Genomic DNA, 72,089 nt, shown 5'->3' with positions numbered 1-72,089 from the left:
CACTAGGGTCAAATTTACACTTATACCAAGCCAAATAATCTACAAACCTGTAAGTCTTTGGAGTGTGGGTGGAAACCGAAGATCTCGGAGAAAACCCACGCGGTCACGGGGAGAACGTACAAACTCCGGACAGACAGCACCGTAGTAAGGCAGCAACTCTACCTGTGTGCACTGTGCCGCCTGTTTGAGGGTTAAATTTCCCATTCCTCTTCTACAATATTGCAAGAAATCCTTCATCTGTAACACGCAGAAGAGAATGTCCTTGTTTTTAAATTGGAATCATTGGCTTGATGATTGAGGGAAGCAATACTGCGCAAAATTTAAATACAACAGAATTAAGAATCCTTGGTCTGACATAATGAAAAATGCAAGTAAGTATTGGCACTTTTAGTGGATTAAGGTCAATGAAATATTGATGAAGTGCTTTCACTGTCGTTCAGTTGGAAAAGCAGCTAATTTTATAATAATGCTGGTAGATTTCCCACAGCAATGAAGCAGATTTATAGTGTTGACAACTTTTGCTATTGTATACTCTGCATTCCAACAAAACTGCGGCATATTTTTTTTCTTTTGCCTGCACATTTATTATCACCAAGATCAACTTCATCCCTATAAAGTGGAAAGATTTTAAAACAATACAAGTGTATCATTCCCAGAGCCCTGGTTGATATATTTACTCATTCATCTAATGTTAGGAGCAAATTGCCTTTGCAAAAACATGCTGTGTCCAAATCATCTGTTTATTTTTACACTACAGAAGGAATCATACTTCCAAAAGAACTTCACTAGTTATAGAGTATTTTGAAGATAGACACAAAATGCTGGAGTAACTCAGCGGGACTGGCAGCATCTCTGGGTAAAAGGAATGGGTGACATTTCGGGTCGAGACCCTTCTGAAGTTTTTTCAGCATTTTGTGTCTATCTTCGGTTTAAACCAGCATCTGCAGTTCCTTCCTACACATAGAATATTTTAGATTGTCCTGAGATTGTGAAAGGTGATATATACATGTAAATCTTTGCATTAGTGGATTCAAAGTCGCAGTTAGCAGGAATGAGAGTCAATTTCTTTCCCTGAACTATGTAGGTCAACAAAAATCTGTTTCAATGGTGACTCTCCCTGATTCTAGTTTATTTTTTTGTTCCAGATTTCCCACATCTTTGAGGATTAAATTCCCCAGAAGCTGCAGTAGCACAAATCCATTCTTCTGGATCAATAGTACAGACCTCTGTATACAAGTCCCACACCTTAATCACTAATCTACAATGTCACCTTGAATTCCAGGTACCTCTTTGGACGAAGCAGTAGCCAACAATCCAACCATAGAATTGAAAGCCTGACCCTGAGTATATCACGATGAAGTGTTTTGAAGCTATTTTTTAATACTTTCATATTTTGGTGACATTCGACTGTGGCTTCAAGTGAACTCATCATGGTCATGTTCCCTGTAGCTGTGCCTGATATTATTTCTGTTTGAAACAGCAATACAGCTGCCAGAATCAAATGCACAAATAAACCTGGCGCATTGAGGATATTAAACAAATGATTGAATTAAAGCAGGTGTTCCCAAGGGTGATTACATCCATCTTATGCGGCTTTGCTTGCAATTGAGCTGGAGATCAGTTTACATCACCATTTATTGGGAGGCTAATGCAGGCAGGAAGAAGGGTTAAAATGAGGTTCGAAGCAGAAATGGGATTCTGCCTGTACAGATAACGGCTTGGATAGAGTGGATGTGGAGAGGATGTTTCCACCAGTGGGAGAGTCTAGCATGTCATAGCCTCAGAATTAAAGGACCTTCTTTTAGGAAGGAGATGAGGAGGAATTTACTTTGTCAGAGGGAGGTGAATCTGTGGAATTCCTTGCTAAAGAAGGCTGTGGAGGCCGCCAGTGGATATATTTAAGGCAGAGATAGATTGATTCTTGATTAGTGTCAGAGATTATGGGGAGATGGCAGTAGAATGGGGTTAGGAGGGAGGGACAGTTCAGCCATGATTGAATGGCAGAGTAAACTTGATGGGCCGAATGGCCTCATTCTCCTCCTATCACAAATTGGAGTTACAAGGATGGAATTAAAAGGAAAGAGAGTATAGGAAAAGTTAAGAAAGACACCAGAATTAACGGAACTGAAATTAACGAAGGGATAGGATGTATGGCCAAGTGAAATAGGAATCATTGTGAAAGGTGAGGTGAGTGATGGATTAAACGTATTATATATGAATGCACAAAGTATAGGAAGTAAAGTGGATGAGCTTGAGGCTCAGTTAGAGATTGGTAGATTGGTGGATATGATACTGTGGGGATTACAGAGACATGGATGTGGGATGATTGGGACTGGGAACTGAATATTCAGGGTTTTACATCCTAAAGAAAGAACAGGCAGGGCAGACGAGGTCTGTCGGTGAAGGATGAAATTCAGTCCCTTGCGAGGGGTGACATAGTGACTGACGATGTAGAGTCGCTGTGGATAGAATTGAGGAATTGTAAAGGTAAGAAGACACTAATGGGAGTTATCTACAGGCCCCCAAACAGTAGCCTGGATATAGGGTGCAAGTTGCAGCAGGCGTTAAAATTGGCATGTTACAAAGGTAATGCCACTGTGGTTATGGGAAATTTCAATATGCAGGTAGACTGAGAAAATCAGGTTGGTTCTCAAGCCCAAGAAAGGGAGTTTGTAGAGTGCCTCCTAGGTGGATTCTTAGAGCAGCTTATACTGGAGCTTACCAGATAGAAGGCAATTCTGGATTTAGTGTTGTGTAATCAACCAAGGTAAAGGGAACTCAAGGTAAAGCAACTGCTAGGAGGTAGTAACAATAATATGATAAGTTTTGATCTGCAATTTGAGAGGGAGAAGGTTAAATCAGAAGTGTCAGTGTTGCTGTTGAACAAAGTGGACTATGAAGGCATGAGAGAGGAGCTAGCCAAGGTTGACTGGAAAAGGATCCTAGCAGGAATGATGGGGGAACAGCAATGGCGGGAATTTCTAGGCATAGTCCAGGAGATGCAGGATCGTTTCATTCCAAAGATGAAGAAAGATTCTAAGGGGAGTAAGAGGCAACCGTGGCTGACAAGGGAAGTTAGGGATGGAATAAAACTAAAAGAAAATGTGTATAACACAGCAAAGAGTAGCAGGAAGACAGAGGATTGGGAAACTTTCAAAGGACATCAGAAGGAGAAAAGATGAAGTACGAAGGTATGCTGGCCAGGAATATAAAGAAGGATATTAAAAGCTTCTTTAGGTATGTTAAGGGAAAAAGATTAGTAAAGATAAATGTGGGTCCTTCAAAGGAATCGCAGAAACAGGTGAAATTATTAAGGGGAACAAGCAAATGGCAGAAGAGTTGAACTGGTTCTGCCTTAACTAAGGAAGACACAAACAATCTCCCAGATGTACTAGAGGACAGAGGATCTAGGGAGACAGAGGAACGGAAATAAATTAGCATTAGGCGAGAAATAGTATTGGGTTGACTGATGGGACTAAAGGTTGATAAATCCCCAGTGCTGATGGTCTGCTTCCCAGGGTACTCAAGGAGGTGGCTCTAGAAATCTTGGACTCATTGGTAATCATTTTCCAATGTTCTATAGATTCAGGATCAGTTCCTGTGGATTGGAGGATACTAATATTATCCCACTTTTCAAGAATGGAGCGAGAGAGAAAACAGGGAATTATAGGCCAGTTAGCCTGACATCGGTGGTGGGGAAGAGTCAATTATTAAAGAAGCAATAACGGTGCATTTGAATGAATGAATGAACGAATCTCTTTATTGTCATTGCACATGGTACAACAAAATTTAAAAGTCAATCCCACGGTGCGATTCACAAGAGCAATTTTAAATATATAAGAAAAGGTAAAAATATATACATATAAATTTTTTTTTTACAGATAAATAACAATAGCAGCTGAGGTAGAACCATTCAGTTGAATGTGAGTGTTATTTCTTATTTTGCATTGTTAAGTTCACGTATGGCTATGGGGTAGAAGCTGTCTCTGAGTCTGTTTGTGCGAGTTTTGAAAGACCTGTACCATCTGCCAGAGGACAGCAGGTGGAACAGGTTGTGTCCAGGGTGGGAAGGGTCCTTCAGGATGTTGGCTGCCCTGCCAAGGCAGCGAGAGCTGAAGATGTCCTTCAGGGAGGGCAGTGGGCAGCCAGTGATTTTTTGTGCGGTGTTGATGACCCTTTGAAGGGCTCTCCTGTCCGCTGCAGAGCAGCTGGCATACCATGTGGTTATACAGTACGCCAGTACACTCTCGATGGATCAGCGGTAGAAGGACACCAGCAGCTTCTCCTCCAGGTTGTTTTTCCTGAGGATCCTCAGAAAGTAGAGTCGCTGCTGGGCCTTCTTGACTGCTGTGGTGGTGTTTGTAGTCCAGGAGAGATCCTCCGTAATTTGTGTGCCCAGGAATCTGAAGTCTGAGACCCTTTCCACACAGTCCCCATTGATGAATAGGGGTTTGGGGGCTGCACTGTTCTTACGGAAGTCTATGATAATTTCCTTTGTTTTTGTGGTGTTTAGGATGAGGTTGTTGTCTGAACACCACGCTTCCAGCCTTTGGACTTCCTCCCTGTAAGCTGTCTCATCTCCTCCTGCGATACGTCCAACCACAGTCGTGTCGTCCGCAAACTTGACGATGGTGTTGGTGGAGTGGGCGGGGGCACAATCGTGGGTGTAGAGGGCGTAGAGGAGGTGGCTCAACACACAGCCCTGTGGGGAGCCGGTGCTGAGTGTGATGGGGGTGGAGAGGTGATGGCCCAGTCTGACGGTCTGGGGGCGGTTAGACAGAAAGTCCTTGATCCAGAGGCAGATGGGTTGGGAGAGTCCTAAATCCATGAGTTTGGTGACCAGTCTGCTGGGGATGATGGAATTGAAGGCGGAGCTAAAGTCAATGAAAAGCATCCTCACATAGCTCCCCTGGTGTTCGAGGTGGGTCAGTGCAGTGTGAAGAGCAGTGGCGATGGCATCCTCAGTGGACCTATTTGCTCTGTAGGCAAACTGGTGTGGATCGAAGGTGGGTGGGAGGCTGGCTTTGATGTGCTGCTGGACCAGCCTCTCGAAACACTTCATGATGACTGGTGTGAGAGCGACCGGTCGGTAGTGGGATGATTGTGGCAGACTTCAGGCACGGTGGGATGATGGATTTGGACAGGGACAGGTTGAAGAATTTCGTGAAGACCTCGGAGAGCTGGTCTGCACATTCCTTCAGAACCCTTCCTGTCACGCCATCCGGGCTGGCAGCCTTTCTCGGGTTCACCGCCCTGAGCACCCGCCTCACTTCATGCTCCTGCACAGTGAGGGTGTAGTTGTTGTTGTTAGGGGCTGGTGGGAGAATGGTGACAAACTCTTCTGGTTCTGCCTCGAAGCGAGCAAAGAAGCAGTTCAGCTCCTCTGCCAGTGAGGCGTCGCCGTCGGCCGTCGTGCTGTTGCTGGGCTTGTAGTTGGTGATGTGCTGGATGCCCTGCCACACCCGCCGTGGATCGTTGTTGTTAAAGTGGTCCTCTATCTTCCTCTTGTGGGCCGCTTTGGCATCCCTGATGCCTTTCTTCAGGTTGGCTCTAGCAGCGCTGTACAGGGCTCTATCGCCAGACCTGAAGGCGGTGTTGCGGTCCTTGAGGAGAGTTTGGACCTCTTTTGTCATCCACTGCTTCTGGTTGGGGTACACCCGGATGAGTTTGTCGACGGTGACGTTGTCAACACAGTTCTGGATGTAAAAGAGTACCGTGGATGTGTACTCCTCCAAGTCCCGATTTCCAAAAATGTCCCAGTTTGTCCTTTCAAAGCAGTCCTGTAGCTGTGAGGAAGCTCCTTCAGGCCAAGTTTTAACAGTCCTGGTGGTGGGTTGAGCTTTTCTCCTGAGGGGGGTGCTAAGTGAATGCTGGTGCTAAGTGAATGGATAGGTGATCTGACTGGCCTAAGTGTGGTAGTGGTGTGGCTCTAAACCCCTTCTTGATGTTTGAGAAGGCCTTGTCTAATGTATTTTCTCCCCTGGTTGCACATTTGATGTGTTGTTCAAACTTGGGGAGAACTGATTTTAAGTCTGCGTGATTGAAATCACCAGCTATGATATGGGCTGCTTTGGGATAGGTGTTCTCTTGTTTGCTGATAGCGCTATGGAGGTAGCCTAGGGCTATGCTAGCATTAGCATCCGGTGGGATATACACAGCTGTAACTATGACCACGGTAAACTCACGTGGAAGGTAGAAAGGCCTGCATCTAACTATCAGGTACTCCAAATCAGCAGAACAGTGTCTGTCTATGATTGTGGTATTTGTGCACCAGTTGTTGTGAACGTAGATGCATAACCCCCCTCCTTTGCTCTTACCGGAGTCTTTGTTTCTATCCCAGTGAAATGCTGTGCGGCCTGCTAGCTCAATGGCTCCGTCCGGTACAAGTGCGTGTAGCCACGTCTCTGTTATTAGCAGAATGCAACTGTCCGCGATGAATTTATTTGCGGCGACCTGTAGTCTTAGTTCGTCCATTTTGTTGGTGATAGATCTGGCGTTGGTGAGAATTATGCTGGGTAGCGGTGGTTTATGTGGTTGTTGCCTTAGCCTAGCGAGTAGTCCGGACCGGCGACCACGCTTTTGCTTCCTGTGCCTCCTCCGTCTCCAGCGTTTGCTGGGGCCGACAACAATCCACGGAGAGCCCGGTGTCCTGGCTATCTCCTCCGGTATGTTGCGTGAATGCAGAAAAACACACTTAACTGCCTGTTTACACTGTAATCCGATAATCAGAAGATCCTGTCGGCTGAAGGTGAGATTCGCACGACAAAAACGTAACATTGTCAAACAGACATACAAACAAAAACACACAAAAAAAGCACCGAAAGGGAGAGCTTCGAGCTGCTGCGACTGTGCGTGCCGCCATCTTGGATAGCAGTAACAGGATTGGTCCAAGTCAGCATGGATTTATGAAGGGGAAATGCTGCTTGATTAATCTTCTAATCTTTTTTGAGGATATGACAAGTAAAATGGATGAATGGATGAAGGAGAGCCAGTGGATGTAGTGTACCTGGACTTTCAGAAAGCCTTTGATAAGGTCCCACACAGGAGATTCGTGGGCAAAATTAGAGCACATGGTATTGGGTGTAGGGTATTGGCATGGATAGAGAATTGGTTGGCAGACAGGAAACAAAGAGTGGGAATAAATGGGTACCTGTCTGAATGGCAGGCAGTGGCGAGTGCCGCAAGGCTCGGTGCTGGGGCCACAACTATTTACAATATATATTAATGATTTTGATGATGGAATTTAATGTATCACTAGCAAATTTGTAGATGACACAAAGCTGGGTGGCAGTGTGAACTGCGAAGAGGATGCTAGGAGGTTGCAGGGTGACTTGGACAGGTGGAGTGAGTGGGCAGATGCATGGCTGATGCAGTATATTGTAGATAAATATGAGGTTATCTACTTCGGCGGCAAAAACAAGGAGGCAGATTATTATCTCAATGGTGTCAGATTATGAAACAGAGAAGTACTAGACCTGGGTGTCCTTGTTCATCAGTCACAGAAAGGAAGCATGCAGGTACAGCAGGCAGTGAAGAAAGCTAATAGCATGTTGGCCATCATAACAAGAGGATTTGAGTATAGGAGTAAAGAGGTCGTTCTGCAGTTGTCCAGGGCCCTAGTGAGACCACATCTGGAGTATTGTGTGCAGTTTTGGTTTCCTAATTTGAGGAAGGACATCCTTGCTATTGAGGGAGTGCAGTGTAGGTTCACAAGGTTAATCCCCCAGGATGATGGGACGGTCATATGAGGAAAGATTGGACGTATTCACTGGAACAAAGAAGGATGAGGGGGGGTTCTTATAGAAACATATAAAATTATAAAAGGACTGGTCAAGCTAGATGTAGGAAATGTTTTCCCAATGTTGGGGGAGTCCACAACCAGGTGCCACAGTGTAAGAATAAAGGGGAGGACATTTAAAACAGATGAGAATAACTTTTTCAACCAGAGAGTTGTGAATTTGTGGAATTCTCTGCCACAGAAGGCAATACAGGCCAATTCAGTGGATTAGTTTAAAAAATGTTATGGGCCTGTTCCACTTAGGCGACTTTTTAGGCGACTGGAGGAGACTATGCAGTTGCCACATGTTCGCGGGTGGTTGCCGGGGAGTCGCCTTCATGGTCGTGAGGAGTTCCTGTATTCTGGGAACTAGTCGTGGCCTCATTATGGTCGGCGTCAATTTTTCAACACGTTTCAACACTTAAATGAAGTCGCCATGGAGAGTAGCAAGATTTTGCGATCCGTAGGTGGGTCACCAGGAGGTCCTAGTGGTTTGCCAAGAGGTCGAAGGTTCTCGGAGGTTCTCGTAGGTTGGAGCCGGTGCTGACCGATGAATTTCATTGGCTCATTGGGGAAAAAAAATGTCAGCAGTAGTTTTGAGAACAAGGATAACCGACCAGTAATGTTAAATGTCCGCCGAGCTTCACAGCCGTGTATCTCTGGTTCTTAAAAGTTGTCTCCACTCCTTCTCCCCCCTTCACCCCCCATTGCACACCACCCCCCACTCCTCCCCTCTTTTAAAGGACTTACCGCACACTGTGCTTTAGCCGTCTTAATTACAGCGCCAACGTTCATGTTCATCGCAGTGTGTGTCTGTTTCAACTTGGCTTTGCACCATGTTCATTTTTTAGACAGTGCTCTCCCCGCTTGCCCTGCCCCCCGCCTGCATAACGGGCAAGTGAATGAAGTGATGTGTCTGTGTGTGTGTTCCACTCTGACAGTCGCCGTTCCAGTTGCCGAAAAATCGCGGACAGGCCCATTAGATAGAGCTCTAGGGGCTAGCGGAATCAAGGGGGATGGGGAGAAGGCAGGCATGGGTTACTGATTGTGGATGATCAGCCATGATCACAATAAATCGCGGTGCTAACTTGAAGGGCCAAATGGCCTCCTCCTGCACATATTTTCTATGTTTCTTTGATCAGAGCTGCAAAAGTAAGAAGGCACAATTTAAAGGGGGAGAGAAGGCAGCAATAAAACAGTGCACAGCACGATGTGGGTGCAACTTTGACCACAGGCTGCTGAAATTGCATTTGAAGCCCACGCATTTCAGTCAAACCACAGTAAATAGAATTACAGGCCTACACAGGCGACATTTCGACTACATTATTTCAAGATGAAAATAATAATCTGCCCACAGCAGAATTCTTTTAATTTAAAATCAAATACAGTATGCTATCATTCTTCTCGTGAGTCTGACACCGCAGTGATTTATTTTATAAATTGTTGTTCAGTAGAATTTTTGTCAAGAAAAAAATTAATATTTACCAGATTTCTTTCAGTAACTTTCAGCCATATTAAGCTAAAAAAGTTAAGAGAAGAATGACGCAGTGAGGCATAGGTAACTAGATGTTGCTCGATATTAATTTAACTATATTTATTTGCATTTTAGTTTTCCTGATCAAATATCCAACTTGTGAGGAAGCAGTGTGTTACGACTCCCGAATGCAAGTACTTCAGAGCCACGTAACACAAGTCAAAAACCAGGTTCAGGTTCAAAAAAACAGTTTTAATTATTCATTGTAACACAAAACTCAAACCTGATTTAAACAACCCAGTCAGGGATATGGATAAACCGACAAACAATTTAATAATGCTCCAGCCAGCCACACCATGGGCCGTCGAACCGGAGATTCCAAAACCTGCCCAAAGAGATTCAACCCTGAAACCAAAATACACGAAAACTCTAAGGTCAGCCCTTATCCGTCCCAACTCAATATCTGTTAACAAGGAATGGTGAAAATACACAAAGTTCTATGCCATGTGGTCAGGCTGCCTCGGCCCCCACCAACAGTCTGCTCATCAGTCAGAGTCTACGACGAAGAGAAGGATCCTGGGAAGCTCTCGTATTTATACTTCAGATGAGTCACCCGTCACCTGACGCAGCTGGGCCAATCGGGTACAGGAGCCTTTAACCCCTCGATTCCAGACTCACAGCCACGAGGCCTGTACTTGGGATAGAAACAGAGAAGTAAGTACATAGCATTCACGAGGGGGGGGAAGCGCCTAACACCCCCACCCAAATATACTGAATAAGTTTCTGAAAATGAACTAAAAAACACCACCAAATTTCAGCAACTATTCAGTAACACAGACATCACTGGCGCGACAATGCATCAACCAATACATCATCCTTGCCACGGATATGCCAGTCAAATGAGACAACCGCAAGGGAAGCGTCTCCAAAGCCTCAGAGTTACTCAGCTTTCCCTGCGTTACTGCCACAGACAACCGTGCCTCCCCCACATCACCACCCGTGTCAGGGGGCAGCACCACTGCAGCCAAAACAGGCTTAGAAGGACATAGCTCCGACCCATCAACCTCCACAGGCTCCTTTCTGTCGAACCAGTCCTTCATCCCAGACTGAGCAGAGGCAAGATTACCCATTGCCAGTTCGCATGCCCTCCTCAGTCTAGAGCGAAAAGTACAGACGTGGTCTAAAATACTACGTTTTGTATCCTCCTGCAACCATTTCTCCTTCAGGACCCTCAACGGACCACGTACAGTATGCGCGAACACCAGGTCAGCAGGACTGAACCCTAAAGACTCCTGCACGACCTCACGCACCGCAAACATAACTAGATGAACTCCCTCATCCCAGTCTTTTTCAAACTCCAGGCAGTAAGTCCTCAACATAGATTTCAAAGTCTGGTGAAACCTCTCGAGAGCTCCCTGGCTCTCAGGATGATACGCACTGGAGTAACAATGCTTAATATCTATCAACTTCATTACCTGACTAAAAACCTTCGACATGAAGTTGGTACCTTGGTCACTTTGCACAACCTTGGGCAAACCGAACAACGAAAAAAAACTTAGTGAGAGACTTAACAATTGCAGGGGCAGTAATTCTACGCAAAGGGACCACCTCCGGAAAGCGGGTAGTCGCACACATAATTGTTAATAAAAACTTGTTGCCCATCCTTGTCCGAGGTAGAGGGCCCACACAATCAACTAGAATCCGCTCAAACGGCTCACCGACCACAGGGATTGGATATAAAGGCGCAGGAACAATCGATTGGTTCGGCTTTCCTGCCACCTGGCAAATGTGACAACACCTGCAGTGCTGTTTCACGTCCTTTTTCAACCCTGGCCAAAAAAAATTCCGTAAGATGCGGTCATACGTCTTATTGACCCCCAAATGTCCACCCAGAGGACCATCATGAGCCAAACAGAGTATCTCGTCCCTATACCGACGAGGCATCACAATCTGATCAACCACGCTCCAATCATCATGCCCAGATATATCCAAGGGAGACCACTTTCGCATCAGTAAGCCATCCCTTAGAAAATACCCCTTTGCTGTGGAATCCATATCCCCCTCAGGCACTGCGCAGTCGCACAGATCAGATAAACCTGGATCACTCTTTTGCTCCTCAACCAGCCGGTCACGTGACAGTGACACCGGCACATTTCCAGACACTATCCCATCTTGAGATGGAGAAACACCCTTCACAACACAGGATCTATCATCCTGATCCCCAAAAATGCTCTCACTGAGGTCCACCACATCCTCAAACTTCGCCTGGCTCTTAGCCATAGCCCTCGTGACAGCACAAGCTGCGAAGACCTTTGGATGCTGCATAGCCAATCTATCAGGACTCTGCACCATCGGAACAGCCGTCACCTCAGGAGTGACTAAAACTCTACCTCCTGCCAAGTCATTCCCCAAAATCACAGAAACTCCCCCAACGGGAAAACACGGCCGTAACCCAACAGTTACCCGGCCTGAAACCAACTCGGACTCGAGACGCACGGTATGCAAAGGCACTACCATGTCATCCATCCCGAATCCTACCACTGGGACACTTGACCCAACCGATGATTCCCCAGAAAACCATCCAATATAAAGGACTGAGTAGCACCAGTATCACGCAAGATGGATACTGGAACTCTATCACCCCCATCCTCTAGAGAAACAAAACCATTCATGATGAACGCAGAATAATTCCTACACTCATCAGACTCAGGCACCTCAGGTACGACAGGTGCCTTCTGTGCACCCACCAAAGCCACAGGCTTTGCATTTTTCTGCTTCAGAACGGGACACGACTTTAACATGTGCCCTCTCCTTCTACAATAGTAGCACACAGGACCTTCATCAGTCCTTACATTTCCGTCAACCTTATCAGCTCGGACCTCCCCCTGTATCAACGTGCTGCCATTTGCAGGCACAGAAACAGCTTTGACACTGCCACCGGCGACACCACCACGATCAACCGGCCGTGCACCAATACTATAGGATCGCCCAACAAAATCAGATTTATGAGTCAATACATACTCATCTGCCAACACCGCAGCCTTAGACACCTCATTCACCTTCTGCTCATTAAGGTAAGTAGTAACCCTCTCAGGGAGACAGTTCTTAAAGTCTTCCATAATTATCAAGGCCCGCAGTAGCTCAAAATCCTTCACTCCTTGAGAAGCGCACCACCTGTCAAAAAGTGCCTCCTTCTCCCTAGCAAACTCCACATAAGTCTGACTATCAAACTTCCTAAAGCGCCGGAACTTCTGCCGGTACGCCTCTGGAACTAATTCATAAGCCCTTAATACTGTAGACTTCACACACTCATAGTCCAGACTGCTTTCAACAGATAAAGACGAGTACACCTCCCGTGCTTTACCCACAAGGACACCCTGCAATAGCAAGGTCCACACGTCCCTAGGCCACTTCAAGGACAAAGCCACCCGTTCAAACACTGTGAAATACTTGTCCACATCCTCCTCACGAAATGGGGGAACCAGGCGGATGTTCTTGCTCATATCAAACTCCCGTTCCCTAGAAGAAACCCGGGAATTATCTATTTCTTTTGCCCGCAGCTGAAATTCAGCCCTTTTGGTTTCCTCCTCAAGCCGTTTCATTTCAAGAACATGCATGAGCTCTTTCTCTTTTAACAAAGAGGCAATTCTCTGTGACTCAAGCTCCATCTCCTTCAGTTTAATGACGGCCTCCATGTTCTGAACTGGCTGAACAGAAGGTGGGGGACTGTCTGCACCACCAGGCAAAAGTCCACCCTCCACCAACGCAGCCCACAACTCCGATTTAATGGAGTGTTTCTTTGAATGCTTGTCAATAGTCACGGCATAGTTCTCAGCCAGCAAAATCAAATGCTCCTTCGTACATCTATCAAACAACTCCCGACTAGGAGCCTCAACAAATTCTTTCACCTTAAATTCCATTGCTAATGTAGCCCCAAACCACCAGCTAAAACCTGGGCACTAATGCTACCACAAACAGGGAAGAAAAAATTCCTTCACAACACACAGACTTCCTCAGTCCAGAAGCCTACCAAAAAACCCCTCTAAAAACGTCTAGGGTCCTCAAAACTTAGGACGAGCCCCCATTTTGTTACGACTCCCGAATGCAAGTACTTCAGAGCCACGTAACACAAGTCAAAAAACAGGTTCAGGTTCAAAAAAACAGTTTTAATTATTCATTGTAACACAAAACTCAAACCTGATTTAAACAACCCAGTCAGGGATATGGATAAACCGACAAACAATTTAATAATGCTCCAGCCAGCCACACCATGGGCTGGGGGCTCGTCCGGGATATTAATATTTACCAGATTTCTTTCAGTAACTTTCAGCCATATTAAGCTAAAAAAGTTAAGAGAAGAATGACGCAGTGAGGAATAGGTAACTAGATGTTGCTCGATATTAATTTAACTATATTTATTTGCATTTTAGTTTTCCTGATCAAATATCCAACTTGTGAGGAAGCAGTGATAGAGCCAATTGCTGGAGTAACTCAGCGTGACAGACAACATCTCTGGAGAGAAGGAATGGGTGACGTTTCAGATCGAGACCCTTCTTCAGCCAATGTTACATTTAATTAAAATTCAAGAAACTCAGAAGGACAAAATATAATCATGTAAAGAAAGTTACATAAAAATCCAAGAACCAAAGAATCAATTATGAAGAACTCTGGGTAGAAGGGTTAAAAGGATAATAGAATGCAGTGTGCATTTAGTTTAGTTTAGTTTAGTTTAGTTTAGTTTAGTTTAGTTTAGTTTAGTTTAGTTTAGTTTAGTTTAGTTTAGTTTAGTTTAGTTTAGTTTGGTTTAGTTTAGTTTAGTTTAGTTTAGTTTAGTTTAGTTTAGTGAAACAGCGCGGAAACAGACCCTTCGGCCCACTGCACTAACCAGCGATCCAAGCACACTACCACTATCCAACACACACTAAGGCCAATTTACACTTATAACTAGCCAATTAACCTACAAACGTGTATGTCTTTGGAGTGTGGGAGAAAAACCACGTGGTCACAGGAAGAACGTGCAAACTACGTACAGACACCTCTCATGGTCGGGATCGAACCCAGGACTCTGGCACTGCAAGCGCTGTAAGGCAGCAACTCTACCGCTGTGCCACAGTGCCTCCCTAATTATTATTGTTAATCAATTAAAAATAATAATAAGTGCACTGGTAATGCCCTTCAGAGCATAGTTCCAGAACTTCATCATTCATGTAATTATGCACAAGGATACCCAACATTTGCAGCAATCCCAGATACATAGATTAATCACTTTAAACGTGAACATCAAAATAAAATGCGGCAGATGATTGAAATCTGAAATAAAAACAGCTACAGCCGGAGAAGCCTCCGCAGGTCAGACAGAATCCGTGGAAAGAAAAACAGTTTATGATTCAGATCTTTTATGGGTGCTGAGTTTCTTCAGCATTTTCTGTTTAGTTATAAGCTTATTTTGGGAAACTGGAAGGGTGCCAAAATTTACTTGTGTCACTGTTGCAGAGTTACTCATCCCAAGTTTGTCAATTTTCCTCTTTCTTGGTAATCTACCGAAACACATCACTGCCAATGGTTCTGAAGCTTTCAACCCATTAGCATTCTTCCCAGTTGACCATCATCTTCTGATTTCCTGCTGATACCAGGAAATCTGTAACCTTTTCCCAAATCACTTCCGCAGACAACTCCCCATCTCAAATTAGATTGTCCCTTAGTTTGGCAGTCTTGAGCTTCCTTCCCCACATTCGCCATAGCTCCATGTGAAGTGGGGTGGCAGAGTGTTGCAGTTATCAGTGATGCACATTAGCAGTGCTCCAGATCTAGGTTCAATCTCTACCTGGTAGGATGTGTGTGTGTGTGTGTGTGTGTGTGTGTGTGTGTGTGTGTGTGTGTGTGTGTGTGTGTGTGTGTGTGTGTGCGCGTGCGTGCGTGCGTGCGTGCGTGCGTGCGTGCGTGCGTGCGTGCGTGCGTGCACGTGTGTGTACGTGTGTGTACGTGTGTGTACGTGTACGTGTGTACGTGCTTGTTCTTTGCACGGTCTCCCTGGGACCACATTAATTTCCTCCAAGTATTCCAGTTTCCTCCACCTCCCAAAAACCTTAGTTTACTTTAAAGATACAGCGCGGAAACAGGCCCTTTGGCCCACCGGGTCCACGCCAACTGTTAATCCCCGCACATTAACACTATCCTACACCCACTAGGAACAATCTTTACATTTACCAAGCCAGTTAACCTACAAACCAGTATGTCTTTGGAGTGTGGGAGGAAACTGAAGATCTCGGATAAAACACATGCAGGTCACGGGGAGAACGTACAAACTCCGTACAGACAGCACCTGTAGTCGGGATCGAACCTGGGTCTCCGGCGCTGCATTCGCTGTAAGGCAGCAACTCTACCGCTGCGCCACTGTGACCGCCTGTGTGTAGTTAAGTTAATTAGGCAGAGTAAATTGCTCCTTGTGTGTGGGTGAGTAGTAGAATTTGGGGGCAAATGATGGGAACATGAGAAGAAGGAAAACTGTTATTAATGTAAGATTAGTGTAAAGGGGAGTTGATGATCATCCCAAACTCGATGGGTAAGGGCTTGTTACCTTCCCTGATTTATTATTTTGCCAAACTGAGATGAACAATTGCTGTAGTTCATCCATGCGGTCTTTAAATGCCTTCCATTGCATATCCACCATCAACTCTTTAAGAATCAGTTGCCAGTCTATCTTGGCCAATTCACGTCTCATTCCCTCAAAGTTACCTTTCGTTAAGTTCAGAACCCTTGTTTCTGAATTAACTATGTCACTCTCCATCCTAATGAAGAACTCAGCCATATTATGGTCACTCTTGCCCAAGGGGCCACGCACAACAAGACTGCTAGCTAACCCTGCTCTCTCTTCCCTTGACTTCAAAAGATTGGATGATAAACGATATTGCATATGTTGTCAAAAGGGAAAGTGTATGTAAAGTTCAGGAAGCTGAAATGGGACAGGGCCTTTGAAGAATATAAAGAAAGCAGGAGAGAAATTTAGCAGTAAAAAGTTGTCATGAAATGTCATTGGTGAGTAGTATTAATGAGAATCCCAAGGCATTTTATAAATACATAAAAAATTAAAGGAATACTCGGAAGAAGATAGGAGCACTCAAGAACAAAGGAGGGAAGTTATGCCTGGTACCAGAGGATGGTGGAGGTGTAGTTGGGGGGGGGGGGGGGGGGGGCACCAAGAAGGAGGATATGAAAGATAGTGCGATCAGGAGTTCATTGATATTCTAGGACTTGTTGATATCGAGAAGAAGGAGATGGTGGATCTCTTGAAATATTTTAAGATGGATAACCAGCCAGGGCCAGAGAGGATCCATCCAGCTAACCGAGAAAGGCAAGAAAATAGATGCTGAGGCCTGGACAGGGATCTTTGCAGCTTCTTTTGCAACAGGTGAGGTCCAGGAGAACTAGAGAATACTGATTGAAAGGCAATAGCGACAAACCAGGAAATTATCACCAATGAACATTGCATTGGTGAAATGCTCAGGAAATTAATGGAGAAGGTTAAGTGGGATAAGATATTCTTACATCTGGAAAAGTATAGACTAAATAAAGAGAAACAGCACGGCTTTGTGCTGGGGAGGTCATGTTTTACGAACCTGATTGAAGGTGTTGACGAAGATCGGTGATGAGGGTAGGGCAGTCGATACATGGACTTTAGATTCAAGATTCAAGATTCAATTTAATTGTCACATGTACCGATTAAGGTACAGTGAAATTTGAGGACTTTAGTAAGCTCTTGATAAGGATCCTCATGTTTCAAAAGATTAAGGCTCATGGAATGTATGGAAACTTGGGGTGTATATCCATTGCTCCCTGTATAGAAGTCCCAAAAGTTGTTGAGGGGTACAATTCATTAATACATTAAACCAAGCCACCAGTTAGTATCTGTTATTTAACATATTTCCCTATCTTTGAACTCCGCTCCATGCAGAGCTCAGAAGCCAGTGTCATTTATGGACATATTAAGCATCCTTACTCGCGACCATTGTATAATGTAAGAGTAAAGTATAGATCCTGTAATTAACTCATCAATCTACCTCACCTTTAGGCACTTCCTCAGTTGTCATATTTTTGGTGTAAAAATGTCCAGCTGTATTGACTTAACATAGGAGATCACAGCCTTTGACTGAGACACTTCTCCCCTTGTGTAAGAAAAATAAACCTACTGTTGATGGTTAATGATTTGAGTCCTTAAAGGGCCTGTCCCACTTAGGCAATTTTTTAGGCGACTGCAGGCGACTAGGCTGTCGCCACATGGTCGCCGGGGTGTCGTCTGTACGATCATGAGTTGTCTCCTCAGTCGCCCAAAGCGTCTTTCTGGTCACCACTGGATTTTCAACGTTGAAGACCTCTCCCCTGCAGGGTGACCTGTGCAGACTTTCTAGAGTGTGCAGAAAAGTTTTGTCAGGATTTTGCCTGGATTAGACAAGATTAGGTATAAGGAGAGATCGGACAAACTTGGTAGACACAAAATGCTGGAGTAACTCAGCAAGTGAGGTAGCAAGTATCTCTGGAGAGAAGGAATGGGCGACATTTCGGGTCGAGACCCTTCTTCAGACTGGACAAACCTGGATTGTTTCCTCTGGAGCTTCAGAGGCTGAGGTGCAACCTGATGGAAGTACAGAAAATTATGACAGAATAGACAGCATGGAGTCTTTTTCCCAGGGTAGGCAGCATAGAACATCAGATATAGAACATGGAGCACAGGAATAGACCCTTCAGCCTATGATGTCTGTACTGCTCATAACACCAATTTAAACTACATACTTACGTGCACAAGGGAATAAAATTATAGCGTTGACAATGTTTTAGAAAGCAATAGAGAACGCACAGTCATTGGCACCTGCTGCCAAGACTAGTGGAGATTTGTGTCGGCTTTAGAAAAGTCAATTGAACAGAGTAATCCATGTTTAGTTTAGCTTAGAGATACAGCGTGGAAACAGGCCCTTCATCGCACCGGATCCGTGCCGAACAGTGATCTCCGCACGTTAACACCATCCTACACACACTAGGGATATTTTTTGCATTTACCAAACCAATTAACCTGCAAAATGTGTTGCCATTGGGAATTTTGTCACAAACTTTTTTCTTTAATGCTTTCTAAATATTTTAAATGTAACTTTAAAATAACTAAATCATTAATTTTAATTATTCTTTTCCTCCTGATCATTTTAAGAAACCTTTGCAGATCATTCTGTCCTTCGTCGCAGCCTACACTTAGACCCTTCATAAATTGAAGTGACTACTGCCATAATCTAACCAGAACAGAAAGCTGAAAACACGAAATCATTAATTAAACAGATGTGCCCATCGGATGTGTCGTGAAATATGTCATGTTGTCCTGTTGCTGTCATCGCATTACAACACTATTTATAGGAACCCTTTGTTTGTGAACTGAGGCATGACCAGTAAGAGATACAAGAGCTGGTTACTGCCTGCTTTTAAGTGCATTTGCAATAACTCTTGACAGGTTGGAGCATCCCAATGGTAACCAGTCCATCTTGTTCTGTTTAATTTAGAGTTTCTTGCATCCTTGATCCCGTGGTTAGATGCACGGAGGATGGGAAGGAATAAAAGGGAAATCACTAAAGTTCTGGCAGTGTCTCTATCCCTCCCAGAATTCGATCAAAGTTTAATATTCTGTTATGGATTTTGGCAGTGGGCATTAACGTGGGAAAATCCCCCTCCAGTAACACAAGCAAAGTAATTCACGACCAACTTCACTTAGGGCAATCTAATGCCCTTGACCACTACCCATAAATTGCAGAGGTTCTGAATCAAACATTCGGGATGTCCCTCGGATATCCTTGACTGGACTTTGATGTCCCTCGGATATCCTTGACTGGACTTTGCTGGCTTTACCCTGCACTAGACATTATTCCTTTACCATATACAGTAGCTATACACTCTAATAAGCCGTGCCTATCTTCTCCCCATATCAAGTGTCAAGAGTCAAGAGTGTTTTATTTTAATAAAACACTCTTGACTCTTGACCCTTGACTAGTGGTGTTCTGCGGAGGTTGATGCTGGGGCTGTTACTCTTCATCAATGATTTGGATTAAGGAATTGAAGGCTTTGTGGACAAGTTTGTGGAACCAACAGGGCCGCCGCACGATTGGCAGCCCCACCAAGTCTGTTTTTTTGTCGTTTTTTTATTTTTAGTGTGTGTTGAAAGTTTGTGTAAATGTTCTCTGGTTTGTTTTATTTTGGGGGGAGGGGGAGTGGGCGGCAGAAACTTTTTTTCAACTCTCACCTTGCCGGAGATGCGATTATTTTTCGGATTGTGTCTCCGGTCGCTCTGCAGCCTACCATCGATGGAGCTGGATGCCTCCTCGGACTGACCTCGAGCATCCCCGCAGGGCGTGGACTTAACATCGGAGTCGATCACTTGCCTGGGAATGCTCCAACTGCAGCCTGTGGGGTTTACATCGGGACCTCGCAGTCTCAGGAGAGGCTGAGTCGGGAAGCTCCAACGACACAGAGGCTCGACCAGCCCCAATGCGGGGTTCGATCACTAGCGCGGGGGAGCTGACATCCCCCCGATGTAGGAGCTGATCGCCCCGACACAGTGGGCCAAAACGCCGCTGGCTACGGGAGTCAAGATCATCCCGTCAGTGGAGGGTTCGAGGCCCCCGACCACGGGAGAGCTAAGGGAAGAGATTGAACTTTTTATCGCCTTCCATCACAGTGAGGAATGTGGAGGAATCACTGTGGTGGATGTTCATGTTAAAACGTGTTATGTGTGTTCCGTTGTTTTTTATTGTATGACTGACTTGGCAAATGAAGTTCCTCGTATGTTGCAAAACATACTTGGCTCATAAAGTATTATTGTTTAATTGTGATGATTCAAAGGTAGGTGGAGGGGCAGGTAGTGTAGAGAAAGTAATGACTTTGTTGAAGGACTTGGACAGGTTTGGAGAATGGGCAAAGAAGTGGAAGATGGAATACGGTGTATAGGAATATGTGCAGTCATGCATTTTGGTAGTAGAAATAAAGGTGTCGACTTTTCTAAATGGGAAGTTGCAAGTTAAATTGGTAGTAAAGAAGGCAAATGCAATGCTAGCATTTATTTTGAGAGGACTAGAATATAAATACAGGTATGTAATGCTGAGAATTTAGAAGACATTGGTCAGACCACATTTGGAATATTGTGAGAAGTGTTTGGCCCCTTCTGAGGAAGATTGTGCTGGTGTTAGAGGGGGTCCAGGGTAGGTTTACGAGAATGATCTAGTGGATAATAGGGTTATGACGAGCAATTGATGTTGCTGGGCTTTTACTTGCTGGAATTTAGAAGGATCAGGAGGACCTCAATGATACTTACCAAATGGTGAATGGCCTGGAGATGAACTGGTGGGAGAGTCTTGGACCAGAGCGTATGGCCTCAGAATAAAATGATGTACCTTTTGAAAGGAGATAAGGAGGAATAGATTTAGTTTTAGATATTTTTCTTGTACGTGTCCTGAGGTACAGTGCAAAGCTGTTTTGTAGTGTGCTATCCAGTATGTAGAAAGACCATGCATAATTACAATCAAGCTGCCCAGTGTACGGGTATGGATAAAGGGAATAACTTTCAATGCAACATAAAGTCCAGTAAAGTCTGTTTAAAGAAAGTCCGACTGTCTCTAATGAGGTCAATTTGAGCTCAGCACTGCTCTCTAGTTGGCGCTAGGAAGGTTCAGTTGCCTGATAACAGCTGGGAAGAAACTGTACTGGAATCTGGAGGTACTGTATGTGTTTCCGTGCTTTTGTTGCCTGATGGTATAGTGGCAATTTGGCTTGCTTTGCATGTCATTAACTATGGCATGTGTCTTTAAATTTTGGACTGCCCGTTATATTGTGGGTGGGATTTATGACGTATTTTAGGGCATGTTTGGAGCTATGTTTCTTGCGCAGAAGCTTAGTTTTTAGTTTAATTTGGATCAGCATGGGGAAGGTTTACCCTTTAACCAAGCGAAGCGTAACGGAGACACGAGGAGTTTTCTAACCTATAAAGCCATAAGCTGGAGCGATGAAAATTATAGTGTACGAGTCGGAAGAAGTTTGGATGTACCGTATTGTTTTTCATCAGCAATAAATAATTTATTAATCAAAAGACAGTGTTTTGAAGATTTATCTGTGAAGAAGCTCTGAAGGTCACTGACGGAGAGCTTGTATGCATACAAAGACATTCCCCTTAACCATGTAGTCCATTTACTGGCTAGAGGGAGTAATCTCTTGAACGATATAAAAATCTGCCGCTACAGATGGGAGAGGGGAAAAGAGGGATATGTCATTATATATCATTATTTGATATCCATCCCTGAATTTGTATATTGATTTGGATTTGGAGTTGGCTGCACAGTCATGGGTGTACAAGGGTTAGGGAAAGCGGGTTGAGAAAGCATCCTTGCGAAGCACCAATATGGAGGATTATCATAGTGGATGATTTGTCCCCTATCCTCATTGATTGATGGGCAAAACATTGAGGATGCAATTGCAGAGATAAGTGCTGATTCCAAATTCCTTGGAGGGGGTGAACTTGAATGGGGTAATAGTATTGAAAGCAGATTGTTTATGAATAGAAATCTGATGTAAACCTTATCCAGGTGTTCCGCAGATGATTATAGTGCCACGGAGATGGTATCAACTGTTGTGGTGGTAGACAAACTGCAATGGGTCAAGGTTGCTTGGTAGACTGGATCCAAAGCATTCCATAACTATCTTCTCAAAGAACTTCATCATGTCAAGGCCACAGGACGGTAGTGCTTAAGGTATGAGATCTTGATTGTCTTTGGCACTTGGATGATAGTGGTCTTCTGGAAGCTAGGGGTGAACTTTAGTTCCTTCATTCAGAGGGTGGTGAATCTGTAGAATTCATTGCCACAAGCAGCTGTGGAGGCCATAATTGGGCGTTTTTAAGGAGGAGATTATTTATTACTAAGTGTGTTAAGGATTATGAGGAGAAGGCCGGAGAATGGGGTTGAGAGGGAAAGATAGATCAGCCATGATTGCAGGCGGAGTAGACCTGATGAGCTGAATGCCCTAAATCTGCTCCCATGACTTATGCACTTATGAAATTGTACAACATGGCAAATGTAATGGCTTTCTCACCCAAAAGTGATCTGATTTTTTTCATTTTTGGTTTCATGTTTATTTAGTTCCTTCTGTCAATTTTACTATCACATTTCGGCCTCCATAAATTAATTTAAGGATGAATAAAATTAGTTAATTATCTTTAGACAAGAAAGATGGATCACATCCTGGTGCATAAGTGGAAATTTAAATCATAATCTTGCTCACATGTGAGCTTGGAACACATCCACTTGTTATTTGATATACATAAAGTCAAAGATGAAGTAACCACAAAAGTCTTTGATTACTTCAGACTTTGCACTAAACTTTGTAAATCCATCATTGTGATAGCCAGGGTCTCATTACATACAGTATTGAGGTGGGCGCACGCATGTGTTAGTATAATTTAAGTGAGATAAATTAAGATTAATGTTCAATGTGGAATCGGGGGGGAAAATGAAAAATCATTTCTATAAAACTTGAATGAAAAATGGAAACTATTGTGACTAACAAAATGGATCTTTCACCGATTCACTGAAAGGAAATACTGGAAAATGGAAACACAAAGCAACAAGGACATTTCTTCAAGTTGGTGATAAATAGAGAGAACAAAAATAAACCACCAATGTTCAAATGTTCAGAGAAAAAGGATGTTGAATGAAGACTTTTTTTCTCACGTGGCAAGGAAATGCATATAGTTGCCACTAACTTACAAAGTTACAATGTCTCCTGTGACAGTTACCCCTTTGTTCTCTTCCCCTCCCCCTCCCCCTCCCCCTCCCACCTCCCCTCCCTCTCCCTCCTCCCGCCACTGGGCCCTCCAGAAGCCTCCATGGTGCCGATCCAGCCTCCAGCCGCGGACGCCGTCGACCTAGGCCCTGTCGACTCTCGGTCCCAATGGTACATAGGGAATTTAATTAAGATATGATACTCGCTAAAGTAACTCTAGTTTATGACACTGCACTACCAATCAAGTGCAGTGCACCTGAGAAATTGCATTTTAATTTAGTATAGAGGTACAGCATGGAAAGCAGCCCTTCGGCACATTGAATCCACACTGACCTTCGATCACCTGTCAATATGTGTTCTATGTTATGTCACTGCGTACACATTGGGAGCAATTTTACGGAGGCTGGTTATCCTACAAACCCACACATATTTGGGATGTGGGAGGAAACTAAAGCCTCGGAGGAAACCCACGTGGTCACAGGGAGAATATGCAACCTCCACGTAGACTGCACCCAAGATCAGGATCAAGCCCAGGTTTCTGTCATTGTGAGGCAGTGCCTCTACTAAATGAATCACAATGCTCGCCTATTATGTAGCTCTGTTGTGCAGGCATAAAATAAACACTTGTTAGTTCAATATGATAAATACTTTCCCACATTCATTCCATATCAGTCAGTCTTTCTATGTAGGAAGGAACTGCAGATGCTGGATTTAACCAAAGATAGACACAAAATGCTGGAGTAACACAGGCAGCACCTCTGGAGAAAAGGAATGGGCAACGTTTCGGGTCGAGACCCTTCTTGAGACTGAGCATTAAGTAAAGGGGAGATACAGAGGTAAGGAAGTGTAAGGTGTGAGCATGAGACCTTAAAGGGGGTGGAGCTCAAGGCAAATGTAGAATAGATCATTGTTACCTTGGAGAACCATATAATAACCATATAACAATTACAGCACGGAAACAGGCCATCTCGACCCTTCTAGTCCGTGCCGAACACATAATCTCCCCTAGTCCCATATACCTGCGCTCAGACCATAACCCTCCATTCCTTTCCCATCCATATAACTATCCAATTTATTTTTAAATGATAAAAACAAACCTGCCTCCACCACCTTCACTGGAAGCTCATTCCACACAGCTACCACTCTCTGAGTAAAGAAGTTCCCCCTCATGTTACCCCTAAACTTCAGTCCCTTAATTCTCAAGTCATGTCCCCTTGTTTGAATCTTCCCTACTCTCAGTGGGAAAAGCTTTTCCACGTCAACTCTGTCTATCCCTCTCATCATTTAAAAACCTCTATCAAGTCCCCCCTTAACCTTCTGCGCTCCAAAGAATAAAGCCCTAACTTGTTCAACCTTTCTCTGTAACTTAGTTGCTGAAACCCAGGCAACATTCTAGTAAATCTCCTCTGTACTCTCTCTATTTTGTTGACATCCTTCCTATAATTAGGCGACCAAAATTGTACACCATACTCCAGAATTGGCCTCACCAATGCCTTGTACAATTTTAACATTACATCCCAACTTCTATACTCAATGCTCTGATTTATAAAGGCCAGCACACCAAAAGCTTTCTTTACCACCCTATCTACATGAGATTCCACTTTCAGGGAACTGTGCACAGTTATTCCCAGATCCCTCTGTTCACCTACATTCTTCAATTCCCTACCATTTACCATGTACGTCCTATTTTGATTTGTCCTGCCAAGATGTAGCACCTCACACTTATCAGCATTAAACTCCATCTGCCATCTTTCAGCCCACTCTTCCAACTGGCATAAATCTCTCTGTATACTTTGAAACTCTACTTCATTACCCACAACCCCACCTATCTTAGTATCATCTGCATACTTACTAATCCAATTTACCACGCCATCGTCCAGATCATTGATGTACATGACAAACAACAGTGGACCCAACACAGATCCCTGTGGCACCCCACTCGTCACTGGCCTCCAACCTGACAAACAACCATCCACCATTACTCTCTGGCATCTCCCATTCAGCCACTGTTGAATCCATCTTGCTACTCCACCATTAATACCCAACCATTGAACCTTCTTAACCAACCTTCCATGAGGAACCTTGTCAAAGGCCTTACTGAAGTCCATATACACAACATCCCTGTGCTTTACCCTCATCAATTTCCAGAGTAACATCTTCAAAAAATTCAAGAAGATTAGTTAAACATGACCTTCCAGGCACAAATCCATGTTGACTGTTCCTAATCAGACCCTGTTTATCCAGATGCTTATATATATTATCTCTAAGTATTCTTTCCATTAATTTGCCCACCACTGACGTCAAACTAACAGGTCTATAATTGCTAGGTTTACTCTTAGACCCCTTTTTAAACAATGGAACAACATGCAGCAGTACGCCAATCCTCCGGCACTATTCCCGTTTCTAATGACATTTGAAATATTTCTGCCATAGCCCCTGCTATTTCTACACTAACTTCCCTCAATGTCCTAGGGAATATCCTGTCCGGACCTGGAGACTTATCCACTTTTATATTTCTCAAAAGTGTCAGTACTTCCTCTTCTTTGATCCTCATAGTTTCCATAGCTACTCTACTTGTTTCCCTTACCTCACATAATTCAATATCCTTCTCCTTGGTGAATACCGAAGAAAATAAACTGTTCAATATCTCCCCCATCTCTTTTGGCTCTGCAGATAGTTGGCATCTCTGACTCTCTAATGGACCAATTTTATCCCTCGTTATCCTTTTGCTATTAATATAGCGGTAGAAACCCTTCGGATTTACTTTTACCTTACTTGCCAAAGCAACCTCATATCTTCTTTTAGCTTTTCTAATTTCTTTCATAAGATTCTTTTTACATTCTTTATACTCCTCAATCACCTCATTTACTCCATGCTGCCTATAACTATTGTAGATCTCCCTCTTTTTCCGAACCAAGTGTCCAATTTCCCTTGAAAACCATGGCTCTTTACAATTTTTACGATTTCCTTTCAACCGAACAGGGACATAAAGATTCTGTACTCTTAAAATTTAACCTTTAAATGTACTCCATTTCTCTTCCACATCTTTCCCATAAAACAAACTGTCCCAATTTACTCCTTTTAAATCCTTTCGCATCTCCTCAAAGTTAGCCTTTCTCCAATCAAAAATCTCAACCCTAGGTCCAGTTTTGTCCCTCTCCATAATTATATTGAAACTAATGGTATTGTGATCACTGGACCCGAACTGTTCCCCAACGCATACCTCTGCCACCTGACCCATCTCATTTCCTAACAGGAGGTCCAGTACCGCCCCTTCTCTAGTAGGTACTTCTATGTATTGTTGCAAAAAACTATCCTGCACACATTTTACAAACTCCAACCCATCCAGCCCATTTACAGAATGTGTTTCCCAGTCTATGTGTGGAAATTGAAATCTCCCACAATCACTACCTTGTGCTTACTACTAATATCTGCAATCTCCATTACATATTTGCTCTTCCAATTCTCGCTCCCCATTTGGCGGTCTATAATACACCCCTATAAGTGTTGCTACCCCTTTCCCATTTTTCAGTTCCACCCAAATAGCCTCCCTAGACGAGCCCTCTAATCTATCCTGCCAAAGCACTGCTGTAATATCTTCCCTGATAAGCAATGCAACACCTCCACCTCTTGCCCCTCCAATTCTATCACACCTGAAGCAATGAAATCCTGGAATATTTAGTTTCCAATCACAGCCCTCCTGCAACCATGTTTCACTGATCGCCACAACATCATACTTCCAGGTGTCAATCCAGGCTCTAAGTTCATCCACTTTTCTTACAATGCTCCTAGCATTAAAATATACACATTTAAGAAACCCACCCTCTCTTATTCTCTGATTATTTTCTTTTTCTTCTCTCTCCCCGTACATTTTGGGTCAGAGTGCTACCATTCTCTGCCCCCTGCTTCACACACTGACTGCTAGCTTTCCCAATTTGAGTCCCTCCCCCCAACCATACTAGTTTAAAGTCTCCCCAGTAGCCTTTGCAAATCTCCCCGCCAGGATATTGGTCCCCCTTGAGTTGAGAAGGCATCAACAAAGCAAACAGATAAAATGTAAATCACGACAGTTAGACTGGTCAGAGAACTGGGAAGGGGAGGGATGGAGGGAGAAGGAAAGCAACGGTTACTTGAAGTTAGAGGAAGTCAATATTCAGTCTTTCTTATCAGTCAGTGCTTTTCCATAATATTGAAGCTTACAGGCAACCCACATGCTGAAGTCCTCTCAGTTATATTAGAACTTTAGTTTTTCCTCAGCACCGAAATTCTGCCAATTCCCTTGTGAATAACCAAAAGCAAAATCAACTGGTAGAATTATACATTCCATCTTAATTAGTGCTTAATAAGCAGCTGATAAAATAGTGATTGGGCACATGGGCTATTGTGTATTGGGAGCAATGATTCCCAGGAGTGAGTTTACCGACATTGTCAAAATTAACTGGCACAATTAAGTCCAAAATACAAATTACTTTTTCTTCATGCATCTAAAAGAAGATATGAGGTTGCTTTGGCAAGTAAGGTAAAAGTAAATCCGAAGGGTTTCTACCGCTATATTAATAGCAAAAGGATAACGAGGGATAAAATTGGTCCATTAGAGAGTCAAAGTGGCCAACTATCTGCAGAGCCAAAAGAGATGGGGGAGATATTGAACAGTTTCTTTTCTTCGGTATTCACCGAGGAGAAGGATATTGAATTATGTGAGGTAAGGGAAACAAGTAGAGTAGCTATGGAAACTATGAGGATCAAAGAAGAGGAAGTACTGACACTTTTGAGAAATATAAAAGTGGATAGGTCTCCAGGTCCGGACAGGATATTCCCTAGGACATTGAGGGAAGTTAGTGTAGAAATAGCAGGGGCTATGGCAGAAATATTTCAAATGTCATTAGAAACGGGAATAGTGCCAGAGGATTGGCGTACTGCGCATGTTGTTCCATTGTTTAAAAAGGGGTCTAAGAGTAAACCTAGCAATTATAGACCTGTTAGTTTGACGTCAGTGGTGGGCAAATTAATGGAAAGAATACTTAGAGATAATATATATAAGCATCTGGATAAACAGGGTCTGATTAGGAACTGTCAACATGGATTTGTGCCTGGAAGGTCATGTTTAACTAATCTTCTTGAATTTTTTGAAGATGTTACTCGGGAAATTGATGAGGGTAAAGCAGTGGATGTTGTGTATATGGACTTCAGTAAGGCCTTTGACAAGGTTCCTCATGGAAGGTTGGTTAAGAAGGTTCAATGGTTGGGTATTAATGGTGCAGTAGCAAGATGGATTCAACAGTGGCTGAATGGGAGATGCCAGAGAGTAATGGTGGATGGTTGTTTGTCAGGTTGGAGGCCAGTGACGAGTGGGGTGCCACAGGGATCTGTGTTGGATCCACTGTTGTTTGTCATGTACATCAATGATCTGGACGATGGCGTGGTAAATTGGATTAGTAAGTATGCAGATGATACTAAGATAGGTGGGGTTGCGGGTAATGAAGTAGAGTTTCAAAGTCTACAGAGAGATTTATGCCAGTTGGAAGAGTGGGCTGAAAGATGGCAGATGGAGTTTAATGCTGATAAGTGTGAGGTGCTACATCTTGGCAGGACAAATCAAAATAGGACGTACATGGTAAATGGTAGGGAATTGAAGAATGTAGGTGAACAGAGGGATCTGGGAATAACTGTGCACAGTTCCCTGAAAGTGGAATCTCATGTAGATAGGGTGGTAAAGAAAGCTTTTGGTGTGCTGGCCTTTATAAATCAGAGCATTGAGTATAGAAGTTGGGATGTAATGTTAAAATTGTACAAGGCATTGGTGAGGCCAATTCTGGAGTATGGTGTACAATTTTGTTCGCCTAATTATAGGAAGGATGTCAACAAAATAGAGAGAGTACAGAGGAGATTTACTAGAATGTTGCCTGGGTTTCAGCAACTAAGTTACAGAGAAAGGTTGAACAAGTTAGGGCTTTATTCTTTGGAGCGCAGAAGGTTAAGGGGGGACTTGATAGAGGTTTTTAAAATGATGAGAGGGATAGACAGAGTTGACGTGGAAAAGCTTTTCCCACTGAGAGTAGGGAAGATTCAAACAAGGGGACATGACTTGAGAATTAAGGGACTGAAGTTTAGGGGTAACATGAGGGGGAACTTCTTTACTCAGAGAGTGGTAGCTGTGTGGAATGAGCTTCCAGTGAAGGTGGTGGAGGCAGGTTCGTTTTTATCATTTAAAAATAAATTGGATAGTTATATGGATGGGAAAGGAATGGAGGGTTATGGTCTGAGCGCAGGTATATGGGACTAGGGGAGATTATGTGTTCGGCACGGACTAGAAGGGTCGAGATGGCCTGTTTCCGTGCTGTAATTGTTATATGGTTATATGGTTATATCTATTTACACTAATATACAAGCAAATATATCAAGTCTGAAGAAGGGTTTCGGCCCGAAACGTTGCCTATTTCTTTCGCTCTATAGATGCTGCTGCACCCGCTGAGTTTCTCCAGCACTTTTGTCTACCTACACTAATATACAGATCAGTTTAAACTTTCTTGAAGTTTTAGGGCCAAGCTGTTCTCTTCATGTTGATGTCACAATCGAATCAGAGAAGGATTTGCAATATCAATTTATTGAATGATGGTACTAACTATGATGTAATTAATCCTTAATAATCATTGATACTACTTTATGAGAAGCCTCAGAAAATTGTTGATAAAACAAAATTCCAAATGTTAGCCCAGATCCCTTTTGCATCTTCTTCAATCATATTAATAAAACTTGAGAACATTCCTGACCTGCTATCTACCTCATTGGAGACCCGAGGACTATCTTTAATCAGACTGTACTGGACCTTATCTTGCACTAAACATTATTCCCTTTTTCTGTATCTGTAAACTGTGGATGGCTCGATTGTAATCATGTATAATCTTTCCACTGTCTGCATAGCACATGACAAAAAAGCTTTTCACTGTGCCTCAGTACACGTGACAAGAAACTAAGCCAAAAAATCTAATTATACAAAAAAATCGACATGATGGACCATGTCTGAATAAGTTTTTTGCCCTTCATAGTTTTTCCAGAGATTTTCATTGCTTTCTCCTTCTTATTCATCTTCTTTAAGAGTATTGCTTAATATCCCACAGTGCTACTGGCAGGAAGTCTTGGGTTTAAAAGTAGCTAACTGGATTGTTTTGTCAAGTCACTGCATAGATCCACAGGGTGAAACTTGCACAGAAATTGACTCAAATCAAATTTTACGTTGTTTCTTTTTCCTTTCAATTGCTTTATGAGTTTGTGCTTTAAAAGTTTTATGACCAAATTGTATTCTTGTGTAGTTTTTTCGGTGACTGGATAGCATTGTCCCTCAGTACTTGTGACAATAATAAACTAAATTAAATTATCTTTTTCTCTCTTTGAATATTTACCTTTCATTCTGCAATCTTCATGCTTACTATGGCATTTGAGGCCTCCTTGTACAAAAGTAAATAAATACATACAATATGGAATACAACATATTAACATAAATAAAGGACACAAAGTCCTTTATAACTCAACAGGTCAGGCAGCTTCCCTGGAGAACATGGGTAGGTGATGTTTTGGGTCGCGTACATACTGATTGTGGGGAGGTGGGGGGGGGGGGATGAAAACTAGAAGAGATGGGGGGGGCAGGGCAGGTATTGGATGAACATAGGCGAGGGGGTGGTTTGATAGGCTGATGGTTAGATAAAGACCAGACATTTAAAAAAAAAAGGTGTGAAGCAAAAAGGTTAACGAGTTGTGAATTGTGAAGCCAGAGGAAAGGAGGGAGGGGGAAGGGAGAAGGGAGAAATAGGTGGGGCACAGGAAAGAGGGCGGGGATAATGGGGGCTGTAGCTTACAACCCAACAGTATGAACATTGAATTCTCCAAAAGTAGGTAGCCTTCAGCTACAACACCCTCTCCCTCCCCTTTCTCCCCCCATGCCTCCTTTCTTCCTTCCCCCTTATCTGTGTCCCACCAAGATTCAACCTTATTCCTCATCGCACACTCCCTCTCCACCTAGATTCCTTCCTCTGACTTTACAATTCTGAACTATTCAATCTTATTGTATTAAATCTGTTTTTGATCTCTAGTCTTTGTCCGACCATCTGCCCATGAAATCCCCCCCCCCCCTTTCACCTCTGTTCATCTATTACCTGCGACACTTTGTCCTGTCTCTCCTCTCGTCTAGCACCCCCCCCCCCTCCCCCAAGTGTCTGAAGAAGAAAACATCATCTTTCCATGTTCTCTAGGGATGCTGCCTAGGTTACCCCAGTACTTTCTGTTCCTTACTTTGTTAACCAGTATCTGCAGTTCCTTGTTTGTACATATCTGAACATGTTGCACTAAAACACATTCTTATAAAGCATTGTTATTTTGACAGCAAAGGCGTTTGCTCCTTTCTCCTTAAAGAAAGCTCCCTGCAGCATTTCCTTAGATTATCTACCAGTGATTTAAAATGCACAATGGAATTTAACGTATTTTTGTGGTTTGCTGGGTTTGTTGTGCCCGTTAACTTTTGTTCCTGGTATTTATATGGAGATTATTTTGTAGCTTGTAAAGCGCGCATAGAACGCATTGAGGTCATCTGGGAATGATGCTCTGCCGTCGCTTGAGCTTCCCCCTTGTAGGAAGTGATAGCAATCAAGCTGCCACAATTGCCGAACATCCGCATCATCCTCCAGTTTGCAGCAAAAATCCCTTTTAGCATTTTTGATAGCCTTTTGTTTAGTTTAATTTAGTTCAGAGATACAGCGTAGAAACAGGCCCTTCAGCCCACCGAGTCCGCGCTGACTAGCAATACCCACACATTAGCCCTACCCTACACACACTAAGGACAATTTACATTTATACTAAGCCAATTAACCTACAAACCTGTACGTCTTTGGAGTGTGAGAGGAAACCAAAGATCTGGGTGAAAACCCACGCGGTCACGGGGAGAATGTACAAATTTGGTACAGACAGCACCCATAATCAGGATCGAACCTGGGACCCGGGTTTCTGGCGATGTAAGACAGCAGCTCTACCACTGCGCCTATGGCCTTGTCAAAATCCTATTGGTCTTCTCTCCAGACTTGAATGGCTGAGTTCTGGTCCTCAGAGGAATGCAGACTTCCTAGTTCATCCAAGGCTTCTGGTTGGGGAACACTCAAATGGTTTTCATGGGAACACTCCCCTCCACACATTTTCTTATGAAAACAGTAATGACTGTGCGGTATTTATGAGGGCGAGGGATAGAGCAATAGGCATCCTTGATCGAGAGGCATCCTGCCCAGTCCATCATCGGCTCTGACCTCCCTACCATTGAGGGGATCTATCGCAGTCGCTGCCTCAAAAAGTCTGCCAGCATCATCAACGACCCACACCATCCTGGCCACTCACTCATCTCCCCGCTGCCTTCAGGTAGAAGATACAGGAGCCAGAAATCTGCATCATCCAGGTTCAGGAACAGCTCTTCCTCACAGCCATCAGGCTATTAAACTCAACTCAAACAAAACTCTGAACATTAATAGCCCATTGCACTTTATCTGATTATTTATGTGTGTATATATATATTCAATGGTATATAGTCACACTGATCTGTTCTGTAGTTATTTATGCCTACTATCTTCTGTTCTACTGAACAGGGGCAGAAAACCCAGGGGGGCCAGAGGGGACACGCCCCCCCCATGTTTTGAGAGGTGGGCGACATCCCCGCCAGGTTAACCTGCCTGGGCTTGTGGGAAATATGGCCAGTGTGGAGAAGCAGCGCTGGTATCCCGTCAGTCCAGACAGGGCTGTTGGTTAACCCGGTGAGACAGGCACAGTTGAGCTGCATTTAGCGCTGGATTGAGCCTCTGAAGCCTCGCGCGCGTGTGTGAGTGTGCGCTTGCGCGCGCGACCGCCCAAAAATGTGTCCTCCGTCCCCTCCATGTTTTGATAGTGAGTCCGCTCTTGGTGCTGAAGCAAAGCAAGAATTTTATTGTCCTATCTGGGACACATGACAATAAACTCTCTTGAAACTCTTGAATCTTGAATCTTGATACAGCAGTGATCGAGGGTGTTTGATCCTCTGATGCTGCAGGACATTTGCTGCTCAGAATTATTACCTATTATTGTGTTCAGGAGCATGTCATTACTTTTTAAGCTAAGATGTTGGATTCATGTCTTTCCTGATAAAGGGTTTTAACCCAAAATGTCATCCATTCTCTTCTACCCAAGATGTTGCTCGATCTTCTGAGTTAGTTCCTCCAGCTGTTGTTTCTTGTTCAAATTCTCCCATCTCCATTCTCTTGTATTTACATGTCTTCCCTCACTGGCTGCCTTTTGCCCCTTTACTGATTTTTTAATTGTAATTTTAATTAGCACCAACTCAATACAGATTGAAATAGATTTTTAGTGTTCAATCAATCAACTTTCAAATAATTCAACTAATTGTTAGCTATGTTAAATGTCTCTGGCTAGCAGAGATATTCTAAAAGAGTGAACCATGCCTTATAGAGTAATTTGACCTGCACTTATAAGAGAGAACTTTATAAACTTCATGGACACAGCACCAATAATCAGGATCAAACCTGGATCACTGATGCTGTAAGGCAGCAACTCTACTGCTGCGCCACAGTGTCACCCCAACTTTACAGCTGCTAAAGAGGTTGAAATGTCAGTGTCAGAAAGGCAGTCATCATCTTTATGGTAGTATCCCAGCTGAAGTTCTTTCAGAAAGTCCAAGTGCAATTTATGCATGAAGGGAAATTTGTAATTTATGCATGAAGGGAAATTTGCTGGTAAGCATGACGTCTTCATTGGCCAAAGGAGAACTCTACCAAAACCAATCATGAAAAGTAGGATCAGGCAGAAGAAGAAGCATCACAGAAGTTGTAAAGTGAACGGGACACAGTTCTTGAAGATTGATTCTCCCAGTAATTTGTGTGAAACTAAGCAGTACAAGGCTCATCAAAGCCCATTTGGACAAGGCTGCACAGAACAGCATGGAACATAACATTGATGTATTTTCTGCTGTGTACCAGACATAAGCAGGCGGTGACTTTACATATGAATTACCAGAGTTTCAGCTGTAACTTCTGCAATTGTTTTGAGAGGAAAATAATTTGATCATATAAAAAGGATTAGTCGAGGTCTCAAGCAGGGGCCGTAATTAAAGTCTAACCCAGTGTTTGCATTTAGTGCAGACATGCACCTATGGATTATGGAGAACACACACAAAATGCTGGAGTAAGGCAATGGGTCTGACAACATATCTGTAGGGCATGGATAGGCGACGTTTCAGGTCAGGATGCTTCTTCAGATTGATTGTTGTCGTAGATGAAAGCTGAAAAAGAGGTGGGGACACGACAAAGCCTGGCAAGTGGAAGATGATCCACCTATTATTGTCAAGCTGTGACTTGCCCTCCACCACCTCTTTTCCAGATTTCTCCATCTACTACAATCATTCTCCTATTACCTCCATCCCCATGTTCATTTCGCCCACAGCTCCTCCAACACTGCTTCCTAGAAATATCTAAAAAAGAAAAGGTCAGAAGATTTCCTGAAGAAAAAATGCTTGACAGCTATTGCCAGCACTTTAGAAAGGTCTGATTAGCAGGACAACTCTCAATATTCCAAGCAGAGTACAACATTGCAAAATTGAAGCTGACAGGAACCTGGTGGTTTTGCCTTTAGTGGAATGTTATTAATCATGATGGGAAGGAAATGAAATGAAATTCTCTCTCAATTCAGCAGTGTAAATGACGGCTTTATTGCTTGGCACCCAACCTATAAATAGTTGGAACATCTGACACGAGGTCTGCATTGTCTAGAGCTGTGAATGAGAGCACATCTGCTTGGAACACATCCTTCTGAGAAAGAGTGAAAGAGTAGATACTGTGAGGACTGGGGGAATCTAAAACTAGGAGGTAGCACCTCGGGAGAAAAGGCCTGGAATAATAGAAACTTGCTCATCTTTGGAATTTTTATGTCAGAGAGATGTGGATGCTGAGATGTTATTTATAGTCCAGGCTGAGTCGTATGCATATTACATATTATGAAGATTTAGGGAATTAGGCAGAATTTGATCAGCATTTACATCAGCTATCATCTGATTGAATGACAGAGCATTCTCATTCAATTTCTTAGTTTCTTACATTACATTGTGTCCTAGGGCTTTATTGAACTGTTGTCGCTACTGTAATATTATATCCACATAGACATGATAGACATCTCGACACAAAACGTCACCCATTCCTTCTCCAGAGATGCTGCCTATCCCGCTGAGTTACTCCAGCATTATGTGTTTAACTTCGGTGTAAACCAGAATGAGCAGTTCCTTCCTACACATTATATCAATATGGGACAGTGTCCTATTTGAGGGATAGGTTCCCTGACCTCTTGAATAATAACATTGCACCTTTTATGTCGACCTGAAAATTGAAACAGGGCTTTGGTTTGATGCTATATGAGAAATGCAGCACATCCAGTAATAAAACTCTTGAGTGTAAATCTTCAAGTGCTCAGATTCCTGGAATGAGGCTTGAACCTTCAGAGATGAAAGAGTGGTGCAAACACACATACAACATTAATAAATAAGTAATTGGAGACACGAGGAACTGCAGATGCTGGAATCTTCCTGGAGTAACTCAAGGATCAGGCATCATCTCTGGGGATATGGTTAGGGGACATTTTAGGTCGGAATCTGACAGATCAGAGGTAAGTAGATTTCTTTGATTTCCCTGTCCTTCCAAATGATATGATAGACCCAGAGCTACAACTTGCACTGTTCTTGTACAATGCTTTAGGGAGCTGTGTTTCTGTCACGTTCGACATGAAGATGAACATCTAACTTCTAGTTAGCACAGCAATGACTGGTGCTGCCCTGAGGTCTTCCTCAGGCTCCTTCCACGCTGCCATGAGGGATGTGTGCAGCATTAGTCAGTCCACATTACATATCCGAATCAAGCTGTTAACTGCTGCTGTGTTTGGTACAGCGAGCACTTGAATACTATTGTCAAATTGACGCAGCAGGACCCAGCTCACAGAATTGCATAAATTGCAGGCAAGGGTAGCATAGTGTGGAAGAATATTTGTGTTTGGCAAATCAAGAGTTAAAACTTGGTAGCCGCTTGTAATGTCTCCATTGTGCATGCCTGGATGTTCCTTCACTGCTTCTGAATGTACGTATCAGCAGCTGCAGTTGACCATCACCTGTATATTAAAAAACCTAATGAACTAAAGGAAATAGCAGCGTAAAGGTTATCACGCTGATCTTGTTTTTCTTACTTTTGTACTGTATTGCAAACCAAAGCATGACTTTAGTCACATAGACTTGTTTGTTCTATGGTATATAAGATATCGCTGAACTACTTGGAGCAGAGTCTGGATCCAGCAAACAGGCCCTCCGTGATATCACGTTAATAAAATCATGAACCTCGAAGTATGGTCCGGACACTGTTTCTTTAAGTAAATTCTTTGACACATTGGTTGCACCTGTGTTGGCTTGAAGGTTCCTTTGTTTCAGGAATCTCAAATGGTTCCAATGCAACTGATGTGCATTCACCTTCAGCACATCATGTGCTCATGTTCTCAGCACGTCACAATGCACGTCACGTCACAGCACATCACATCATTTGCTCATCCGTCATGCTTCCATTCTTTAACTGTGCTGATAGAGTGAGAATCCGCACACAATGGGGGAAAGCACTTGGTCAAGACACTTCCCCAGGGTGATTCCTCACTGAGCCTCACTTTATGACAATGTTGCCAGGACTAGAGGGTCTGAGCTATAGGCAGTTTGAATAGGCTGGGTCTCTATTCTTTGGAGTGCGGGAGGATGATGTGTCACAATTAAGTACTTTTGAACAAAAGGATGAAAATAATAAGAGGCAACTCTGGATGAAATAGACATGCAAGGGAATAAAGTTCCAACAGTTGTCCGAAAAGTTGGAGTTTCTTGACAAGTACTTCCAATGATTTGACCGAGTACATACATGGCAGATTAGCAAGTTTGCTGTATATACAAAAGAGGGTGGTTTTACAGATAGTGAAGAAGGTTGTGAAAGATTGCAGCAGGATCTTGATTGATTGACCAAGTGGGAATTTAATGCAGAAAAATTTGAGGTGTTGCACTTTGGGAAGTCTAACATGGGCAGGGCCTACACAGTGATTGGTAGGCCTCTGGGGAGTGTTATTCAGTAGAGAGATCTAGGAGTGCAGGTGCATGGGTCCTTGAAGGTGGAGTCGCAGGTAGATAAGGTGGTCAAAAAGACTTTTGGCATATTAGCCTTCATCAGTCAGAATATTGAGTATAGAAGTTGGGAGGTCATGTTGCAGTTGGTCTCACCAACATGAGATGTTGGTGAGATCGCATTTAGAATATTGTGTAGGAAGGAACTGCAGATGCTGGTTTAAACCTAAGATAGACACAAAAAGCTGGAGTAACTCAGCGGGACAGGGGGCATTTCTGGAGAGAAGGAATGGGTCACATTTCGGATCGAGACCCTTCTTCAGACTTCACTTCACTTCAGAGCATTGTCTTCAGTTATAGGCACCATGTTATAGGAAAAATGTTGTCAAGCTGGAAAGTGTACAGGGAAGATTTACGAGGATATTGCCAGGGCTAGAGGATGTGAGCTATGGGGAGAGGTTGAGTAGGCTAGGACTCTATTCCTTGGAGCCCAGTAGGATGAGGGGTGACCTTATAGAGGTGTATAGAATCATGAGAGGAAATGATTGGGTAGATGCAGAGTATGCAGTCTATTGCCAGAGAATCAAGAACCACAGCACATAGATTTAAGGTGAAGGGGAAAAGATTTAATAGGAATCTGAGGGGTAACTGTTTCACACAAAGCATGGTGGGTGTATGGAACAAGCTGCCAGTGGAGGTAGTTAAGGCAGGGACTATCACAATGTTTAAGAAACTGTTAGACAGGTACATGGATAGGACAGGTTAGGAGGGATATGGATCATTGGCAGGCAAGTGGGACTAGTGTAGCTGGGACATGGTGGCCAGTGTGGGCAAGTTGGACCAAAGGGCCTGTTTCCACACTGTATCACTCTATGACTCTATGAGAGTCCTCTACTCAAAGACCCACACCACTCGAGCCATGCTCTCATTTCACTCCTACCTTCGGGAAGAAGTTGCAGGCGTCTGACAACATCGATTACCAGGATCCAGAATAGCTTCATCTCGACAAGGCTCGAACTCTTCACAAAACTACCATGATCTCTGAACTATGGACAGTCTTTGGTTGCACTGAGGGCACCATCGAACAATTCTTCCAGACCTTCCAGCACAAAGCTACATCGACTGAAACACTACATTTTGTGAGGACACTCGTTACTACCATATGGAAGGTGCTCCCGTGAGAAAGGCCCGGCTCCCGGCTGGAAGGCGCTCCCGTGTGGGGGGCCCGGTGCGGGGCTGAGACGCTCCCGTGAGGGTGACCCGGCTCGGGGCTGGAATGGTGCTCCCGTGGGGGCGGCCCGGTGCGGGTCGGAGATGGTGCTCCGGTGGCTGAGGCGGCGGCGACCTGTATCCGGGGTTCGGCCGCGGGCCAGTGGATGACATCGTCGGGAGCACGCGGGTCACAGGTTGATGCCTGTTTTCCGGAGCTCCCGTGGCAACAACTGCGTCCGCTGGAATGGAGGGCGGCAGCTTCGACCACCCCCAGGCCGCGGAGCTTGAACCGCAGGACTGACTTACCATCGCCCGGTGGGGTATCGCCTCAGCGCAGAGGGAGAAGGGGAGGGAAGAGACAGTAACTCTAAGACTTTTGCCTCCATCACAGTGAGGAGGTGCTTGGTGAACTCACTGTGGTGGATGTTAATTTGTGTTTATTGTGTGTTGTTTATTATTACATGTATGGCTGCAGGCAACGACATTTCGTTCAGACCGAAAGGTCTGAATGACAAATAAAGGATTCAATTCAAATAAAGGATTCAATTCAATTCAATTCGATTCAATGTGATGCCTATGTTTGTGCTATGGTTTGAGAGCTCCAGAGGTGGAGATTGTAAGAAATGCTTGTCCCTTCAAATGATGTGCCCGTATGGTCTGAGCCATCATATACACGCAGAACAATGAGACAGGTACGTTATAATAATAATAATAATATTAATATAATAATAATAATAATAATAATAATAATAATAATAATAATAATAATAATAATAATAATAATAATAATAATAATAATAATAATAATAATAATAATAATAATATATCTTTATTGTCATTGAACAAAAACAATTAAATTAAGATTGCAACCTCCATATCGATGCTATAAAATAAATAAATAAGATAAAAGTACAAATAGGTCCATGTGCACTAAGGTTAAAGATTACAGCAGCTGTCACTGTGTTGAGATGTCAGTTGTGCCAGTTGATTATGGGGGCCAAGACAGATCCTGGGGGATGCTTATCAGACTGATTCAGTGCTGTTGTAGCAATTTCTCAGTCTGGAGGTGCGGGCGTAAAAGGCCTTATAACGTCTGCCAGATGGAAGAAGTTCAAACAGACGGTGGCATAGGTGTGAGGGGCCTTACAGATGCTGATGGCTTTTCTGAGGCAGCGGGTGTCCTCCAGGGCTAGGAGCTGTAGCCCAATGATCTTCTGTGCTCTGGAGACGACCCGCTGAAGAGCTCTCCTATCTGCTGCTGTGCAACTAAGATACCACACAGAGATGTTTGGATGCTCTCTGTGGTGCAGCGGTAGAAAGTCACCAGCATCTGTTGGGGCAGCCCAGCTTTTTTCAGCATCCTCAGGAAAAAACGCAGTTGCTGTGCTTTCTTGACCAGTGCCGTGGTGTTACTGGAATGTGTGTGCCCAGAAACCTGAAGCTGGACACTCTCTCCACTCTGGCCCTGTTGATGAAGACGGGAGCGTACTCATCATCGGTGGGCGGCGCGACTCTCGTCAGCAGCGGCCTCTGCAGTCCGTCTGTGTTTTTATTATTTTTGTCTTGTTTCTATGTAGTTTTTATTGTTTTTTTTGTCGGGGTATGTGTGTGGGGGGGAGGGGGTAACTTTAAAATATTTCCCCTGCACGGGAGACCCAACCTTTTCTTTGTCGGGTCTCCGTTGTCGTTGGGGCTGCAACGTGGAGCGGCCTCCAACAGGAACGACCTGGGGTTCCAGCTGCGGAGCTGCCGACTACTCACCATCACGGGGCTGGCCGAGTCCGGAGCGGGTGGAGCTGTGGTGGAGCGCTGCTGTGGCCCGACCCCTGGAGATTCGGAGGCTGCAACTACGGGTTTGGCGGACGGCGGCAGCGGGAGCCCGCTTTTCGGGGCTTCCGCAACGGCGACTTCTCCCGCCCGAGTTGCGGGGTTGAAGAGCACCTGAGCGGGGCCTTACATCACTGCCCCGCGCGGCTTGGAATGGCCGCGGGACTTTGCGAGCGCACGCCGGGGGCTCTAACACCAAGACCTGGTCGCGACCTTGCATCACCCGGCGTGGCTTTAATGGCCGCGGGACAATCGCCATCGCCAGCCGGGGGCTTTGACTTTGACTCTGACTCTGACATCGGGGGGGAGAGTGCAGTGGAGAGATAAGTTTTTTTTTGCCTTCCATCACAGCGATGTGATGGATGTTTGTGTAAACTGTGTTGTGTCTCGGGTCTTTTTTGTTTTGTAATGTATGACTGCAGAAACGACATTTCGTTTGGACCTCAAGGGGTCCAAATGACAAATAAATTGAATTGTATTGTATTGTATTGTATTGTATTGTATTGTATTGTATCATCCTGTGACCTTCTAAAGTTGATGATCAGCTCCTTGGTCTTAGCTATATTTAGGGACAGGTTGTTCTCTGAGCACCAGCTCGCCAGGTTCATCCTTTAGGCTGATTCATCGCCGTTGGAGATCAGAATGATCACCGTTGTGTCATCTGCAAATTTAATAATGGTGTTAGTGGCAAATGCAGGAACACAGTTGTGTGTGAGGAGGGAGTAGAAGATGGGGCTCAATACACAACTCTGTGGTGTGCTAGTACTCAGAGTAATAATGGCAGAAATTCCAGTTCCAGTTGCATAGTGACGAGCTGAGGCCTAGCTGGTGCAGTTAGAAAGTGGGCTTGGTGGGGATGACACTATTGAAGGCAGAACTGTAGTCTATAAATAGAATCCTCATGTATGTGCCCTGAGTCAGGACAGTATGAAGAGCCAGAGAGATGGCTTCCTCTGTAGATCTGTTAGCTCTGTAAGCAAACTGATGTGAACCCAGTGAGTTAGGGATGAAGGCTTTGATGTGGGAGAGGACCAACCTTTCAAAGCACTTCATTACTGTTGGTGTGAGGGCAACCGGACGATAGTCAGTCAGATTGCTGACGTTTGTTTTTTTCGGCACCGGCACTATGGTGGCTGTCTTCAGGCACTTTGGGACCGTTGACAGAGACAGAGACAGATTGCAGATCTTTGTAAATACCTCAGCAAGCTGTTCAGCACAGTCCTTAATTATCCGTAATGGGACTCTGTCCAAGCCTGCAGCTTGACCCTCTGCAACGCACGCTGTATATGTCATGTCTGCTCAATGTGAGAACCTGTTCATCCTCCATGGCCGGGACTTTCCCACTCATGGTGTTGTTGGCGATTTCAAAACGAGCAAAGAAAGTGTTGAGCTGGTTGGCCAGTGTGAAATCACTGTGGGAGCAGGCAGGGTTACTCTTGTAATCAGAGATAGCCCTGATGCCTTGCCACATACATCTAGTGTCAGTGTTGTTGAAGTGGTCTTCCACACGTTGCCTGTGGAAGTCTTTGACCTTTTTTGTGCCTTTTTTCAGGTTTGACCTGGCAACACTATATGCTGGTGTCACTGGATTTAAAGGCATTATTGCGTGCTCTTTTAATCTTTTAAATGTTGTCCCTCTTTGCTCATCCATGGTTTCTGGTTTGGAAACATCGTTATTTTCTTGTCCACTGTGACGTTGTCCACACAGCTGTAGTTACCACCTACATTGAAGTATCAATGCAGGTCGTTAAAGGTACCAAGCAACCTGATTATTGGGTTGAATATTTGCATCTGTGAATGAAAAGGGAGAATTAAGAGAAAGAGAGAAACCATGGTGCTACCTTTAATGATTCCCCTCCCCTTAACTTATGTTAGAAGGGACTACTCCATTGTTGTCAGCATGTGAAGAAAAATTGGTTTCCCTGTTGCCTTTCCAGCTTTGCCAGCACTATAACCAGGTCACAGGAACATTTTGGGAGCTGGTATTTGCATCTCCATATCTCTCTGTGCATGCAGGGCAGTCACAGTGGTGCAGCACAGTGGTAGAGTTGCTACCTTACAGTGAATGCAGCGCCAGAGACCCGGATTCGATCCCGACTACGGGTGCTGTCTGTACGGAGTTTGTACGTTCTCCCCGTGACCTGCGTGGGTTTTCTCCGATATCTTTGGGTTCCTCCTACACTCCTAAGACATACAGGTTTGTAGGTTAATTGACTTGGTAAATGTAAAAAAAACTGTCCCTAGTGGGTGTAGGATTGTGCGGGTATCGCTGGTCAGCGCGGACCCGGACGCGGACGCCGAAGGGCCTGTTACCGCACTGTATCTCTAAACTAAACTAAACTAAGTGCGATTACTGGCATGTACCTTTGTTTCATTATTGTGAATTAGAGATTAGTCAAACATGTTAAAAGTCCAACGCTAAAACCACAGTATTATTACGTACAGTGGTAATGTATTTTACTTACAAAGGATTGAGAACTTCCAGGCGGCACAATGACGCAACGGTAGAGCTGCTACCTTACAGCGCTCGTAGCACCGAAGGCCTGGGTTCAATCGCAAGAGAGTTTGTACGTTCTCCGCATGACCTGCGTGGGTTTTCTCCGAGATCTTCGGTTTCCTCCCATACTCTAAAGATGTATACTTATGTGGGTTAATTGGCTTGGGTTTGTATACCTGGTATAAGTGTAACTTGTTCCTCATGTGTGTAGGCTTGTGTTAATGTGCGTGGATCGCTGGTCAGTGTGAACTTGGTGGGCCAAAAGGCCAGTTTCCGTGCTGTATCTCTAAACTATTTACTTCCTTCATGTAAACCAATGCTGCCCATGTGACAAACAGCCTGTGGTGAGTGTGACTTATCACAAAACACGTCAGGCATGGTCTGTTGCTCTCCTTCAATACGCTTCAGACAAAGCACAAGCCATAATTTTGTGAGGAACAGACTAAATAAATTAAGGGTGCCTGAAATGTAGTTATCCCCTGCCTCCAGCTTGGTGTCACACTCCAAGGAGCATGGGTTGGAGAATTAGCACTGCAGTTCTGTTGCTCAGTCTCTAATCTGTGATCTAACTAATCACAGCTCCCTCCGGGAACCCTGGATCATTAAATTTGCTATCAATGTGATGCCAAGTTTTATTGCAATACAGAAAATGAAGGATTCGTGCTTGCAGGAAACTTGTTTTATATAATTTGCCCAGTACTGAAAGGATCATAATAGTCAGTGTTCATCATCTTCTCCAACGCGAAAATGAAAATGATGGTAAACGGCTTTCACCACTTTATAAAATACTTCAGTGCTAATTGTCGAAAGATTGTGTTGGAGTTAGTCAGTAGCAAATCTAATGCTATATGGAAAAAAAACTGAGAGCAAGTGTTTTAAGTCTACTGATAGCCTAAACAGATCAGAGCATATAACACGTCAGTACAGAAAATGACAGTGTTTATGACACAGTTCCCGGGTCTGGGTGATGAAAAATCAATACATTTTACAATTAATGGCTAAAATGATGTACAAGGCTATTTAACAAAACCACTTATGGATTTGTATATACCTCCCAGAGATGTTGCTATAAAATAATTGGAATTATTGTATTTTGATTCAAAGTGGATAAAAGTAGTGGTGCTTCATTATTGCTGCCAGAGCACTATGTAAACATTTTGTGGACCATCGAGTGCATGTCTGAACTAGAACTACGCAGTTGATTTTAAAACTGCATTTTTTTCTGTGCTTTTCATGTTTCAAAATGACAGAGTATTTCTCCAATTCTATTGACTCATTTGAAGTTCAGACTTCAGGCTAGAATTGCAGATTAGTCATCTGTTATACAATGATTGGTTTTAATGGAAAGAAACATTGAGCAGTTTCTATAAATAGTGGTCACCACAACATTTTCATATCCAGGGGGTAAGTTGAAAATCTCCATTTTTTTCTCCTCAGATAAAATGAGAAACACTGCAGCATTGAAGTAGAATAAAGGCACATTGGCGGCACAGAGTGTATGACCCAACAAGCCTTGTTCAAATGTGTAGGAAGAAACTGCAGATGCTGGTTTAAACCGAAGGTAGACACAAAATGTTGGAGTAACTCAGCGGGATGGGCAGCATCTCTGGAGAGAAGGAATGGGTGACGTTTCGGGTTGAGACCCTTGAAGGGGTCTTTAGAAAGATAGGCATCCTGTGTCAAAGTCACATGGGATAACTAATTTTAAACAATTTTACATTTTACATTATATCAAGCCAATTAACCTACAAACCTGGTCGTCTTTGGAGTGTGGGAGGAAATCGAAGATCTCGGAGAAAACCCACGCAGGTTACGGGGAGAACATACAGTACAAACCCCGTACAGACAAGCACCCATGGTCGGGATCGAACCCGCATCTCTGACGCTGTAAGGCAGTAGCTCTACCGCACTGTCACCAAGGCGTGAATCTTGGCAATCCCACAAAGACTCCATCTGAAACTTACAGAATCACAGGTCCTGATGCAAAGAGTTTTATTGTGTCTTCCGAGACATTCAGCAGTTGCTATTCCATGAAAACTGTGTTCCTTTGCAATGGAAAGACTATTCTTTTAGGCATCAAATGTGTTGTCATGCTCTGCTAAAGTGTCATATGTGACCTGATCTGGAGCCACATAGTCTTTAACCTTCAACTATTGCATTGTCTTTGCACTCATCAACAAACAATTGAAGTAAATGAAGTCAAAATCTAGCCCTAGGCTTTGGTTGTTTTCACCACACAATAGAGTGTAAGATTACTTTAATGTCACCTTGGAAATCAAGCCACATTTTATTCCTCACAGAATAATAATTGAAATGATTTCTGAAAATATATTCCAAGATTACAGCCAGAATGTTTGGAAATGATATTCAAATCAAACTGCTTATTGGCAAAAGTCAAAGAAGGCAGAATTTTGGTCATCGTGAATTTCCCCTAGGGTGCAGCCGAGCGATAGAATCGAGGGGGAATAGAAAGGAATGTGTGGATAATCAGATATAATAGTAAGATTAAATGAGAACTTACCAGTTCGAAGTTTGATCTGTATTTTATGAGGAGTAACGTTGAGGGACTACATGAAGAGCCCGCCAGTACGCATGCGTGTCATTCTTCAAAGCAGCGGAGTGAATCACAGATACCTGTAATGACTTAAGCATAGTAAGATTAGAGAAAATATACCAGTTGTGTTTGTGATCAAGGGTGGGAGCGGAGGGCATGTATTCCCTCAACGTTACTCCTCATAAAATACAGATCAAACTTCGAACTGGTAAGTTCTCGTTTAATCTTACTATTTTACTTCGGAGTCACGTTAGTGACTACATGAAGATTTCAAAGCTCTGTGATTCAAACCGTGGAACGAGTCCATCATCACGTCTGCCTTGGTATTGGGGAGAATAGTGATAACATATTAAACATCAATATGATATATATAAATAACCATAAAGTTAATAATAATTGATAGCCCCTGTTTTTTGGGGTAAATTATGGTACAGAAACTTAACAATGTTTCTGAAAAATTCCAGTTTCCATTACTGGTTAGTTATAATCTTTAGAATGTTCTTTCCAATGGCCATCCTGCAGTCCTGAGGATTTTATCCATCGGAACCTCCAATTTAAATGCTGCCGACGTTGCTGCAGCCTGGTGGAGTGAGATTTTAACCCAGTTAGTGTTTACACCAACTTTTGTCAATACTATGTTAGCCATTTAGCTGGCCTGGCCTGTTATTCTTTAATGAGGCTGTCTGTCGTTGATGAGAAGTTCCTCTTCTGTGCCACTGATGGTCTGGGTTTGTTCCATGTATATTTGTAGATGTCTCACAACACATCTGTAAATCTTTATAATGTAAGGGTCTGAATTATGTGGCTGGAAACCATATGTTGCCAATATTCTTGCTACCAGTCTGATGGATGGTTTATCCTCATGTCAATGATTTTGCTGTATGCCTCTATTAAGGTTGTAACCTCTGTTGGCAAAGTTACTGACATGAGGAACTGAGTTAATGGTGAACCCCAAATAATCCCTTTAGTTTGAAGGCTTTAATTTTGATTTAATTGGATGGATAATGATCCTAGTTTCCAAATAATTGTTAAGTGGTTGTTACCGTTTGTTCAGCCCGTCCTAAGTTTCCACACAATTAGTATGTCATCCAAAGAAGCCATTACCATTGTGTGGCTGGTTGTCATATTTTGTAAATAACCTAGGTGCTAATGTAAACACATTAGGTAGTGCTCTATACTGCTAGAGCTGAGCCATCCAATTAGATAAAAATAACGTCCGTGATCACCTGTTATGGGTACTGAAATTGTATGCATCCTTTGAATCAATGCTTGCCATTTTCGTTCTTAAAACGAATATACTTAACAATAGAAAAGGTTTCTGTTCTTAAAACGAATATATCGTTTATTTATTTGTCACTTTTTTTTCTCTTTTTAAAAAATTTCCATCTTCTTTATTTATTTATTAATTTACTTATTTAATTTTATAATATATGGTCCCTAGATAAGGGACATATCAGATATTTAAACTGATAAGAACAGATATTATACTTGATCTTAGCCAAAAAGCCGAGATCTGATCTATGATTGATGCGTCAAGCGCCATATCCTATTTTGTTAGGAAGGGAATGCGTAGATAATAATTCTTCCCTTGCAATGCAGCTAAAACCCCATCTGTTGCTGATGTCCAGTGTCTGTATCCCATATGACATATTTGGTAATTGGTGATAATGTCTGGATACGAGTAGATCGGCATCTGGTGTTCCATATCGTGTAGAAACATCAGGAAATACTATAGCCCAATATCCATTTGGTGTTCTCCTCCAAATTCCTCTCTCGATATATCAGCTGGACTAGAAGATTATGTGTTGTAAAATTCTATTGTGTATCCCCGGATACTGTTTAAGATATGAGTGTCAAAAAGTTATTTATTCGATGTCTTCTCGCACCAACCTCCTTGCTTCCTTCTGGTTTTACTGTTTTCTTCTGGATCCCCGAGGCCATGTGTTGTGGGTGTACACATCTTCCAGCATAGGGGCGATACCTTTGAGGATGATGTTTGGACGTTTAGATGAGCTCCAGTTTGGCTTCATTGTCCAACTCCTTGACCTTCTAGATAGGTCACCTCCAAATAAAAAGATTTTGCTAGGAGGTTTCGGGTTTACACAGGCCCGCGTCAATCCCGGTTGGATGTAACCAGATGCATAAATTGATTAGTTTAGTACATTCAGGGATTTACAATCCCCGGTGGCAAGTGACAGCTATGGTGTCAGTTAATGTTTGCCCCTGCAGTAGATAGAAAACATATGGTCTATGCTGGCTTCTAACCTGGTTTGTAGATCTTTCCCAGTTAGCTTTACTCACAGCTGTACTGTTGTTCCCCCTGAAACATAGACAAACATTCCCGTGTGACTTCCCAGATGGGAATGGAATTTGTCAGTAAATTTTTGGATTGTCAGTAAATTTTTAATCCTTCAGTCATAACATAAGTATTCCTGTATTTCTATCAGGAAAGGACCAATAATGCACTCTATGTACTTTGTGAATTAGAAAAGGCATCACCTCATTGTTACAGCTCTTACATCTGTTTACCTGTCCAGGGTTTGCCCTAGACTTGACCCCAGCACTCTTCTGACAGAAGAGTCTACTGGGAACAGAGAAGCATGATTATAGCCCTATAGAAAAGGTGCTGCTTCCTTCTCCCTGAGTCTGTCTTTTCCTCAAACACTTCCCTGTAATAGTAGAAGTGAAATACAGCCCTGTATAAGGTGCTGCTATGGGACTTACCCACTGGAGTATTTCTTCTTGGACCTGCATCGCTGCAAAACGGTATGTTCTCGCAGGTGCAGGCCCCGCAGTGCCAATGCGGTGCAGTGTACACGGTCACTGTGCCGCCGGTATCCCCGTTGGCCTGCGGTGCTCCAAAGTGCGGTGCAGTGCTCACAGCACTGAGCCGCCCGTACTGCCGTTAGCCTGCGGTGCTCCAATGCGGTTCAGTCCCTCGGGGAACTGGCCGCTCGCGACCCAGGCCCAGCGGCTCCAACGCGTACTCAGTGCTCTCGGGCACTGACCGCTTGCCGCTATTTTTAGTGCTGTGGAAAAACCCAGCACCTTCCAGTCCCTCGGACCCATGTAGTATAGGTCCGTGGGGCTGTTGTCCGAGCCGTCGGAATGATGGCTCCAGAATGATCCACCGCTGTCGGCGTCCTGCTGGAGCTGAAGTCGGTTCTGGCTCCCGTTTAAGGGAGAGAGTGGTGCCCCCGGCCGTTACTGGCTGCCTGCAGTTCTGCAGACTCTCCCCAGCCAGTTTTCATCAGCCTTCCTGTAAAAAAGGTAAGTCAAGAAACTAAGTTCTCCTACCTTACTTGTTGCAGGTTCAACCCTGCCGTTTGGGAGGAACGTCCTCCCCTCGCAATGACTTGTTCACAATGCGTGTAGCGATAATGTTACGCATGCGTACTGGCGGGCGGGCCCATATCCGGTAGGCGGCGCGACTCTCGTCTGCAGCGGCCTCTGCAGTCCGTCTGCGTTTTTATTATTTTATGTCTATGTTTTTATGTAGTTTTTGTTATTTTTGTTGGGGTATGTGTGTGGGGGGGGTGGGGGTGGTGTGGGGGGGTTGGGGGTAACTTTTAAATCTCTCCCTGCACGGGAGACCCAACCTTTTCTTTGTCGGGTCTCCGTTGTCGTTGGGGCTGCAACGAGGAGCGGCCTCCAACAGGAAGACCGGGGACTCTGGTGCCAACTACTCACCTCACCGTCGCGGAGCTGGCCGAGTCCAGAGCGGGTGGAGCTGTGGTGGACGCTGCTGCGACCCGACCCCCGGATTTTCGGTGGCTGCAACTGCGGGTTTGGCGGACGGCACCGGGAGCCCGCGGGTACCTGGAGGGAGACCGCTTTTCAGGGCTCCCGCAACGGCGACTTCTCCCGCCCGAGTTGCGGGGTTGAAGAGCTCCTGGAGCGGGGCCTTACAGCACCGCCCCGCGCGGCTTGGAATGGCGGCGGGACTCTGCGAGCGCACGCCGGGGGCTCTAACACCAAGACCCGGTGTGCGACCTTGCATCACCCGACGTGGCTTAAATGGCCACGGGGCAATTCGCCATCGCCCGCCGGGGGCTTTGACTTTGACTCTGACATCGGGGGGGGGAGTGCAGTGGAGAGAGAAGTTTTTTTGGCCTTCCATCACAGCAATGTGATGGATGTTTATGTAAAATATGTTGTGTCTTGGGTCTATTTGTTTGTAATGTATGGCTGCAGAAACGGCATTTCGTTTGGACCTCAAGGGGTCCAAATGACAATAAATTGAATTGAATTGAATTGAATTCATGTAGTCACTCACGTGACTCCGAAGTAAAATTAGCATGGGTGGATACTTGATGGTCAGCACAGACTTGGTATGTGGAAGGGCCTGGTTCTATGCTGTATGACTATAAACCTATGACATTAAGCGTCTTGCTTCAATGAGGTAGCAGTCATTGAGAATTTGAGATAAATCAGCTATGTCCAAAATGCCCATTGTATGACAGAGTTTCAATAACCCTTAGAACATCATGAGATGCATTGCAGGCTGGAGCTCTGCACACCCATGCAGTTTTGCAGTGGTGCTCCATCAGACTCCCCATATCTGTGTTCATGCGTGTACTTCAATGTAGTGTTTGATTATTTGCTCCTTGCATTACATGCTGCAAGCCCCCATTGTACACGATGCCTGTTGTTGCAGCCATTAAAACAGAAAGATAGTCAAGTAAAATAAACTCACACACTCCATTGCACTTCCACATGATGCAAACAAAGCTGCAGCTCCAATAATGTATCACCCTTGCATAATATAATCGGTGATGGAAATGGGTTTTAGGAACTAGGGGTATGCTAAGGTCCGTAAGGCTGAGGTTGGGAAGGAAGGGGGGGGGGGGAAAGATTTATGTCATAGCTGCTTTCTTGCATCTCTCTCTCTCTCTTTGTGTTGCCTGCTGCCTTCGTCTGCCTCGGTGAGGGAAGCAGGTCGGTGATTGGTCACAACGCCCCTCGGAGACTGTCTGATTGGCCGCCGAGTGACCAGCGCATTATGTGATTGGACACAATGCCCTTGGACACAGCGGCTGATTGGAGGAGTCCGATTTATTGATTTGGTGGAAATTTTAAGGGAAGCTGGTTGGTGATTTGGATGCAACCCCCTTAGAGACAGCGGTTGATTGGCCGCCAAATAATCGGGCACAAAAAATTGACAAATAGGAAAATAAAATCGGAATTCTAATTTAAATCAGAAGAATGTCATGCCTGATCTGCAGCAAATATACTAGTACCCGCTCTAGTATCCTTGATCTGCAGTTCCTTCCTATTGAAGAAGAACCCTGGCCCGAAACAATTCCTAATTCATTCCCTCCACAGATGCCGCCGAGCCCGCTGAGTTCCTCAAGCACTCTGTATTTAATATTTAACTCTGAAATTGAAGTTAGACATTAAGCTGGAATAACTCAGCGGGACAGGCAGCAACTCTGGAGAGAAGACCCTTCTTCAGACTGAACTGAACTCTTATCGGTAAGAGTACTTGTAATTGTCTGAAGAAGGGTCTCGACCCGAAATGCCACCCACTCCCCAGAGCCACCACCCGTCCCACTGAGCCACCCCAGCCCCTGGTGTCCACCTTCAACTCCAGAGCCAAACAAAGAACACAGAGTGTTCAAAAGGGAACTGCAGATGCTGGAATATCGAAGGTACACAAAATTGCTGGGGAAACTCAGCGGGTGCAGCAGCATCTATGGAGCGAAGGAAATAGGCGACGTTTCGGGCCGAAACCCTTCTTCAGACTGATAGGGGGTGGGGAAAGAAAGAAGGACAAAGGGAGGAGGAGGAGGAGCCCGAGGGCGGGCGGATGGGAGGGTGGGAGGAGACAGCTAGAGGGTGAAGGAAGGGGAGGAGACAGCACGGGCTAGCCAAATTGGGAGAATTCAATGTTGATGCCATAGGGACGCAAGGACCCCAGACGGAATATGAGGTGCTGTTCCTCCAATTTCCGCTGTTGCTCACTCTGGCAATGGAGGAGACCCAGGACAGAGAGGTCGGATTGGGAATGGGAGGGGGAGTTGAAGTGCTGAGCCACCGGGAGGTCAGGTAGGTTATTGCGGACTGAGCGGAGGTGTTCGGCGAAACGGTCGCCCAACCTATGCTTGGTCTCACCGATGTAAATCAGCTGACATCTAGAGCAGCGGATGCAGTAGATGAGGTTGGAGGAGATACAGGTGAACCTTTGTCGCACCTGGAACGACTGCTTGGGACCTTGAATGGAGTCGAGGGGGGAGGTGAAGGGACAGGTGTTGCATTTCTTGCGGTTGCAACGGAAAGTGCCCGGGGAGGGGGTGGTGCGGGAGGGAAGGGAAGAATTGACGAGGGAGTTGCGGAGGGAGCGGTCTTTGCGGAAGGCAGACATGGGGGGAGATGGGAAGATGTGGCGAGTGGTGGGGTCACGTTGGAGGTGGCGGAAATGGCGGAGGATTATGTGTTGTATTTGCCGGCTGGTGGGGTGAAAGGTGAGGACCAGAGGGACTGGGGATGGGGAGAGAGAGCAGTGTTACAGGGTATGGATGAGACCCTGGTGTGAGCCTCATCTATGGTGGCGGAGGGGAATCCCCGTTCCCTGAAGAACGAGGACATTTCCGATGCCCTGGTATGAAATGTCTCATCCTGGGAACAGATGCGGCGTAGGCGGAGGAATTGGGAGTAGGGGATGGAGTCTTTACAGGGGGCAGGGTGGGAAGACGTGTAGTCCAGATAGCCATGTGAGTCAGTGGGTTTATAATGTATGTCGGTCCGGAGTCTGTCCCCTGCGATGGAGATGGTGAGGTCAAGGAATGGTAGGGAAGTGTCAGAAATCGTCCAGGTGTATTGGAGTGCCGGATGGAAGTTGGTGGTGAAGTGGATGAAGTCAGTCAGTTGTGTGTGGGTGCAGGAGGTGGCACCAAAGCAGTCGTCAATGTAGCGGAGGTAGAGGTCGGGGATGGGGCCCTGGTACGCATCGAACAAGGATTATTCAACGTACCCGACAAAGAGGCAGGCGTAGCTGGGGCCCATGCGTGTGCCCATAGCTACGCCTTGTGTTTGGAGGAAATGGGAGGAGTCAAATGTAAAGTTATTGAGGGTGAGGACCAACTCCGCTAAGCGGAGGAGAGTGTCAGTGGCTGGGTATAGGTTGCTCCTCTGGTCGAGGAAGAACCGGAGGGCTCTGAGGCCATCCTGGTGGGGGATGGAGGTGTAGAGTGACCGGACATCCATGGTGAAGATGAGGGGGTGAGGGCCCAGAGAGTGGAATGCGTGGAGGCGGCGGAGAGTGTCTGAGGTGTCTAGAACATAGGTGGGGAGGGATTTGACCAAGGGGGATAGGATGGAGTCAAGGTATGTGGAGATGAGTTCGGTGGGGCACGAACACGCAGAGACAATGGGTCTGCCGGGAGAGCCGGGTTTGTGGATTTTGGGGAGAAGGTAAAAACGGGCCGTGCGGGGCTGGGGAACGATGAGTTTGGAGGCTTGGTCAGGTAGGGCGTGGGAATTGATGAAGTCGGTGATGGTGCTAGAAATGGTGGCCTGGTGCTCGTCAGTGGGGTCATGGTCCAAGGGTAAGTAGGAGGAGGTGTCCGAGAGTTGGCGCGTGGCCTCAGCTTTGTAGAGATCGACGCGCCAGACTACCACGGCACCTCCCTTGTCGGCTGGTTTGATGACCCAGTCTAGGTTTTTGCGGAGTGATTCGATGGCAGTGCGTTCAGAGGGGGAAAGATTGGAGTGAGACAGGGGAGTGGAGAAGTTGAGGCGGTTGACGTCGCGGCGGCAGTTCTGAATGAAGAGTTCCAGAGCCGGGACTTTCTGAGGGGGGTTCCACGAGGAGGGGGTGCGTTGGAGATGGGAAAAGGGATCATCATTAGGGGGCGAGGACTCCTTCCCATGGAAGTGCGCTGTGAGGCGGAGACGACGGTAGAAGCTCTCCAAGTCATGGTGGGCGCGGAACTCATTGAGATGGGGACGGAGGGGGACAAAGGTGAGACCTCTGCTGAGGACAGACCGTTGGGTGGGGGAGAGGGGGAGGTCGGGGGGGATGGTGAACACCCGGCAGGGGTGGGAGTTGGGGCCAGAGGAAGGCAGGTGGGTAGACTGGGGACGGGGCGATGTGTGGGGGGGGGGTTGTGGGTGTTGGAGGGGTGGTGGGTGGTCAGGGGGTGGGGGGGAGAGAGGGCTGTAAGGTGGGTGGGGAAGAGCGGGTGTGACATGGTTGGGGGGGGATGGGGGAGGATCAGTGGAGCAGCCACTGAGGTTAGCACGGCTGGGCAGACGGGCGCTAGGACCCGGTGGAATTAAGTCCAGGAGTGTGGGAGTAAGCAGCGTGAAGGCTGCAGGCCCAGTGCAGAGTCCAGGCTCCAGGTAAGGCGACGGCTGTGGGTTGCTGGAGGGGGGTGGAGTGGCGCGGGTCAACGGACCCGATGGTCGGAGTCCAGCGGCGCGGGTCAACGGACCCGATGGTCGGAGTCGAGTGGCACGGGTCACCGGACCCGATGGTCGGAGTCCAGTGGTGGTTGAGTCGGGGTCCGCGTGCGATGCGTGGGTGGTCCCGGTGGGCGGATGGTCGGCGGGTCGGCGGCGAGATGAATCGGGTGCGTAGCGGCGGCCATGTTGAGATAGCCCCGGTCCGGCGGCGTTGTCGGGTAGTTGGGGTCGGTTGGCGATGTCGGAGGAATCGGCGATGGGGAGGGAGTCCAAGTTACCGTAGAAGCTGCGAGGCTGGGCGTCATCGGTAGGCAGGTGAGGGTCGGCGGCGGCATCGATGTAGAGGTCGGTGAAGGCGGCGTCCCGGTGAGTATGGAAGTCGGTCCTCGTGGCCAAGATGGCGTCTGTTCCCAGGATGAGACATTTCATACCAGGGCATCGGAAATGTCCTCGTTCTTCAGGGAACGGGGATTCCCCTCCGCCACCATAGATGAGGCTCACACCAGGGTCTCATCCATACCCCGTAACACTGCTCTCTCTCCCCATCCCCGCACACACAACAAGGGCAGAGTCCCTCTGGTCCTCACCTTTCACCCCACCAGCCGGCAAATACAACACATAATCCTCCGCCATTTCCGCCACCTCCAACGTGACCCCACCACTCGCCACATCTTCCCATCTCCCCCCATGTCTGCCTTCCGCAAAGACCGCTCCCTCCGCAACTCCCTCGTCAATTCTTCCCTTCCCTCCCGCACCACCCCCTCCCCGGGCACTTTCCGTTGCAACCGCAAGAAATGCAACACCTGTCCCTTCACCTCCCCCCTCGACTCCATTCAAGGTCCCAAGCAGTCGTTCCAGGTGCGACAAAGGTTCACCTGTATCTCCTCCAACCTCATCTACTGCATCCGCTGCTCTAGATGTCAGCTGATTTACATCGGTGAGACCAAGCGTAGGTTGGGCGACCGTTTCGCCGAATACCTCCGCTCAGTCCGCAATAACCTACCTGACCTCCCGGTGGCTCAGCACTTCAACTCCCCCTCCCATTCCCAATCCGACCTCTCTGTCCTGGGTCTCCTCCATTGCCAGAGTGAGCAACAGCGGAAATTGGAGGAACAGCACCTCATATTCCGTCTGGGGTCCTTGCGTCCCTATGGCATCAACATTGAATTCTCCCAATTTGGCTAGCCCGTGCTGTCTCCTCCCCTTCCTTCACCCTCTAGCTGTCTCCTCCCACCCTCCCATCCGCCCGCCCTCGGGCTCCTCCTCCTCCTCCCTTGTCCTTCTTTCTTTCCCCACCCCCTATCAGTCTGAAGAAGGGTTTCGGCCCGAAACGTCGCCTATTTCCTTCGCTCCATAGATGCTGCTGCACCCGCTGAGTTTCCCCAGCAATTTTGTGTACCTTTAAAGAACACAGAGTGCTGGAGGAGCTCAGCGGGCCAGGCTGCACCTGCGGAGGAAATGGACCAGGAGTCCCCACAGGCCGGGGAACCCCCCCCCAACAGGAAGGAACCACAAATGCAGCTGTCCCCGCAAAACGGCAAATGATTTGGGGAATGCCGAGGTGAGAGGGTGAGAGAGAGGGTGTGTGAGAGTGAGAGAGGGACAAGATGGGAAGTGGGAAAGAGAGCACGCAAGAGAGAGGGGGAGGGAGAGAGTGAAATACAGAGATACACAGCGAGAGAGAACAAGGGATGGGGAGAGGAGGGGGAGAGGGGGAGAGGGGGGGAGGGGGGAGGGGGGGAGGGGGGGGAGAGAGGATAATTAAATATCATGGGTGAATGATTTTACCTGCACACCAGAAGAAGCCCGTGCTCGCGGTCTGGAGCCCTCAATGACAGTGAGTTAAGAAATCCTTCCGTGAATTTTATTCTCAGGAACGCGGCGTCATTGCGTCATCGCAGTGTATTTGTGTTGGTCACAACACAATTAAATTTACTGAGGAATGTGGATCGATGTATTGATGACACATTGTATAACTACATGTTAACTACTGGCTGTTAACAAGTGCTAACAGTGGTAGTTAGCAAATCGTATTCATCTCATGGCCGGTGCAGCGGTGACTCGTTGTAACGATTATCCATTAATGTTTTGTTTTTTAAATCTGTATTTAACAACTCTGACTCCCTTCTAGTACAGAAATTGGACATAAACTGAAAACTGAAAAGTAGGGGAACGCCGTTCCCCTACATACCCCCCATTTCCATCACTGATTATAATTTACATTTCCGCTTAACCTGGAAGTCGTTCTGCTTCATGGGAGGTCCATTGGGTAGTCTGTATCTCAGAAACACACAGGAGGACAGTGATCACAGTTCTTGCAAATTATCAATGCTTGTGCAGTGTATCCAAACAGTTCCCAGATTTACCACATAGGGCAACCAGGTTGGATGCCCCATTGAAGTGGTCAGCTCCAGGATCTTGTGCTTAAGCAGAGAATGCACGGCTGTCCTCTATTGCATGTTAAGGCAAAGTGTCAGGAAGCTATTGACATGTGTATCGTTGTTCTTGAGTGTCCCATCGCAAGAACTGTAAAACACACTATAATGACCTACCTTTGAGTGGTCCAACCAAGCTTTCTTTTGAAGTTGGACATTCACCAAGGAACTGCAAGGCTCCAAGTGGATCACTGGTATCTTCATGAGGACAAACATTCTAAAATAGAAATATATGAGAAACGGATGCCAGACCTTTGTCCAACATCCGAAACATGCCCCAATGCTCAATCTGTTATAAGAACTGTGGATATCTTGTTAATGAAGTTTAAATATGACACCTCCATCAAAATGGCTCAGGTGTTTCTCCCTCCTGGGCAGTTCCTCAGGATCAACGATTATTTATTTCCATTCCATTTTTAAGATTTGAGTGAAGGTGATTTCCTTTAGCCACAGGTGGGGCTAAGGCCTTCGGTAGTTATTAGCTTTTAACTAGTTGCGCCAAAGATCATTTTGCTTGGGAAACCTTTAAAATATGCCAAAAACACACTTGAATTTTGAATTATGGCCTTATAAGCAGGCGTGCTGACATCATGACCTAGCTTGAGCCCTTATTTGTAACAAATAGAGTCATAGAGTGATACAGCGTGGAAACAGGCCCTTCAGCCCAACTTGCCCACACCGCCCAACATGTCTCATGTCCTCCCTAATATTGAGTTATTTCACATTTTCCCTTTTGGGGTTTTGGTGAAAATAATTACGTGGGTGAGTATTTAAGGGAAAGCCAGCTGGAGAGGATTGAGAAGATATTAGATTAGCCAAAAAGGACTTAGTGGTGTATCATAGAAACATAGAAACATAGAAATTAGGTGCAGGAGTAGGCCAGTCTGCCCTTTGAGCCTGCACCGCCATTCAATATGATCATGGCTGATCATCCAACTCAGTATCCCGTACCTGCGCTCTCTCCATACCCTCTGATCCCCTTAGCCACAAGGGCCACATCTAACTCCCTCTTAAATATAGCTAATGAACTGGCCTTGACTACCCTCTGTGGCAGGGAGTTCCAGAGATTCACCACGCTCTGTGTGAAAAAAGTACTTCTCATCTCGGTTTTAAAAGATTTCCCCCTTATCCTTAAGCTGTGACCCCTTGTCCTGGACTTCCCCAACATCGGGAGCAATCTTCCTGCATCTAGCCTGTCCAACCATTTTCCTTCAATTTTCCACCTTGCTGGCTTTTCTTCTTTTGCGGGGGGGGGGGGGGGGGGGGGGGGGGGGCCTGGGGATCAAGGAGGCGTCTGCTGGAGTGATCTGGAGTAGACTCAACAGGTAGGAGGGGAGGTGGTAGAGTGGGCAGTCAGGTGAGTTGGTTAAGTGATACCATTAACTCTGCCATTCACGATGGGCGTCTCCATCCTCCCAACAAATGGACGTGGTTTAATGTTATGCATCTTCCATATGTTACCTGGACTTGGGCCAGGGATTCCTATGAGGTGGTAGGGATATTACATATTTTGAGTTATTTTGAGTGTCGCCTTGAATCATTTTATCAGTCCATCTAGAAATCTCTTGCAGTGACAGAGTTGGCAAAAAGCCCATTTTGTTTTGGAGGTCTGTTGGTGGACATGCAAATAATATGGCTGTCCAATGCAGCTACATGAGTGTCAGAGGTGATTAGTTTAGAGATGCAGCGCGGAAACGGACCTTCGGCCCACCGAGTCCGCGCCGACCAGTGATCCTACGTCCACTAGGGATAATTTATTTTACATTTACCAAGCAAATTAACCTACAAACCTGGACGTCTTTGGAGTGTGGGAGGAAACTGAAATCTCAGAGAAAACCCAAGCAGGTCATGGGGAGAACATACAAACTCCATACAGACAGCACCCATAGTCGGGATCGAACCCAGGGCTCCGGCACTGCATTCGCTTTAAGGCAGCAACTCTACCGCTGCGCCACTGTGACCACCCTTGTGTCCTGGGAGAGGACAGAGATGTTGGTTTCCTCACCCTGTCGTGTCTACCAGCAACTGTGTTCATTGTCCTCAGTGTGTTATTGAGATACAGACTACCTATTGCAGGTACCTCAAAGCATAGCAGAGTTACCACTGATTTACTCAAGCCTCTCACTGAATCCTTCAAGTGAGTGGTTCAGTGGTTCAAAGGTGCTTTATTGTCACGTGTTCCAGGTATGGTGCAATACATCTGTTGCATACGGCTGAGTAAGACTAGCACTGTACATTGTCTGGCTGAGCTGTATGCTATAGAAAAGCGGATCTCTGGTCCTTGAGACCAGAGGGGCGGCACGGTGGCACAGTGGTAGAGTTGCTGCCTTACAGCACCTTCAGCGCCGGAGTTGCGGCTTCGATCCAGACTACGGCTGCTGTTTGTACGGAGTTTGCATGTTCTTCCCGTGACCTGCATTGGTTTTCTCTGGCTGCTCCGGTGTACTCCTACACTCCAAAGACCAGAGCTGGCCTTCGGAGGTGCGTGGCCCAATTGGGAAAAATGTTCGTAGAAATATAAATAAATAATTATAAATGAGTCACGTGTCGTGAGTAACATGACAATTCGGGGGAGAGTTCTTTTCACAGCGTGTGGGGAGTTTAGCCAGGGATAAAGTTGCGGGAGCGTTGAGAAGGAGGGGGTCGGGTTCATGCCAGTAGCACTCACTCACCGCTGCCGCGGCGCTCCGGGCGCGGAGCCACCGCATTGTGGCCGGGGAGGGAAGCAGCTCGTGTGGCTACGAGCGGCCTCCATAACCGGACAGTGGAACCGACTGCCATCTCAGCGCCTTCTGCCGGCCCGCTCACATCTGGCAGTGCTCTCCATCTGAACAGTGAGGGGACCAGCTCAAGAGCAAAGTTCATAGAGCTGAGTGGGTCAGCGGGTGATTCATAACATCACAGCGGGCGATGGAGCTTAATCTTGTGTCAGCGCGAACAAGGGATCAATTGAGGTTACTCACCCTGACATATGGAATAAGCTCCACCACCCACTGACCCGCTCTTGAGCTGGTTGATCCCCGGCCAACCCCCTCCATCCCAACCGTCCTGCCCTCCCCGCAACTTTACCCCTGGCCAGACTACCCACATGCTCTGAAAGGAACTCCTCCCCCCCCCCCCCCCCCCCCAGCAGCGCTGTCCTTTTACAGCCGCTTCCCACTTTACAGCCGCTTCCCATCAGCTGCTAGCAAAGAGGGATAGACTTGGCTATATCTCAGTACAGCAGCATCGTTCTTGATGTTGCTGTACTGAGGGATAACGAAGTCTATCGTTCTTTGCTAATAACCTAACCTTCGGCCTCCAAGATGCAGGTAAATTTACTACCAATGTTACAAAATTTTGTGATTTTAAAAATCAAGTCTGCAATTTATCCCATCAGATAAAGCATAAAAAGAAGTTTAATTTGACACCCAATTCACTTTCATATCGCATACATTCAATGTGATCATGGCTGATCATCCCCATTCAGTACCCCGTTCCTGCCTTCTCCCCATATCCCCTGACTTCGCTATTTTTAAGAGCCCTATCTAGCTCTCTCTTGAAAGCTTCCAGAGAACCTGCCTCCACCGTCCTCTGAGGCAGAGCATTCCACAGACTCACCACTCTCTGAGAAAAAGTGTTTCCTGGTCTCCATCCTAAATGGCTTACTCCTTATTCTTAAACTGTGGACCCTGGTTCTGGACTCACCCAACATCGGGAACATGTTTCCTGCCTCTAGCGTGTCCAAGCCCTTAACAATCTTATACGTTTCAATGAGATTCCCTCTCATCGTTCTAAACTCCAGAGTGTACAAGCCCAGCTGCTAAATTCTCTCAGCATATGACAGTCCCGCCATCCTTGTAAACCTACGCTGTACTCCCTCAATAGCAAGAATGTCCTTCCTCAAATTAGGGGACCAAAACTGCACACAACACTCCAGGTGCGGTCTCACTAGAACTCTGTACAACTGCAGAAGGACCTCTTTGCTCCTATATTCGATTCCTCTTGTTATAAAGGCCAACATGCCATTTCTTACCGCTAATGGCAGGTACTTGGGAAACGTGGTAACTCGTGAAGATTTTTCAACATGTTGAAAAATGTCCACGAGTAAAATATACTCAGGATGTAAAAATTTGATACTTTTTAACACGTAGTCATACCGTAGTAGCTCGTGAGTTTGCCGTAGTAGGACCTGGTGTCCTATATCACTATTGTATGTTCATGATGGAAATAAGAATACTCTGTATATTCATTACCTTTGAATTGTAGTTTTATGTAATCCTCCCATAAGTTCTGAGTTCCATTTCACAATATCTATCAGACATATAGAATGTTGCAAGGTAATATCTTGCCCAAACTCCATTGTATCTTTCAATCTCAATAAATATCACAAAATATGCCATTGTTTCAGCCACATTATGACAAAATACAGAATGTGGGTTATTTGTTATCAGTCACCCCATCCCAGAAACAAAAGAACTTAAAGAAGAACATTTGTTTTACTAATTTACGAGCATGTACCATACAGAGTCCGTTGATCCATATCCAACAAACTATTGTGATAATTGCATAAAAGGTATTATTGTATAAGAAATTTGGTGTGGAATGATAATCCATCTCAGTACTCATTTAGGCAAGTCCCAAGCTATAGATACTTTTCCCCCACCCCCAATCCCCCTCGCTCGATCTTCATTTGACCGATCTTTTACTCAGCTGCTGTAATGTTTCCTTCCTATCAAAATCTCTGTGTAACATCTCTGTCCCTATCTTCCAATTCCCACTTTGAAATAAAATACAACTTACGACTTAAAAACCACCTTAATGTTTGTGCGTTTAGTACTGGGTATGCTTGAAACTATTTATTGTAATGTACTGTATTTTTTTTTAAAAACTACATCAACCAGGTGTGAAATTTACACTGAATCGAACGACGATTGAAAATGCGTGGGAATCGACTAATCGCGAACCTGCTGCAAAATTTTTAAGTCGAAAATTGTATTTTCTTTCAAAGTGGGAATTTGAAGATAGGGACAGAGATGCTACACAGAGATTTTAAACTCGGGAGAGCTCTTGGGTGAACTCGCAGTGGGACAGGGCTTGAGGCAGCATCTATGGAGCGAAGGAAATAGCCAACGTTTCGGGCCGGGTCTGAAGAAGGGTTTTCCGAAACGTTGCATATTTCCTTCGCTCCATAGAGGGGGGAGGGGTGCAGGCAGTCAGATAGACTGCGCAATGACAGGGTGGCGGGGGGGGGGGGGGGGGGTGGGGGGGATCCCAGTGTGAGAGTGAGTCACCACCACCACCTGAGTGAGTTCCCACATCCCTCTTCTCCACCAAGAAAGGCCCACTCCTCTCTCCACTCCGCCCTCTCGCCCCTTCCTTCCCTCATCATCCCCCCCTCTCTAAAGAAGGACAGAGAGGGAGGGGGAGGGAGGTAGGGAGACGGAGATCTAAAGGGTAACTGGTTTTGGTCTCCAATCATCTCACAAAGGGCAGCCAACAGTGGTGAGGCAGAAGGGAGAACTCTCTCTCTCTCCCCCTTTCTCTCTCTCTCTCCCTCTATCTCTCTCCCCCCCTCTTTCTCTCTCCCTTCTCTCTCCCCCTTCCTCTCTCTCTCTCTCTCTCTCTCTCTCTCTCTCTCTCTCTCTCCTCTCCAATTTCCCCTCTCTCTCTCCCTTTCTCTCCCCCTTCCTCTCTCTTCTCTCTCAAATTCTCTCTCTCCCTCTCCCTCTCCCCCCCCCACTACTCTACCCCCAGTCACGTTTATATCTACAGTTCACTCCACGAGTGCGTGTGTGAGAGCCGAGCAGTGTTTCTCATTCTGACAGTAATCGTGTCCAACTCTTAACTGCAAAGAGTAGGAGTAAACGGGTCCTTTTCACAATGGCAGGCAGTGACTAGTGGGGTACCGCAAGGCTCAGTGCTGGGACCCCAGCTATTTACAATATATATTAATGATCTGGATGAGGGAATTGAAGGCAATATCTCCAAGTTTGCGGATGACACTAAGCTGGGGGGCAGTGTTAGCTGTGAGGAGGATGCTAGGAGACTGCAAGGTGACTTGGATAGGCTGGGTGAGTGGGCAAATGTTTGGCAGTTGCAGTATAATGTGGATAAATGTGAGGTTATCCATTTTGGTGGCAAAAACAGGAAAGCAGACTATTATCTAAATGGTGGCTGACTAGGAAAAGGGGAGATGCAGCGAGATCTGGGTGTCATGGTACACCAGTCATTGAAAGTAGGCATGCAGGTGCAGCAGGCAGTGAAGAAAGCGAATGGTATGTTAGCTTTCATAGCAAAAGGATTTGAGTATAGGAGCAGGGAGGTTCTACTGCAGTTGTACAGGGTCTTGGTGAGACCACACCTGGAGTATTGCGTACAGTTTTGGTCTCCAAATCTGAGGAAGGACATTATTGCCATAGAGGGAGTGCAGAGAAGGTTCACCAGACTGATTCCTGGGATGTCAGGACTGTCTTATGAAGAAAGACTGGATAGACTTGGTTTATACTCTCTAGAATTTAAGAGATTGAGAGGGGATCTTATAGAAACTTATAAAATTCTTAAGGGGTTGGACAGGCTAGATGCAGGAAGATTGCTCCCGATGTTGGGGAAGTCCAGGACAAGGGGTCACAGCTTAAGGATAAGGGGGAAATCCTTTAAAACCGAGATGAGAAGAACTTTTTTCACACAGAGAGTGGTGAATCTCTGGAACTCTCTGCCACAGAGGGTAGTCGAGGCCAGTTCATTGGCTATATTTAAGAGGGAGTTAGATGTGGCCCTTGTGGCTAAGGGGATCAGAGGGTATGGAGAGAAGGCAGGTACGGGATACTGAGTTGGATGATCAGCCATGATCATATTGAATGGCGGTGCAGGCTCGAAGGGCCGAATGGCCTACTCCTGCACCTAATTTCTATGTTTCTATGTTTCTATGAAAACGTGTGGTTTGCATCTGAAAATCCCCCCTCTGTCTCTCCCCAACACACACACACAGATAGAGACACACACGCAGATAGAGACACACAATCACAGCCACAGAGACACAGAAACACAGACACACACAGCCACAGAGACACACACACACACAGAAACACAGAGACATACACAGACACAGAGTCACAGACACACACACACACATACAGACAGACACACGCACAGACAGACAGACAGACAGACAGACAGACAGACAGACAGACAGACAGACAGACAGACAGACAGACAGACAGACAGACAGACAGACAGACAGACAGAGTTAAATCCCACCCGTACCCCGGCCCAGACATTAACCCCGACACCAATGTTAACACAGACTCAAACCTCCAACCTGGTCTGCTGTTGTACCGGCACCGAACGAGTTAACACAACCCCCAGATCTGTTTATCCACAGATTGTCTCCCTCCCGCAATTATCTGGCCAGTTGTCTTTCGTTTCTGCTTCAGATCTTTTTACTGGCTGTTAACCGTTACAGTAGCAGTTAACACATCATTTAAATCATTGTTTTTGTTTAAATCTTTATTTAACAAAGCAAATTTGTATTTCCATATGAAATACGGAAAATTAACGCGGGGCCCCCCTTGGGCGCGGGGCCCAATTTGGAAAATTGGGTCCAATCGGCCTAGGACCGACCCTGCCAAAGACGTACAGGTTCGTAGGTTACTTGGCTTGGGGTAATTGTAAATTGTCACTGGTGTGTAGGGTAGTGTTATTGTGCGGGGATCGCTGGTCGGTGCGGGCCTACTGGGCCAAAGGGCCTGTTTCCGCGCTGTATCTCTAAATTGAAACTAAAACACTAATTATTGCTAATAGTGTGTGTATGTATGTGTGTAAGAGAGTGGTAGAGGGACTGGTTTGTGCTGCTTAAACCTTGATTGTTGGAGTTATTTTGAAACTGTGCTTATTGGAGGGCAGAATCTTTTTCAAACTAATGATTAAATGATTATCCATGAGCAATCCAAATAGCTGACATATAACAATAACTTTTAGATATTTCACTCGAGTCACTGGTAGGATTAGCAGCTTTTTACTTATTTTTTGAGAAACGTTCATTTGATCGAATTATGAGATCATTGTTATGTGCCTTTGACTTAAAATATCAATATTGTCATTCAAGATCTCATTCCCATTCAATTGCCAATCACTCTTTAATATAAGATGGTAAGCCATAAGCTCAGGGTGTTATTGATTACAAATTCATCTTGCCATAACAAGAGTCATTTATATGGGGTGGGAGATTGCAACCTTCCTGTGGTCCGGCCTGTTTCGCGAATGCAATGAACCTGGCGTGCACAATCAAATAAGATCAAATAGAACAAGTTGTCCTACAACTTTAGGCTGTGCACACCATACACAAGAAGAAGAAGTGATTTGTACTCATTTTGTATTAGAAAGGAAGTTTAGACTTGAACATCAATGCTCTTTCTTGCTTCATTTAGTGCTTCCAAAATTCCTTCCCACGCGAAGCTGAATGACTTAAATGGAGATTTTACACTTAAACTTGAATCAGCATGGTACTTGCGTGCTAATTTTAGTATGAGTATTATAATAATAATAAACTTTATTATGGACTCAAGGTACAGACAAGGGGCAACATTACATTAAAAATGCATTGCATATCAAATATCATAAATATATATAAAATCATGGTATATCACATAAAAACATCATAATTTATATATTTTTTAAACTCACAATACTTAAGTTAAAAATCCAGATTAAAAGATGATCAATGTCCTACAACGAGACAACGATACCAGTGTCTCCACAGCTGGGATTCGTAGTGTGTAGTGCTAACCCTTATGCTTGTCAAGGCCACAATAAGCACATTTTTAGAGTCATTTATCCTGCAAATGAATTTATACATGTGGTGTCTTAGGATAGCTTCTAAAGTACTGACTCCTGCAGCCACAAACATATTACTGGCACTACACCATCTAGGTTGCCTTAGCAGTGTTCTCATGGCATCGTTATATGCCACCTTTAGTCTCTGCATACTTGTCTTTAAATAGTTCGACCACAGGTGCGCAGTGTAGAGGGGTGTGCAGTATGCTCTAAATAGCGACATCTTCACCACATCTGCACACGCACCAAATTTACGCAAGAGGATATTCGCCTGTACATACAGCATGCGTCGTTGTCTATAAATATCCTCATCATCTGTCATTGTTCTGTAATAATATGCCCGAGATATTTTATCTTATTACAGATACTAAGATTGTTGTCAGACAATTTAAAATCAGGATATTATTCTGTGCCTCACACATTTGGTGCATTTAGCAGGCAAATTTAAAATGGACAGAGTAGTTCCAGCTGCAGAAGACTCTGCTTCAGTAACCTTTTGTCTCAAGCCATGTTTGGACACACATTATTAATGAATAATTCATCAAATGAGGGTGAGAAGGAATAGGAGAGAGCTGTGGAGGCTGACGGAAAATGAATAAGATTGCTTCTTGGATACCGGATTTCCAAGTCACTTTAACAATGGTGCAAGCTATTTGAATCCACGGTACTTTTCATCTTCGGCCTCGAGGTCTCCAAAACAGATGTTACTTGTGTTGCATGGACTACCATGGTTCATCCGTAACTGTCAGGGAGTTCTGCATGAGCTCCTCCAAAGGCTGCAGTGTGCGTCTGAGGAAAGAGGTGTTAATGTGGACAACCTTGTTCTGCCAGCAATAGCTGAAAACAAACCCTGCAGGGTCTGTTGCAGAACTCCAACACGACTGCAAAACCTACTGCTTCCGAAAGCCCAGCAACATTTGTGCTTCATTATCTATAGACTGTGATACACTGATTTTGAATGCAGGCTGTACATAACAGTGTTATCGACTTGGGCTCCTGCTAAAAGTTTCTCCAAGGTCTAATCTCCATTGATAGAAACAAAAATCGAGAGCGAGTTTCAGTAAACAGCCCAACAAATCCTGTATATTGCCCAGGTGAACCACAAGTTATATCCAATGAGCAGTAAACAACAAAAAATTCTGCTTGCTGCCCAAAGCATGACATTGAGGCAAGGCAGTGGCTCTGCATGGTATGCTGGTACTTTGTGGAGAAAAAAATCAGTTAGTTTTTCAATTCCCCGTCAACTATTTTGTTCCACCAACCAAGACCACTTTTCCCCTCAATGGATGTTTTTTTTAAATGAATAATGGCAGCTGTTCAAAATGTATTTTCAATGTTATTGCCATTTCAACTATTTCATCTGGCAGCTCTTTCCATATCTATATTACTAAATGTCTGATCTTGACCGCTTTTGGCTCGCTGTGGTGTGATTTCCGAAGGAGCGCCGCCACCTACGGTCGTAGTTTTTGGCTACCTCGCTCAGAGCCCCCCTCCGCCTTCCAGGATCGGAGGATTTTTCCCACCGATGAAAAATAAGAGATATATTAATGTTTTTTTTTTAATTGCCTTTCTCTCTGCTGCCCCTGCTGGTGGGAGGGGGAGGGACTATAAAACCCGGAAGTGATGTGCCTCATTCAGTCGCTGCAAGATGGAGGAAGCCAGAGGGTCACGTTTCTCTGAGCTGTGAGTAACACTGAACACATGTCTACTCAACTGTGGATGCCCTTAATGTGGTTCTAAAATGCTTGCAAAAAGTGTCTCTATTGGTTCTAAAATGCTTGCAAAAAGTGTCTCGATTGGTTCTAAAATGCTTGCAAAAAGTGTCTACTGGTTCTAAAATGCTTGCAGAAAGTGTCTTTTTTGGTTCGAAAATGGTTGCACAAAGTGTCTATTGGTTCTAAAATGGTTGCAAAAAGTGTCTATTGTTTCTAAAATGCTTGCAAAAAGTGTCTATTGTTTCTAAAATGCTTGCAGAAAGTGTCTCCATTGGTTCTAAAATGCTTGCAGAAAGTGTCTCCATTGGTTCTAAAATGCTTGCAGAAAGTGTCTCTATTGGTTCTAAAATGCTTACAGAAAGTGTCTCTATTGGTTCTAAAATGCTTGCACAAAGTGTCTTTGTTCTAAAATGCTTGCAAAAAGTGTCTCTATTGGTTCTAAAATGCTTGCAAAAAGTGTCTCTATTGGTTCTAAAATGCTTGCAAAAAGTGTCTCTATTGGTTCTAAAATGCTTGCAAAAAGTGTCTCTGTTGGTTCTAAAATGCTTGTAAAAAGTGTATCTGTTGGTTCTAAAATGGTTGCAAAAAGTGTGGCTATTGGTTCTAAAATGGTTGCAGAAAGTGTCTCTATTGGTTCCAAAATGGTTGCAGAAAGTGTCTATTGGTTCTAAAATGCTTGCAAAAGGGTCTCTATTGCTTCTAAAAGGTGCGTGTGCATTTGTCTGTCTGTGCGTGCGTATGTGTGAGTGTCTGTGTAAGTGTCTGTGGGTGAGTGGCTGTGTGTGTGTCTGTGTATGAGTGTGTGTGTATGTGTGAGTGTCTGTGTATGTGTTTGACTGTGTCTCTGTGTATGAGTGTCTGTCTGTGTGTCTGTATGTGTGTCTGTGAGTGTGTGTATGTGTTGGTGAATGTGTGTGTATTTCTGTGTGAGTGTGTCTTTGTGTGTGTGTGTCTGCATGTGTGTGAGTGTCTTTGGGTGTGTGTGTGTGTGTGTGTGTGTGTGTGTGTGTGTGTGTGTGTGTGTGTGTGTGTGTGTGTGTGTGTGTGTGTGTGTGTGTGTGTGTGTGTGTGTGTGTGTGCACTCTGCTATGAAATTGGCTTGGAGTGCTGTGAGGTCGGACTTTCAGCCTGCACTCTGCTTGGAGTGCTGTGAGGTTGGACTTGCGGCCTGCACTCCTTGATGACTTTTGAGGTAAATTCTCAGATTTTCTTTGTTAAAATGTGACCGCTTAATCTCTCTAAATTAAAATTATTTTTTTAATATCAAAGGCAAAGTGTTATCAAGAGGCAGTGAGCAGCAGAACACAGCAAGAGACAGAACAAAAAATAACTTAATAAATCTAATCTTTAACATTTAAATCAGTGTTATATTTTAAGTCATTAACATTTTAACCTTTAATACATCCTGTTTCCACTTGCCATGCCTGTGTGCTCTTCATCACAATAGTAATGTAATAGGCAGGAATGGTTGCGCTGTCGGAGAGCCACTAAGAGTGCATGGGAGGGGAGGTTGAGGGGAGATGGACTGAATGCGTGTGGGGGAGGGGAATCGCATGGAGCAGAGTGGGGGGTGAAGGGAGGACGGGTGACGGAGTGAACTGCCACCACCAGCCATGAGTAAGTGAAATGCCAGCCCACCAGCTGTGACTGAAGTGCCAGCCCACCACCCATGACTTAGTGAACTGCCAGCCCTCCAGCCATGACTCACTGAATTGCAAGTCCAAAAATCCATTCAGTCCACAATGTCCATACCAGCTCTCTGGAAACAAGTCCCTTCAGCGCACAACTGCCTGAGTTACTGAGCTGCCCGGCCAGAGTGACTGAGCTGCCCGGCCAGAGTGACTGAGCTGCCCGGCCAGAGTGACTGAGCTGCCCGACCAGAGTGACTGAGGTGCCCTGCCAGAGTGACTGAGGTGCCCTGCCAGAGTGACTGAGGTGCCCGGCCAGAGTGACTGAGGTGCCCGGCCAGAGTGACTGAGCTGCCAGCCCAAGAATCCATTCCACCCACAATGTCCACACTAGCCCTCTGGAAACCAGTCCCTTTGACCCACAACACCCATACTAGCGCTCCAGAAAGACCCCCCCCCCCCCCCCCCCCCCCCCCCCCCCCCCCCCCCCCCCCCCATTGGCCAGCAATATTGGAATTGGTGCAGAGGTGGAATATTGCATTTGGGACCAGCCCTCCCGTGTGAAGCTGGGACCCAACGGGTCCCACTCAGTCTAGTAACCATTAATTCTGTGTGAAAAACGTTTCCCTCGGGTCATAGTCATAGAATCATAGAGTGGTACAGTGTGGATATAGGCCCTTTGGCCCAACTTTCCCACACCAGCACACATGTCCCAGCTACACTAGTCCCACCTGCCTGCGTTTGGTCCATATCCCTCCAATCTTGTCCTATCCATGTACCTGTCCAACTGTTTGTTAAATGTTGGGATAGTCCCAGTCTCAACTACCTACTCTGGCAGCTTGTTCCATACACCCACCACCATTTGTGTGAAAAAATTACCCCTCAGATTCCTATTAAATCTTTTCCCCTTCACCTTAAGCCTATGCCCTCTAGTCCTCGATTCCCCTACTCTGGGCAAGAAACTCTGTGCATCTACCAGATCTATTCCTCTCATGATTTTAAACACTTATATGAGATCACCCATCATCCTCCTGTACGCCAAGGAATAGAGTTCCAGCCTATCCAACCGCTCCCTATAGCTCAGACTCTCTAGTCCTGGCAACATCCTCGTAAATCTTCTCTATACCCTTTCCAGCTTGACAACAACTTTTCTATAACATGGTGCCAAGAACTGAACACAATACTCCAAATGCAGTCTAACCAACATCTTATGCAACTGCAACATGACCTCCCCACTTCTATACTCAATACTCTGACTGTTGAAGGCCTATATACCAAATGCATTTTTGTGACTTGACCATCAAGGAACCATGCACCTGCACTCCTAGATCCCTCTGCTCTACAACACTCTACCATTCACTGTGTGGGCCGTGCCCTTAGACATTCCAAAATGGAACACCTCACACTTCCCTGTATTAAATTCCATCAACCATTCCTCCGCCCACCTGGACAATCGATCAAGATCCTGCTGCAACCTTTCACAACCATCTTCACTATCTACAAAACCACCCACCTTTGCGTCATCAGCAAACTTACCAATCTTGCCCTGTATGTTCTCATCCAACCACTTGATGTAGATAACAAACAGTAACTGGCCCTGCACTGAATCCTGAGACACACCACTAGTCACAGGTCTCCTGTCCAAGAAGCAACCTTCCACCATCAACATGTGGTACCTTCCATGAAGCCAATTTGCTATCCGTTCAGCTATCTTTCCTTGGATCCCAGGCAATCTAACATTCCTGAGCAGCCTACCACGCAGAACCTTGTCGAATGCCTTAATTAAATCCATGCATACAACATCTTCAAAAAACTCAATCAGATTTGTGAGACATGAACTCCCACCTACATAACCATGCTGACTATTCCTAATCAGCCCTTGCCCATCCCAATGCCTGTATAACATATCTCTTTGAATATTCTAGTAACTTTCCAACTACAGATGTTAAGCTCACCGGCCTAAAGTTCCCAGCATTTTCCCTGCAGCCCTTCTCGAATAGTGGCACAACATTTGCCACCCTCCAGTCTTACGGCACCTCTCCTGTATTTAAAGATGACTCGTAAATGTCAGCCAGGGCTCCCGCAATTTCCTCTCTAGTTTCCCACAATGCCCTCAGATATACCTGATCAGCCCCTGGAGATTTGTCTACCTTCATACATGATAGTACCTTTAGTATGTCTTCGACAGTAACACTGACTGCTCTCAAGACACTTCCAGTGACTGCCCGAAATTCCTCCGTCCTACTTTCATTCTCCTCGGAAAATACAGAGGAGAAATACTCATTGAGGACCTTGCCCATCTCCTGCGGCTCCACATAGAAGTGACTGCTTTGATTCCAGAGGGTCCCATTCTCTCTCTAGTTACCCTTTTCCGCTTTATAAAATCTTTTGGGATTGTCCTTAATGCTACCAGCCAGTGCTATCCCCTGGCCCCCTTTTGCCCTTCTGACTTCCTTTTTCAGTTTACTCCTTAGTTCCCAAAACTCCTCATACCCCACTTGATCCCAGCTGCCTATACCTGCCCCATGCATCCTTCTTGTTTTTGACTAATGTCTCAATTTCCCTCGTCAGCCAAGCTTCCTCACGTTTTCCTGCTTTGCTTTCACTCTAACGGGGATGTACACATCCTGAGCTTTCTTCAATACACATTTAAAGACATCCCACTTGGCCAATGTTCCTCTCCACACAAATAACCTGCTCCAGTCAACTTGAGCGAGACCTTTTCTTATACACGCAACGTTGGCCTTACCCAAGTTGAGCATTTTAATATGTGGGCCTTCTCTGTCACTATCCATAACTATCTTAAACCTAATTGAACTGTGGTTACATGTCCCAAAAGGCTCCTCCACTCACACTCCATTAACCTGCCCTTCCCAATTTCCAAATACTAGATCCAGCGTTGCCCTCTCACGTGTGGAGGCCTCTACATACTGTTTGAGAAAACTCTCCTGAACACTTTTGAGGAAGTGCACCCTATTTAAACCCTTCACGCTATGATTTTCCCAGTCAATATTGGGAAAGTTAAAATCTCCTATTACAACAACCTTATTTGACCTGCAGCTGTCTGCAATCTTCTCGCATATTTGCTCTTCTAATTCCCGTTGACTTTTCGGGGGTCTGTAGTACACCCCCAACAAGGTGATCATCCCTTCTTGTTCCTCAGCTCCACCCATATAGCCACACGAGACGAACCGTCCGTAATGTCACCTCTGACACAGCCGTGACATCCTCCTTATGGATGAAATGGAATGCTATTTATTGTCATTCAAACCTAGGTTTGAACAAAATTTCATTTCTACAGTATTTTACATTACAAAAAAAACCAAGACCCACACTTAACACAGTTTACATAAACATCCATCACAGTGAATCTCGAACACCTCCTCACTGTGATGGAAGGCAAAGTCTTATCTCTTCCCTTTGTTCTTCTCCTGCGGTTCAGCAGTCCAACTGCAGCGTCGAGGCGAACTGGGGCTCCCGATGTTAAAGCCCCCGGCGGGCGATGGTAAGTCCTGTGGCCGTTTAAGCCGCGCCGGGTGATGTTAGGCCCCGGCTCCGTGTCCTTTAAACCCCGCGATTCCAGCGGGAGAAGGTGCCTCTGCAGAGCTCGGAAAAGCGGTCTCCCACCAGGGACCTGCGAGCTCCGATGTTCCTGTCCACCGGGCTTGCGGCCGGAGCCTCCGAACTCCAACGTCGGGTCGCAGCCGCGCGCCACCACAGCTCTTCCCGCACCAAAGATGGCCAGCTCCGCGATGTCAGTTCCGCAGGCTCCGCGACTGGAGCCCTCAGGTTAGACCCTGG

The 72,089-nt window shown here is 45.3% G+C and overlaps 1 pseudogene; it reads right to left on the bottom strand.

Moving 5' to 3' along the window:
• Positions 1 to 46,699: 46,699 nt before the first annotated feature.
• Positions 46,700 to 46,808, bottom strand: LOC116972671 (annotated as a pseudogene).
• Between the last annotated feature and the right edge of the window lie 25,281 nt (positions 46,809 to 72,089).

This window comes from Amblyraja radiata, chromosome 4 (assembly GCF_010909765.2).
Source record: "Amblyraja radiata isolate CabotCenter1 chromosome 4, sAmbRad1.1.pri, whole genome shotgun sequence".
Lineage (NCBI taxonomy): Eukaryota > Metazoa > Chordata > Chondrichthyes > Rajiformes > Rajidae > Amblyraja > Amblyraja radiata.
This window is presented reverse-complemented; position numbering and strand designations above follow the sequence as displayed.